Here is a 72,089-nt window from a genome sequence, read left to right as displayed (position 1 = left end):
TACTTGTTACCTAGCTAACAACACACTTTTCAATGTCTCAGAAAAAACAAACTGTGATCTAAGCTAGTGATACTTTGTGAGTTTCTCTCTAGGAGTACACTTTCCTTTTCTTCCATCCAGCTGTCTCACTTATCCTGCTATACTCCAGCCTATAAGGTCAGACTTCATATTGGTACCCATCTGTGGTCCTCCACTCCTGCTTACCTGATCCCTGACCCTTCTCCCTCACCTGCCTATCACACCTTTCCCATTTCTAAAATAAATGCTGGAAAGCTTCCCTGTACCCTGAGGACTCACTGGTGTAGCTTCTATCACTCTTTTCTTCTTATCTTAAAAGATATCTTAAAGGCTGTATTCATGGCCTCCAACCACCCATACAGCCACGTCCATACCTCTGAGTTGTCAACAGTCAATCATTTCAATGGGCTCTCTGCCCCATGTCCAATCCTTTCCTTCTTCAGACCTTATATCTTTAGGTCCTCCCACCCCACACACCCTCCCCCTGCCCCACACACTGTGGGGGCTGGGGCCTGCGGGCAGGAGGTAGTGGGCCGAGAGTGAGGGACACCAGGCCAGGACTGGCCATTGATGCTTACAAATGGGTCTTGGTACAAAAAAAGTTTGAGAACCACTAGTCAGTCTATTGGGGCAAATGAAGCCTACTCAGGTAACCCACCTCTGAGCTTTTCACTGCCCTGCTCCCAGAAGTCCAGTACCAGGATTCCTCAGTACACCGTCTCTCTTTCTCCCTCCTTGCAAGAGGGCTCAGTTCCTCCACAGCGCTTTCTCCTGCAGGTGTACATCACTCTGCTTTCCATTTCTCTGCCACCCCCTATTTTCTGAGCAAGTTCTTATCTTGTTCTTCCCATTATCACCTGTGGACCATTACTCCCCTGTCCCCAGGTGTTAGTCTTTCTGATTATGAATTCATCTGTGGCTCCTTTCTTCTTTCCTGCTCTCTAGCTAGCATTGGTTATCTCACTGGTTTGCATACTGGCCCAGCAACTGTTACAATGAATCTGATCCTGTTACAGGGGGAACAACTGTTCTGTATAGCAAATATCACTGAGTTAAAGTGAACACACTGTTTTTCCAACCATTAGCCACCTTATTTGCCAGCATTCATCAATTACACCATTGCTTTTATGTTTTTGAATAAGGGCTGGTCTTTCTTGCAGGAAAGATTGTTAAACAGCATATGTGAGTTGCAGGAGATGCTTAATATTTATGACTAATAATATAAGCAAAATTACTGGTTATACCTTATAGTAATGAATTGAAGGTCATTCATGTCCTATCACCAGCACTGGCTGGATTATTTTTCAAAGCAATTGGCCCAGAAAGAAGGCAATCCACTGAGAAGCATTTAAAATGAATGACTCACAGTTCAGTCACTAAGGGAACTGTAGTATGGAAAAGCCCATAGTTGTTTGCTTGGATGTCCTTCAAAATATTTAATCAGAGCTATAATTGGAACCCTCCAATAACAAACAGGACCCCCCCTGTAAAACTGACAATCTCCAACACACTTGTTTCTAATCAATTACGTTTTCATTCCCCTATAGTGTTAGTAAAATCCCAGATCCCTTTCATTCTTGACATACCATTTACTTTTCCCAGTTCTAATTTTTTAATAATTCATTAGCTTTGCCAAGAAGCAAAAATGTCAAGGAGCATAAACACATTTGTTTGGCTGCACTCTCTGTTTGGGGAAAATATAATTATAGGCAAGAAGCCAGAAAGCACCGACTTTGGGTAAACTGTATTAATTCTGCAATGTCTGATAACTGTTATGAAAAGCCAAATAATCATAATGCATAATCATATGGGTAGCTGTCAGAATACAAGGAAGGTAAGTACTGTACTTTCAGATATACACAAATTATCCATCTGTGTGAAAGATTTTTAAATTGCTCTATAACACTGCTGTCAAGCACAAGATAGTATATAACAATTGTAGTATGGTGTAGTATCTGTGGATAAATGTCCTATGGTTATAATTTTTATTTATGCACTATAATAGTGATTTGTTTCTTTCATTTGTTGTTCTTTATTTTATGGAACAGGTCCTAAATTCCTCATATGAATTTACAGTATATTGGTTATTTTAATTATTGTTTTAAATATACGCATAGAAGTTTGGGCAGGAGTAAAGGTGTTGTTGTTATTGATGAGTTATATCTGTAGTTCTTACTGGCACTTAAGTGATGTATATAATCTGTACGCTCACGGATCACACAATAGGTCTCTTTAAAGTCTAGACACCATACTTTCTCTACCCCTGTGGTATGAAATAGTGACCAAATCTGTGATTCTGTCCATTATACTATGGGCTGAACCCTGATTCAGGGTCACTTGCCCTCCCAATATTTGTTGATTACATTTCTTTCCCATGTCCTTATTGTAGTATTTAGCAGATTTTACTAGGATCTGAGGGACCACACTGTGAGCACTTTTGCTATGGTCTTGAACTGGCAACTTTTGGGCTGTCAACCAGGTGTCTTAAAACTTGTACCACCCCAGCCCCTGTTGATAACACGATACTGAAGAGAAAGGTCAGATATTTATCTTTGCCTATATATTCTTATCAGCTAATGCAGGGCTCTTTCCTGACTACAGTCTCACAGGTGGAAGCAGGTTGTCTCATGCCACAATAAAAGACTAGATTATATTTATGACCCCAACCTTATTATAAGACCTGCATGAAAGGATTTGTGTGTCAATCTAGAGCTCCATGCCATTACTGATGTCCTGGCTAAGAGTAAGATTTCTTTACACTTAGGCTTAGAATTGGGGCATCATTTGATATCAGGGTGATGATGCACACCCTATTCCATAGATGTGGCACAAAAGATGGAATTTATTTAGTTTCCATAGCACCAATCTTTTTTTTCCTGTTGAGCTGAGGTATTTTCAACCCTACATCACTTTTGTGTTTCTTTTTTTCCTATCTGTTCCTATTTGCTAGGTATATTGTGTGTGGGAGAAAAGATAATTTCTGTGCTGTCACCTAAGCAGAATATTCCTAATCTTCCTGATATTATTTTTAAAGATGCATGTTGGCATTTTGTGTTTCCCAAATATGTCTTTATTAAAATTAATGCTGATTTCCATCACTTTAACTCATGTTTGATCCTTTGACTATGAACTTCTAGTGAGGAATGTTTTAAAGACACATAAAGCAGTTTGCTGCTTATCTGTTGGGGATTGCCTACGTAAGATTCATATGGCAAGTGAATTGCTGTTATAAAAGTAGTGGTATAACAATTTTCCCATTTGTCCACTAGAGGGAGGAGGAAAGAGGATATTTTAGAATTAAAAAAAATACAGGAACAGAAATGAAGCAGCAGTGCTGGAAAAGTTTTAGAAGTTTTATCTGCTTAAAAAAAGGCAAGCAATACTTATCACTGGATACATTTTTTTTTTTTTTTAAAGATGTTGATATCACAAAAGAACCCACTTTAAATCTTTGCAGAAAGTTTTTCTAAAATACTCAGCCTGACACTGGTGTATTCTACTGGAGATAAGCAGTATTGTAAAATCTGTGAGAGCTTTTGCTACCAATTCAAAGTTCATCAGTTTGGCATATAAAAGAAGGACCTCTATACCAGTAGATTATAGGATGACTGTTGGCTACTATTGGGCTACAGCCATAAAAAGGGCAAATGCAATCCTTGGATATAACTTAAGAACTGTTTCCAGTAGCAGAGTGGCACCTTATAGACTAATTCAGAAAGGAAAAAGCAACATCTTACTTCATAAACTGCATAGCATCTGATGAACTAAGCTGTTGTTTAAGAAAGGTTATGCCTTGTTCAGTTTGTTAGTTTATACAATATAACCTCATAAGTCTGGCATGCTCAAGACCAAACCCCTGCTGGAAACTTCAAAATTGCAGATTTTTTAAACTAGACTGGCGGCCAGTCATGAAGTGTGGGGGAGGTAGTAGCAGCCAGTCCTGGAGCAGCAGCCACATGCAGAGTGGGGTGGTGAATGGCGGCAGCAGCCACCGCATACATGTTTCCCCCTCCATGTCCAGGGGAGGCTGGGGAGAATGGCGGCTGGACCTGGAGCAGCAGCCACATGCAGAGCAGCAGTACAGGGTGGTGGATAGTGGCGACAGCTGCCGCATGTAAGCTTCCCCCTCTGCATCCAAGAGAGCAGAGGGGGAAGCTTAAAAGGTGCCGGATTTTTGAGAATTCTGGATTTTTGATGTTATGCTGTAATAGGAGTGGGCAGTTATTTGGGCCTGCAGGCCACTTAAGGAGTTAGGTGAGCTGTTGTGAGCTGGGTCAGACCTCCTCCCTGCACAGCAGCTCACCAAACTCCCCAAGTGGCTCTTCTCCACACTCAGCTGAGTGACTGGCATGGGGCTGCAGGCAGAGAGCAACATCCGGGAGCAGGATGGGTATGTGGGGCTGGATCAGAATTGTGGGGTGGTGAGGGGCAGGGACTGGGGCCCAAGCTGTGATCTGCTCTTTGCATGCCCCTGCCCTGAGATGGGAATGAGTTCCATGGGCCATACAGGCAGCAAGTGATGGCTCTGCCCCAGCCAATCCTGCCCCATAATACAGGCTTTGCCCACCCATTCCACTCCTGAGCACTGCTCCCTGCCTGCCCGCAGCCCCATCCCAACCACCTGGCTATGCACCTTGCTTGCATGGGTGGGACAGACGGGCCAGGGGCAAGCAGGTCTGAGTCCAACAGTGGTGGCAGCCCGAAAGAGCTGCTGCTGCCAGGGTTGCTGGGAAGTAAGTCCATCCACCATGTTGCCTGAGCCCCACTGCTTGCCTGGAGGTGGTAGGACTGGCTGCACATGCCACTGCCTGAGTCACCCCCTGTATCTGGGCTGGGCAGAACTGAGGGACCCAACATTTGTGGGACAACTCTTTTCGCGGGCCATATTTTTCCCACTCTGGTCTATAAAGGTGCCATCCTACCCTGACTTCAGACTAACTACCTCTGTTTACAGTACAGATATTGAAGTGCTAATTTTTCTGGATATGGTATTAATATAACCTAATTTTGCAAAACTGTGTAGAATACTAGCTACCTACATTCAAAAAAAATTCAAACTGAAACAAATGTAGAGGAAGTGTGTCAGATACAGGGCTTGACAGCATTTTGCCATCCCAAGCCAGAGCTTGAAACCTGACTTCCTGGTGCAGACTGCATATTTCTGTCCCCTGGAGAGCTCAAGTACTCTGTCTTTACCCTTTCCTGCAGTTACCCAGAAGAGAATGCTATGGAGAGGATGGGAACCTCAGTGAAGCTCTATGCCACTTAACCCCCATGCTGGCCTGTGTTGGGTGGAACCCTTTCAGGCCAGATTCAGCCCATGGGGCTTAGGTTGCAAAACCCATACTAGAAGGATCAGGAGAATGGATGTTACACAAATTGCCAATTGCTTGAATCATGAGCAAGACTTTATAAAGGGAGATAAGGCCAGGCGCCGCGTTTATTGATTACATGAGCTAGACAGAGATTCGGGCACACCATTCATACAAACACACACCAATCATTATACACATCATTACACACATGCATACACAAAACCAACATTTCATCAACACATACACCAGATATTAGTTACCAGCAATACTTGCTCAATATCAGCTCAGGGTGGCCAACCCAGGCTTACTGAGTAGACAATGATGATTTGAAGATAACAGCTGGAGTGTGGTGAACAGATGCATCTGTGCTCCAGTGAAACAGCAACAGAGAAAGAGACTCACCCAACTTGACATTTTCAAAGTGTTTTTATAGGGATTGGCATCCTTTGGGTCAGTGCTTTGGGGTTTTTCCATAGCCACCTTCTGTTTTTGCAGTTGTTCTTCTTTTGTCTTCAGCTTATCTTAGCCTTAAAGTGTTCTTGTTGCCCATCTGGTAGAATTTCTTCTTCTGTTATTTCCTTTGTGCCCTCAAGCTTCAAAGGGGTTCTTCAGCCATGTGTTAGTTACTGGCTGGTAACTTACATTTCACATCTTGTTGCTTATATAAAGTTAAATCTTCTTCTCCCATCTTTATGCCAGTCTCTCACCATTTATCCTTTTACATACACTCATAAATAAAGGCTATGCAGAGTTCATTCACTTGCATCAAGCAGAAGGATACAAAATTAAGTTTTCAAGTGGCTTACAGGACAAGACTAACATGGTTATATTTTACTTTTATTACGCTCTATGTTAGCATCAGCTACATTAGTTCAGTTCATGCTACATGGAGACCCTATCATAAGGAATCTAACAGTTCGGGCTTGTTTGGTCTAAGGAAGTGAAGGCTGAAAATATTTACAATTGATGTCTGTGGGTGCATCTCCCTGTGTGTAACCATTTACACATTCACCCGTATTAGGGTGCACTAAACTAATTAGCTCCTTTGTATTATATAGTCATAGAAAATTAGAGTTGGAAGAGACTTTAGGAGGCCATCTAGTCCAACCTCCTGCTCAAAGCAGAACCATCCTCAGCTAGATCATTCCAGCCCAGGTTTTGTCTAGCCAGGTCTCAAAAACCTCTAAGGATGGAGGTTTCACAACCACTCTGAGTAACCTGTTCCAGTGTTTTACTTCCCTTCTAGTGAGGAAGCTTTTCCTAATATCTAATCTAAACTTCCCTTGGTGCAACTTGAGATCATTGCTCCTTGTTCTGTTATCTGCTCCCACTGAGAACAGTCTAGACCAGGGGCAGGCAATTATTTCAGCTGGAGGAGTACATAACAAGTTTTGGTGAGCTGTCAAGGGCTGCAAGGGTAACCCTGCCTCTTGAGAGATAACCTGCCCCTTGGTCACCATCCTGGGACTGGAAGTCCCACCCCTACCCCCTGACTTTTGCCACCAGAAGACTCTCTCCTTCTCACTGGAAGTGCTCCTTTTGGAAAGGGGGTTTACCATCTTGGAACCAGAAAACAAACAAACAACAAATTATATACTAAAAAAACAAAAAAGAATCCACAAGAAAATATTTTAATTTTAAAAAAGTTTGTCCTGCTTTGTTTGTGTTTGTGTCATGTGAGTGCATAATCGCTCAAAATGAAGTTTTATTCTCGTATATTGGGGTGGAGGGTGTGGTGAGGTATGGGTGGGTGGGTATAGGGTTTGTGAAGGGCTGTGAGTATGTGTATGTGGTATGTGTTTGTGGCGCGTGGGAAGGGTATGGATGTGTATGTGAGATTGTGGAGGGGTGGATAGATAGGTGAGCATGTGGGTGTGTGGGGATGTATGGGGTTAGTGGGGAACTTTGGGTGTGTGGAGAGGGAGGGAGGGTGGCTGGGGGAGTGTGGGTATCAGGTGTGCATGTGTATGGTGGCAGGCAAGTGGGACCCCCTACAAAAACACACCTCCCATTGCATACAGCCCCATCTGCCAGCAACAGCAGTAGACAGTAAGCCCTCAGGGAGCTCATGGCCTGCTGCAGGCCAAACCCCAGGACTGCACGTGGCCAGACCACTGCCTCCATCATACAAGGCTCACATGCCTGAGCCCCATACCACCAGAGGAAGCAGTGAGCAATAAAGCTGGCGGTGCAGCTCATGGGGCTCAGCTGGGGCAGCAGGAACTGGGCAGAGCCAGCTTGGCTCCATAGCACAGAGCTCCCCATCATTCTTCATAACCTGTATAACCTGGGCAGTACTCCAAGAGGTACCCCCTCTTCAATTGAAGGGATCAAAGCAGGTGCACAAGCACTGTGGGAGGTGTAGGGACTCTTCTCTCCCTATAGAGGAGAGCCAGATCACTAATGGGGACTTAACCATATACCTTTTAAGGAGAGAACCGTACCGGGAACATAACAGGTATAAGCCAGGGGATATAGGGGACACTACAATGCCCCAAAGGGGCAGGATTCAACAAAGGTTAGACACTTATAATCATTGGCATTCATCTACTTGACAAAAGACAAAAACAAAATATAAAAACACAAACAGCACAACAAACAATACTGGTTGGCAAAATATAAAAGTCACAAAATACAAAATGTCAAATAACAAGGAGTATAGGGCCTAGGTACCTGGAGGGGGAGAAAGGGGGAAAACACAGTGACCCCTGAATTGGTAAACACCCACCTACAAGTCAGATGAAATCACTTGGCAGGCCATATTTTGCCCACTCTTGGTCTAGATCCATTCTCTTTGGAACTACCTTTCAGGTAGTTAAAGGCTGGTATTAAATCCCCTCTTCTCTAGACTAAAGAAGCCCAGTTCCCTCAACCTCTCCACATAAGTCATGTGCCCCAGCCCCCTAACCATTTAATTGCCTTCTGTAACAGAAGGGGCATCCTAAGGTTACCGTGATCTCCCTTAGTTGCCCTCTGTGCCATGCCAACCTGCCTACAAGCACCCTCGAATCTCACCCACCACATCTTTGGTCCTATCTATCTATCTATCGATAGATATATTATAGAGAGGCTGCCTTTCATCCTCTTGGCCATGTTTCTCCCGCTATCGCTAGTCCCATTTCTTATTATGGGCTATGCGTGGCTCCAGCCACCCCTGTACCATGCCCCAAGCCTCACAGATGTACCAGATGTTCTTCAGTCTTACTTGATACTTCACTGTCACTTGGGCCCTCCGCAGCTCTGTCTTTCTCTGCACCTCCCTGGGTGTTCACGTTGCTGACCCTTTCTCTGGGGCTCCTCACTGCCCCGTTCTCTGGCACTGGGGTTCCCATGCCACCATGGCTCCCCTATGAGGCCCCCTCCAACCCCTAATAGCCTCACCCAAACCTCCTGTGTAAACAGCAAATACAAAACATAAGCCCCTGGGCTATAACATAAACTCTAGCCACTTAGCTGTAACATCTTTAGAGCCATCCCAAGGGTGCTCCATCTCTTCCCCAGTATCAGCCTGCTCATGCAGTCCAGCCTCTCCTCTTCACTTACTTAGGCAGAGCTCCTTCCCCCTTTGTGGCCAGCAGCTAAATGCCTGCCTGGCCTCCTCCCTGGGGTTTAAATGGGAGCCAGGCCCTGCCCCTTCCAGTCAGCTGACTGCTAGCAGGTGTGAGTCACTGGCTCCCTCTAGTTGCCCCAGCAACCAGCACCTGAGGAGTTATGCCGGCTTTCCAAGTAGCAGGCACCTTAGTGCCCTGCTACACCCTCCCTTGGACTCTTTCCAATTTTTCCAAATCCTTTCTGTAATGGGGGGCCCAAAGCTGGACACAATACTCAAGGTGTGGCCTCACTAGTGCTGACTAGAGGGGAATAATAGGTTCCCTCAGTGTGCTGGCAACACTTCTGCTAATGCAGCCCCGTATGTTATTAGCCTTCTTCGCAACACTGTTAACTTCAGGCATTGTCCACTGTAACCCCCAAGTCCTTTTCTGCAGAGCTGTTGCTTAGCTAGTTAGTCTCCAGCCTGTACTTGTGCATGGCATTGTTCCATCATATGTGCAGGACTTTGCACTTGTCCTTATTGAACATTCATGAGATTTCTTTTGGCCCAATCCTCCAATTTGTTGAGGTCTCTCTGAACCCTAGCCCTACCCTCCAGCATATCTACTACTCCCCCCAGCTTGGTGTCATCTTCAGACTTGATGAGAGTGCACTCTATGCCACCTTCCAGGTCACTGATGAAGATACTGAACAAAACCTAGGGAACTCCACTTGATACCGGCTGCCAACTAGACATCAAACCATTGACTACTACCCTCTGAGCCTAATTATCCAGGCAGTTTTCTATCCACCTGTTACCAGATTTGCCCATCACTTCAGGGTGTGCTCATTTATTAGGGGTACATTTCTGGAGTCTTTGTAATTCTATCAATGTGCTGCTTACATTACTTGTGTTTCTATATGGAGGTGTACCACTTCCTTCTGCAAATCCTCAGCGGAGCTATCTTGCAGGACCCAGGGTCAATGGGGCTGGGTTCCTCCAACCACTGAATCAGTCAAACACATATACACACACCGATTAACAGGACACGCCTGAGCCAGGCTGGATTATTCAGAACTGACAGGCTAACAACCTCATGTGCCTTGAACTCAGTTCATCCCTTATTTCAGCAGGACAATAATAAATGCAGTTAGATACACATACACACATGCTAACAAAGTATGCCTGAGCAAGCTGGGTCTGATTAGCACTTTCATCTGATCCCCTCATGCGCCTCAAAACTCAGCACATCCCAGTCTCTTGTCACAATGGTCCTAGTAGTAACTCCCTTGGTGAGCAGACCACACTATAGTATTGGGCATTACAGGGATCTTTGGTTTAGGGAAAAGAAGTGTTGCTGCACAGCAAATGGGGAGGAAAAGAGAAAGGGAAAGAAAGAGTAACTGAGCTTCAGAGAGAGAGTATAGCAACCAGCTTGACCCTAAAAGTTATTTATTGCAAGGTAGATGAATTTATGATGATACTAGTAGTAATAGCCATGCAAGAGAGATGAATAAAACAGTTACAGTATTACATAGATTCAATTAGGTATTTGGGGAATTCTAGCTCAAATTTGATTAGCAAAAGGCAGGTTTAGAAAACTGTGCCTGGAGGAAGAGAATAAAAGTCAGGTTCCTGGAGTCAGAGAGAGAGGGAGAGAGAAAGAGAAAGTTGGGATCTCACCACTCAGCAAAGCTTGAACCAGTCGAGGTTCCCAGGTGTTTGTTGGAGCTTGCAGACAGGCAGAGTTGTGAGCATGATCAATGGAGGGACTCCAGGCAGAAAAGGGGTGGAACTGGTGCAGCTTTTGGATCCAAGCACCAGGATAGAAACTTGAGCTTGGGGAGGGGTTTTTGTAGAGAACTAAAAATGGCTCAAGGGAGAACACTAGGTTTGTTTATGGGTAAATGATGGCTCACATGCTGGATAGTACAACCTGATCACTCCTGGCTATGGGTGGTATTACTGTGAAGGAGCTGACAATACAGACAGGCAGGTTCAGTGTTTTGGGTACCAATAAAAGAATCATAATTAGAGTTAGTCTGATAAATGCTGAGCTGGTTGTGTGCAGACCTGGGTTGAACCTGGGTTGATTAGCATTTATAGCAGAGATCCCTCATCATGCTGTGCTCCCCTGCTTCTCTTGTCCCAGAATTCAGTGCAGTCTTTGCCTTAGAACCTGTGTTCTCCATTCTGAATGCTAATGAAAATGCAATCCTGCCCCATCTTCCACTTAAATGTGTTGTCATCCGGTTCCATCTCTGATGCAAATGAGACCAGGAGCGTTGCTTCACTCTTATCACCCTTGTCTGGAGGGCTTTAGGAGCATCTCCCATTGTATCTTCATTGTCTTTTGTAAGTCCCTCCTCTAATCAGTTCTTGTTCAGGGGTGGCGAGTCCTTTGTGAGTCAGACAGGCTGCATCCTGTGCCAGAGTTCCCCTAAGAACACAGAGCTGACAGGTAACACATCTTACAGTTCATTTATCCAATGAACCCGTACTGCCTTAGCTTGCTTGCAAAGACTGGGACAGGTACAATCCTACAGCAGAGTATTTACGTGTGTGAAAACACACATGTAAATGGTGACCGGGGATGGCTGGGGCATGAGGGTGCTTCTGTACAGGCGCTGGCTGCTAACTAGCCCTGCACTGTTGCACCCTCATGCCCCAGCCAGTCCCTCTGCAGCACATTGAGCTGGAGTGGGGAGGAGCAGTCCCAGGCCTCCCCCAGACCCAACCCTCCCCTGGGTTCCCTGCCAGCTGGGGTGGCTCCATCCCAGCTCAATGCGCTTCAGTCCCTGATGCACATGTAAATGCTGTACATGCGAGGAATAATCTACAGCATGAATTGTACCCAAGTTTATTGTCACATGCTAATTAAACATGTATTTGTAACCTGTGTTAAGGGAATAAACACAAGGGAGGAAAAAAGGCTATTTAAGCTGCAGCACAAAGTTGATATAAGAACAAATACGAATCGGCTTCCTATGAATAAATAGGCCAGAAATGAGAAGGATGTTTTTAACCATCAGAGCAGTGATGTTTTGCAACAGTCTTCTAATTGAAGTTGTGAGGACAAAAAAAACCAGATGCTTCTTAGGTGAAGCTCCCTAAATTCATGACAGGGAACTAAATTAAAAAAAACTAGAAGGAACTTACAGGGTCAGTGGTCTCACAATACTCTGAAGTTATAATAGAAGTCAGCTGATTTTCAGTAAAAGACTTAGGCACCAAAATATCTTTGAGGATCTGGACCAGTGTTCTGCCAATTTTCCTGTCCAGAAGAATCAGCAGATATGGTGACAGATATGCTGTTGACTGTTAAGCTGCAGTAACCCCATAAGTGAAGGAGTTGCTTACAACCCAGAGTGAAATGTTAGTTGTGACATGTGCTGTCTGCTTGTGGGTTTGTCTTTCCCTGTTCTCATGCCCAGAACAATCTTCTCTTCCTTCTTGTCCCTGAAGGACCTTACCTCTGAGTCCAATGTCGCTGGTGAGTAGCAATTAAGTGAAATATTGTATCCTTTGTTTTGTAATGGCTGTCATAACCAAATATGGATGTTCCTGAAAGGTCTGGACATTTTTTCACGGAACATGTTCTTGCCTACTCTTTGTCATCCACCTCCAGAACTATAGGCAGACAGGTGGTTATTGAAGCTTAGTCTAGCTGTACTTTACTTTAAAACCAACCCATGCATATATAGTATGAATTTTAAAGTGGTACAGAGATATTTTTTCCTTAAAATGCAACTTCTCTTTAAACTTTAATGTCACCTCTAATTGCAAGTAATAAGTTGAGCTGACCAAAAATAAATTTGCCAGATGTTGTTTCCATTCTCTTAAAATAAAAAAAAACAAGCCACTTTTGCTAAAAGGAGAATCTTATCCACAACATTTTGAATGACTACTTAATGACTACTTGAAGGCAGTCAACAGCACAATAGTAACAGAAAACTAATTTAGTCATAAATGACAAACAAGAACTTCACTAATAGAAAATTCAGTCCATATTTATGAGGATACACCCTTTTAATACTTGTATCACCTATACATGTATATTAAATTATGTCAGATGATGTTATATCCCTAAATGTTTTTAGAGTACCTCCAGGTCTTTATACAAATGTTCTCTTATTGGCTAGTTCATTTGATTAGTGTTATAGACACTTTAAATATTCAATTTGCTTTCGTTGGTTGGAGAAAGGGGGCTATTTATCCACAAGAGGGTGCTAATGCTCTTTTTTTAGCCTATATAACATAGAAGACTTAATCTTATATACATCAAAGGCAACTGGCAAGATTAATTTACAGCTTAACATAAATTTAATCTATAGCTAATGTCTTAATGATAAACAAGAGGACTAAGGACTCAGAAAGAGCCTGCAACGTGATAGGTGATAGTAGTAGAAGACAAACCTTCATGGTTGATAAAAGTCGTAGTGTACAGCTTCTTAGTAGGATCAGGCATTAATCACTTAATTTTAAATGAGAACTTCTGGACTTTTCTCAAAGTGTTCATTAGCTCTTGTGTTACACCAGATTTCTACAGTAAAGTTTTGTTCAAATCTGAATCCCACTGAGCTGAAGGTGACATTTATTCCACTGTGGTGGTGGCAACTGTTGATCCTCCTGGATCATGGTGTATGTATGTGGGCCACCCAGACCTTCAATGCATATGCCTGGACAGGAAATTTTTGGAGGAGTGGACACTGCCCAGACCTGCCATCCTCCCTTTAGCATGTAGTTTCTAAATCTGTGGTACATGTACCCCTGGGGGGTACGTGAGACAAAGGCAGGTACTTCAACTCTCTCACTCTCTCAATCTCTCTCTTTCTCACCCTCTTTTCCTCTCTCTCTCACCCCTTCTTCCTTTCAAAACTATGGGAAAAAATTTGGTGCACCACACATTCTGTGACACTTTAAATTCCTCAAAACTATGGAAAAAAATTCCCCAGTAATAATTTGGCGCACCACGCTTTGCACGGCACTGGGTTCAGCCCTCCTAGCTTGGCCAGTATCACCTCTACCCCAGATACATACTTAAGCTGTGCACCCTGGTGTAAAAAATGGCAACCCTACCCACACCATGTCAGACATCTGTCATATCATAGCCTTGTATATACAGCCCTTCCAACATATGGCACACATTAGTCTGTAATTATAAAATCCCCTGGAAAATTGAGTGTTGGGGTACTTATTAAAATTTTCATAAGTTAGGGGGTACTTGCTACTTAAAAGGTTGAGAAACACTGCTTTAGGACACTGGGACAGAAACAAAAGACCAGGCTGAGTCCAGATGTCTGATGCCTCCATGGCTGTAGTTGTATAAGTGTATGGGAATTGAAGCCAGGTCTACTGTGTGGTAGACAAGGATTTTACCACTGAACCACAGGTGACTCCATTACACTGTAAGGTATGAGAATGAAAGCTGATTGGGAAGTATTTTTGTCTTCATGAAAAACTTGATGAAGATGCATTATTTCTTCAAATGTTTTTAAAGGCAATACATATTTATTCTTTGCTTTTAAAAGCAAATAAAGTCAAAAATGTATTTTTCCAAAGTATTTCTATTTGCATGAAAAATAGTTTTTGTGAGGGGGGACAAGGTTTTTGTAGAGTTGGTTAGAAATTATTTTTTTGAAACTATCTGAAGACTGAGACCAATGACCTCTACATCTGCGAGATACCTAGTAAGAAGTGATGGGAAATCTTGATGGTTTCAAATCATCTTTGTTTTCCCAAGGAAGATGCCAAAGTTTGGCTAATGGAAATTTGGAAGTCACAGGGGAAAACCCAGTGAAAAGGGTTCTGATTTATTGGTTTACTGAGTGGATTTGTTGCCAGTTTATGACTGTTCAAAACTGCTGCCTGGCTCAGTTTATTTGTTGTCTCTGCATACTGATTTAATGATACTTGGCTGGCTAAGGTAATATGTTAATGCATTACCTTTATATTTGAATTGAATGCCACCAGATGGTCATAAGTATATTATTGCAGGCCTAATTAATTTTCAGGGTATCTATATTGTCTTCCATGGATTTTCTATTTTTATTGTCTAAATCTCAATAGCGAAAATAAATAATTCCTTTATATGGTTTATTTTTCCATTATGCCACATTCCACATCTGTTAACCCTAAACATTTAATAGATCTGGGCCTCAGAAGCCTCACCATATTAAAGTACCTAAGGTGCAAAAATAATTGACTGCAGTAGAGAAAAAAGTGTATAACAATTGAAGTCACAGTGCTCTATAGCAGGCTTGAAAGGTTTTTGGAGGAGGTGAGCACATAGCTATTGTGATTATTAAGGGTTTTTTCCAGCACCAAAAGAACATGGAATAAAGTCTGGCATCTACAGAGTGGGATGACAGAGACAAAGGGAAAGTTTAAGAGTACAGTACTGAAAAAACACAGACTGCAGCAGGAGACGTAGACAGGGGTATCATAAGAAGATCTCAACTTTTACACAGATGGAACAGTTTCCTGGAAAAAAAATCTTTTGAAGTATATACCAAAGTTTTAAATTCCATTATGTACAAATTCTTTCAATCTATTAGTCAAAGCAATGCATCCTACAACCTGTGGTTCTCAACCTTTTTTAGACTCAAGGCACCCCTTGTTAGATGAAGACACCCTTCGGAAAATGCCAGCTCTTAGTTTTCACTCATTTTTTTCAATAACATAATCAAGCAATTCTTCTGTAGTAAAAAACTCAGAAAGACCACAACAGGCCAGAATGTGTCTAGCTCTGGATTCCTATTTGAAATCTCTGGGTTTACTTTGTGAATTGTGTTTGTATGCCACAGCACCATGGTTGAGAATCACTGATTTATCAATTTCAAAATACAGAAAAGCTCTTAATCTGTTAATTCTCAAAAGCTGAAATTTCATGAGAATTTTTCCTCATATACCCCTGTATTCAACATCATAGTGTATATCAATAATAAATGTCAATTAAAATTTCCTGCTTCTTGGTATTGCAAGTTAAACCTTGAAATAAAAGCCTATCATATATTCTTACTGTATACAAGGAGAGGAAATAAGTCTAGAAGCCTAAACACTATCTGGTAATTAGGTACAACATAGTTTCTTCCAGTGTTTGACTTAAATTTCATAGAATCATAGAAAAATTGGGTTAGAAGGACCCTCCGGTGGTCATCAAATCCAACCCCCTGCTCAAAGCAGGACCAGCCCCAATTAGATCATTCCAGCCAGGAGCTGGAATATCGCCTGGAGCTTCACATTTCACTCTGAAACGCCCATCTTTTATATTTTTTAAGCCATCATTTGAACATAATATAAAAAGTTAATACACCTGAATAGCATAATTATTGAACATCTTCTCCGACTAAAAAATTTCAATGTTTAAATGTATACATGTCTCAAAACCATTTCCCTTGCAGCCTATCAAGTAATGAAGAAATGTCACTAAATTTTTTTTGGAGCTTTGTTTTGTTTTGAAGTGATGCACTCCAATGTGATAATTTTTCCAAGTTCTGTTGTCATCTCCCCAACATATTGCCTGATTGATCCAGCATTTTGTTTTTAAAAAAAAAACAGATAAAAACCAAAAAAAACCATGTAGGGACACTTTACAAGCCATGAAAACAGTGTGTTCAGGAAGTTAGCTTACAGAGTGAAGGTCCATGGTACTTGGAACACTGCTAACTACACAAATAAACTTTTATCTCAACTGTCCCATACTCATCATTGGTGTTAAAGCCCAGATCCAAAAAGCATGCCTACCTCCTATTTTGGGCAGAATCTGAGGTTTACTGTCTATCAGTAGTCCTTCCACTAATTTGTGAGATAACTGAATGTATTTTTTCCTATATAGCTTAACTAAACAAAGTCCTTAGGAAATTTGGTAAAGAAAAATGTATTAAAAAACTATTTGTCTGGCCTGGACAAAGCACTGATCACATTTGTTTTCTGCTACAGCAATACAGAAAGTGAGTTTTAAAATATATCCACTATTTAATAATAGACTCATTTCCATGGCTTGACCTTGTATATGTAGCTTTGTGCAAATTTTTATTGCCAGTTGAAAACACTTACATGCTGGAAATGCTAATGAAAATGCCAAGAAACAGTGACTTATGGCTTGTAATACAGTTGTCATAAAAAAGGATAACTTCTGGCTAGTAACACAAAAACATTTTATTTCACTGGGAAGTAATGTACAGATGCTTGTTAAAACACATGGTGTACCTTCCAATTTTATTCTGACCTGACACACTGCCTAATTCTCTACTATTTATGCAGCAAATAAGACTGTAGTGGTGGCTACCATAGATATTGAGCACAGCTTCCTGAAGCAAATCAATTGGAAAGCATAGAAAAAAGACTTAAAAATCTTTTGGAACCATCTTTACATCCACTGCAGAACAAATACGTTAATGTTTGAGCCTTAGCAAAGAATCAGTATATCCCATCTCCATTATCTTTGGATATCTTTGTTCCCTTCTATGTAACTGATACAGAACCTGGATAAAATAACCCAGAAAAAATGCTCCAAATTCTAACATAGCCTAAATTACACAGTAATTACTGATCAGCAGCAGCAGCCTACTATGGATCAACAAGTACTCTGGTTCAGAAATGTTCAAAGGATTTAAAAGTTGATCTAAGCCAAAGATACATTTTAATGAGGTGTCCTTCATACCTTACCTAGTGTGTAGTAGGTAGACAATTGCGTAGGAAAAGATGTTTGAAGTGTTCTACTCCTAAAAGGTAGAATTATTGAGGTTGAGTATTAATGAAGCATTTGGTAGCATGCATTTAACTGTGTATCATCCTGCTTTGAGTGACTCTATGAGAGTGATGAGCATAAAAGAGTAGTTTACTGTGGATCAGAAATCTTGAAAGGATAGAATAGTTGATCCAGTTAGGCCACCACATAGTGTACTTTTGCATTTCTGTATACATTTGCTGTGCACCTGGCCAGAAAGTCATAAAGCAATCATTTATTCACAAGGCCCTTAGTGATCTATTGAGATTGTCTGAGAATCAAATGCACCTCATCTATAAAGACAGATGGCCATGCCTACCAATACCTAGACTTAATTCCCACATATAGTTAAGCCTCTGTGATGGCAATAGTTGGTGATTATTATTACAACTGCTGCAGGTAGAGTTATAATAATTTTATTCATCTATAAAGTTTCAGTTCTGCCAAAGGGTTCTCATAGCACTGTCCTCTGTAATGCCAAATTGGTTAATATCTGAAGCTGATTTCAGCACCTATTATATTACCGAAGGGAACACAATTCCTACAAAGTCTCCATCAGTTTTTTAGACGTAAAAAATTGGCTTCCTGACAATCATTGAGATGAATCACTGTGCTCTAATGAAGCTGGGCCATTTTTACACATGAAAGCACTGCAGCGCTGGTCACTTTGAAAAGCACCCAGCACTGAAATCCTTACAGTTGTATAAGCAGCGAAATGCACATCAGTCCTGAGAAAATGGTGGTGGTGTGGTTTTGAACTAAACCACACAGAAGGTGCTTTATTTCAAAAGCACACCACTGCCATTTTCTGCACACTGACATGCATTTTGCCACATATACAACTGCACGCAACTCAGCGCAGTGTGAGTCAGCTCACATGCCAAGCAGACTTGATTGAGTGTGGATTAATCGAGTCCGCTCCAAAGCAGCAGATCTCCAGTGGATCACAGGACAAAAAGTATGTTTATAAATGTAGCAGTTCTTTCATAAACTACTAATGATGAAAAAAGATCTTTGACTGGAAAGAGAAGAGATAGCGGGCGCTTATAGATGACACTTTAAAGCTGGTTTAAAGTGAGTTAAATGCCTTTTGCACCACTTCAATGGCAATGCTGTTTGCAGATTCGGTGGTGTATTGTGAGTTAGTTCCTGCCGCTGTCGCACATTCAGCGGCATAATGCGCGTTAAATGACTTTGGGAAGCATCAAATGACTTTGGCATGCTAAAAAGTAGAACACCTTCAAGGAGTTTTAGTTCCTTCCCCAACAGCCGTGGAGGGAAGCATCGGGCTCTGTGCATCTCAGGGGATGTGCAGGCAGACAGTGCAGGCCGCCTAGCAGCAGCCTGGGAAGGCAGGCTCCACGGAAGGAAAAAAGAAAAAAAAGCAGCAAGCCTGATCTTCCTGCCCCTCCCCCCCGGAGCCTGCCGGCCTGAGCTGCACAGGGGTGCAGTGCTTCCCTTCACAGGTGCATTGCCCCCTGGGACTGCCCGAGCCAGGAGCCTGCGGGTATGTGCTGCCTGGGGGGGGGGGGCCCACTGCCACAGAGGGAAGCAGCACGCCCACCCTGCAGCTCAGGGACTGCTCTGCCCTCCAGCAGCTCGCTCTCCCCTCCCTGCTACTGGAGAGGCAGGTAAAGATTGGGTTTCCACATCCGTGTACACAACACAGGAGTTTACTTTGCCCTAAATTAAAGCAGTGTTTTTAAAAAAACGCCACTTTAATTTAGGGAGAATTAAAGACCCGTGTCCTGTACAAATACCCAGGGTTAACAATTTGCAAACCCACAGGACAGCGGAAGTTATGGTGGTTACCAGATTAAGCTGGGTTTCTTAAACCTCTTGCTTTAATAAAAAATTTCTCCTCACATGCAGGGGTCAGAAAGGTTAGGACAGAGATGCTGTGCTCATGGAGGAATACCTTTAGGGTACAGACAAAAGAATGTTCTGATCAGTCCTATAGCCTCAGTTGCAACAGAGCCCAGACAGGGAAACAGCTGGAGCTCTGCTGGCAACTGGGGCCATGACAGAGCTTCCCCTGTTTGCTTTCCCTCATCAAATGATCTACAGAACTGGGCAGGAGTTCAGACAGTTCTGCCGGCTGTCATGGACATAACAAGAGCAGGGTCTTAGCATGGCTTCCTGACTGTTTGCCACTGAGCACTGCATCAGAAAGGCAGTCAATCTCCCTTCCTCCCTCCCGCTGGAGGGAGAGTAGAGGACTGTGGGGTACTGGGAGTCCTAAACAATCCTGTAGTACTGTATGAATTTATACAGATGTTACACATACTGCTGGTTGAACATTCCTGTTTTAAAGTACTACAATTCTGTTGCACTTCCAGCATCTTTGTGGCGGTGCAAACAGCTAGAATGGCAGTAAGCTTGCTTTTGTAGCACTGCAAGGGCATATTTAGCATTACAAATGTAGAGCCTGTATATAGATAAAATGTCCACATAACTGAACACATCTTAAAGGTTACAACAACAAAATATACACATTACCCATGAAATTTAAGTACTCCTGCATTACATTATGACCAAAGTAAAAGGATATATAGAATCACATTCTGAAATTGTACAGTGAAAGCAGGGGGTGTTAGTTATAGCCACATTGGTCTAAAGACATAAGTAGACAAGGTTCTTTGCATAAATGTGTTCTTTTATTAGACCAACTAAATAATTGGACAAAATTTTTCTTTACAGCTTTCAGGCACAAACACTCTTCTGTAGTGTACTGCTGTAGCTACTAGATGGCACTCTTTCTTATTAGTATTCAGTCAGGATAACATTAGTTCTTGAAATCTACATTATATGATATTAATCTTCAAAATAAATAAAATGCCTTATTCAAAAGAGAAAACAAATCCCTTTAGTTTTTCACCTTTTTTGCACTTTATTTTTTAAAAATCAGGTTTATCTTGCTTACCACTCTGTTCTGAAAGCTCACACATCTCTCTTAAACATATAAATTAGTGACTCTCTCTTGGCGTTTTAAATCCAGCAGTGCACTACTTGGGCAGATGGGGAAACAGCAGCATTGTACCCAAGCAATACCAGCCAGAGAAATTCTACCTGCAAAGGACAAAGATAAACAGGAGAACTGCAGGGAATATTATTTTAATGGAAATATTGCATCCTTTTAAAAGGTGTAACCTGCCCTTTTCCACTGTATTAATGATCATAAAGCAAATATAAAGAATCAGAGTAACATCATGTTGTCCAATCTTAAACACAGAAACATTAGAATAATAATAATTTAAAAACACAGCAGTATTACTACGTCCTTTAATGTTATTCCAGTTCTCATGATATTCACTGAAGTGTTTTGGATAAGACCCAAGTTAAGAGCCAGGGGATATATAGCAAAACTGATTTTTTTATCTTAAGAGGATATTTCTAACCTGCCTGGTTGAAAAAATAAGCTTGAACATATTACCCTGTACTCTAAGGACTACACATACTAAAGGTAAATAACACACATACATACACACACCTACTTGCACCTGATTTTTAAAAAATATTGATTTATTTAAATGCAATACAAATATATATGTATCAACAATACATCTCAACCTGAGCTGTGTCACAAACAATAAGCAATAAAAGGAAAAAGGAAAACAAAGTGAAGGAGGAGCAAGAGAGGAGGGTCAGAAGAAGTAGAGTACTACAATTGCAATGTGCAATCTAGCTACCAAAATAATCCATCAATTCCTTCTAAGTTGTACTAAACTTTTTGAAACAGTTAAATTTGTTAACCCTGACTCTTTCATTAGATGCCAGCTATACTATTCCAGATTCTGGCCTTTGAAAGTGTCCTACTTTTCCAATGAAACAACATAATACTGAGTGTTACTAGAAGGTCTGCTGTAGGACTGTTATTTGGGAAAGATTCAGTCTGAGTTTCTTCGGACATGCCCAAGAATACACATAGGCTTTTTCTGCCTTAAAAAGCCTAAGGCAGAATCGCCCTAGGCTTTTGGGAGCAAACAGAACAGATGTTCACCCTTCAGTGGGGGAGGGCACAAAGTTGCCTGCACTAGCCAAGGCCAGCAGCTTATGGGTGCTGACCCACTCTCCCACTCTTATGGGGCTGCCAGAGATTGCTGAGTGCTGCTTAGACCGTGACAGGAGTCTCCAGCCTGGTCTGCTCCCTGTCACCATGTTGGCTCCCTGAGGGCATGTGGGTCTCTCAGCAGACTCCCGCACTGAGAGACCCCATGCCTTCCAGGAGCCAGCACAGTGCCAGGAAGCCAGTCGGACTGCAGATGCCTGTCACTGACACTAAGTGCTAATGGGGGAGAAGTGCTAATGGGGGAGAAGGGGAGCTTAGCCCTGCCCAGTCATGTGCTGGCTCCCGGGGCACATGAAGGATCTCTTGGTGGGTGTGCAGGAGCCCAATGAGAGACCCCCATGGCTCGCTAGGAGAAGGCACAGTGGCAGGGAGCCATGCAGAAGCCTATCGCTAAGCTGACTGCTGACAGAGAAGGGAGGAAAGGGGGGCTCAGCTCCCTGGCACTGTGCCTATTCTTGGGGGCATGGGGGTTTCTATGGGCTCCTGTACACCCACCCAGGGACCCCCATGTCCCACAGCTGCTAGCACAGTGCCAGAGAGCCAGGCAAAGCTGAGCCCCCATTCCCACCCCACCCCATCAGCAGTCAACATCAGTGACAGGCATCTGCAGCCCACATGGCTCCCTGTGAGGAGGGGCTAGCCAGGGCCCACAAAGATGCCAGTGGACAGCAACCTACCTATATTCGTGAGCAGACCTGGTACTGAAGTTGAATGCACAAGTCTAATCTAGGTCAATTAAATCTGATACCACATTGATATAAGTTTAAAGGGAGCCCAGTGGAGAAGAAAAATGATTTTTGTTGCATGAGGTCAAGTCTAAGAGCAATTGTCAATGTTTGAATATTGTGAATTGCTGATTTCCTGTGAGATTGTCATCTGAGAATCTGCATTCAGTCTGTATCAGATCTGTTATATAAAATTATATATTCATAGTGTGATGACAAAGGATGGGAAGGAGAAACGGATTTCAAAGCAAAACATATCTGGAGTATTTGTTATACCTAAAGCCTTAGGAACCTTTCTAATACCTAGTGCAATCACATATATTGCTATTCAACTGCTTGTGGAAGGTCAGATTCATCAAATAACTCAGAAAAGGCCTGAATATGATTTCCTCTTAGAGGCTGTCCCACATGCATAATAGCCTTAGTCATTGCTTTCTCCACAGCACTCTGTGGGAGCCATACTACAAAAAGGGATTGCTCCATATAGAGGCCTTCTGATAAAATGAAGGGTGAAACTTCAGTGAGTTTGCCAATTTTTTCCAAGCATGTCTCACTGCAAAAAAGTGTAGGAATTAGAGAGTTAGAAAGATGGTGATAAGTAGAATTCATAAGAGTTGATAATGAAAAGGGAAACATAAGTGCCTGTTTAATTTCCACCCTTGCAAGAAAGTTCTCAGTTATTTTATTCATCCAGTACAGTATCTACTAGCCTGACTTACTAAGATGGTATTGTGATAGTGTCAGGGGTGTGGAAAACACCATTTCAATTAGTAGGTGCATCTTTTTTGATGAATGTCAAGCCCTTTTATCTTCTTCCCATAGAAAGCTGTTGAACATTTGGTGGATTTTAAAAAATAGGATTGGGGGATTATAACAGGGAGGTTATGTAATAGGTAAATTAGACAAAGCAAGACTTTTTAAAAAAACATTAACATATCCCCACAAAAGTATTGCTGAACTGTTCCATTTGTTCAGAACCTATAATAGTACATTGAGAATCATCTGAAATTACAGCTCCTTTTTAAGAAAGCTTCCTCATGATTCTTGAATGCTTGTTTGGCAATTTTATGCAACAATATTACCTATATCTGCTTCACTGTAGAGCCTAGAACTTTCCTCATTTCCCAACTAGCTTCTTTTAGAGTTAAAGAAACATTTTGGAACTGGAAAGCAGCTACTGCTAGGTATGCCAAGCTAGCCATCCATTTTGTCTCTGAGCAGCAGAGCTCATATGTCCATGCCGGCCTGCCCATTTTCTCATTTTAGTATGGGATGCAGAGTGAGAAGCCTTCCTATGGACTTGTGAACCTCTGCCAAGCATAGCCAGACACAGCACCATAAATGGAGTCTGAAACTACAATTTATAACAGGCAAAGTGGCTGATGGATGCTTTAAGTGTGTGTGTCAGTTCTGTTCTACTGTTTCTACACTTGTATCACTGTTTGCTAGAGACGCTGTCAATGTCAAAGCTGCGTGTTCAAAGCTAAATATCATGAGATTGATTCCCTACGGTTCATTCATGGCTGTGCAGCTAAGTAGTTACAGGCCATTACAAAACAATCATTCATAACATCAGTAGCAGGGAAATTAGTTCTCACAATTCAAGAAAATCTCTCTCTTCTTTTAACATTAGCTTCATAGGGCTGGGGACATTTTGTGGTAATCTAGCTCTAGTGAAATGTGTAGGATTTCTTGACTGAAATGACTAGCTAAATAATATGTTGCATTTTTAGGATATTTCTCTTTCTCCAGAAATGTTAATTTTGTTCAGCTGATACAGTTTTTCTATTGCTGAGATCAATATGTTTAGGGGTGTGATGACATTTCTTTCTCATGCAGAAGTGACTTAAGTCATGTTGGACATGGCAAGTGAACACAGAGAACAAGGGGGCAATGAGTAGGGATGTTTGCTGTATTGGACACTACATGCTGCATGGAATACTACACAACAAGGTTGCAGTAGAAATATCACTGCTATAGTACTGATTTGAGATGCCATCAATACTCTCACATATTCGTTTTCATTTGAAGAGGGTATAGCTTGGCTATAGGTATCAAAAAAGAGAAAACATATATTCACCTAAGCTTGATTAATACAAATGGAAAAGGAGGTTTATTTCAAAGGCCTGTTTAACCACATGAAGGGCTATAACTGATTGTGACGACCTCTGGATTAAATCCCCAGGTTTATAAAACTGGAAATGGCATAACTAACGTTCTTGTTTCCTAGTATCTGCTCTCTGGGAGACCCCAGACCTGATTCTTTAGAGAAAAAAAATTGCATAGCCAGGTACAAAGAAATAGCTGAAGAAAATTTTTTCAATATAAAATTTTAATTGAATAGTATTTCTTCAAAACTTACATGCTGAAGGGCAAGGGCAGGGAAGGGAAGATGTTCTCAGGATCATCAAAGGTATGTCTTTGAAGAAAGTCTTTTATCTTATTGGTCAAATCTTCATGCATTGCCTAAAGCCCTTTTAAATTCCATAATAATTACCCACTTTCTTCTTCAGTGTCATCTGTTAGAATAATCTATATTATTCATAAAATCTCAAGAAAGGCTGTGGTAATTAATCTGAATAAAGGGGAGTGATTCAGATGCTCTTATTTTGTTCCAGCAGCCTGAAGTTCCAAAAATATTCTTTTATAAGTCCAAAAGAAACCTTGTCAATAGCATTCTTAATTCAGAGCATATGGTAATGAACTCTTTGTTCATAGGTAAAAATAAGCAGAGTCCTTTTTCATTCCACACTGCCCTTCAATCTGGCAATTTCCTCATGTAAGTTACTTGGCATTAAGCATGGAGAACATTGTAATTTAAAAAAAATTAGAACCTGGAGGGACTGATGAGCAAGGCTCAAAATTACGTTTTGAAATGGACCTGAGTGCCTCAGTCTAAAAATCAGGCTGTATTCCCACAAGGACAGATATGTTCACATATGTTGTAATAGCTATTTCTTTTGAATCATATTTCCTAGAATATGGAAGACTAACCACTGGGTCATGCTCTCCAGGATTGCTTAATTTATCTTTTGTTGAACCAGTTCTTGGCTACCTAAGAATGCATGATATGGCATATAGAGAAAGAACAGGAACACTAATAACTAATCATAAATATCATAAAAAATACCCAGAAGTTTGGATGCTTTCCTGAACTTCTTGATACTACAAAATGTGAAAGATTTCCAGCACTCCTTAATTCAGCACAGTGAAAATGCAGAAGAATGAGTATTTCAGTGCTTCCATTTCTGAATAGACCAGTCTAGCTAGTTCTTGATCTTGTACAATCATGTGTGAAATGAAAAAACCAAGGGTTATTTGGACTTCAGAGAAAGGAACAGTTCAAGGTGACCTCTAGGTTGCAGGCAAATTTTCTGGAAAAGCATAGATTTTTGTTTCTGGCTGCCTCAGGTTTGGCTTGGCAAACCTGAATGTTTTTCTTGTTCTGAGTATTGTGTAACTCATACTGGAAAGTCAAATATTTTCTTCTTTTATAATGATCTCTAGAAATGCCTACCAACAGCAAAAGATACAGGACACAACAATGAAAAGCAAATGCTGCAAGAATCATTCTTTCAACACAAATATGACTCAGTCTTCCAAGAGATATTTTTCTAGTGCAGTCTTCTAACAGAAAATTAGCAACTGGAGTTACATGGTATTTGCATTATTAATGTCAAATTTCATAAAACACTAGAGGCAAATCTCATTAACTGTAATCAAGGTACAAAGTACAGAAAAGAAGGTATTATGGGTTGTCCAGGAATTCATGGTCTTAAACTAAGCCTCTCTGGGATTGTACAAGAATCAAAATGCTATTCTTAGTTACCTGGGCTTAATTCTGGAAGAAATCCAGAGCCTTTTGTGGCATTTCTCTGATTTTCACTCTGATTTACACTGAGGAAATAAACATTTGGTAACATGGAGCATAGAAAGAAACATGCTATGGCAAGGGACTACCTCAGGATTTTTTTTTAATTTATCCTCTTATTTTCCTTTCTAAATTGAGGATGCATAGAGATGCACAGTCAGTAAATGATTTGATCTCTCACTCTTCCATGTCTTTTTCTGTTTTCTTCCTTTTTCACTATTTTATTTAGAGCTGACTTCTTGCTGATAACTCTGAACTCTGTACTTTGAGCTGTACTTTATTAGTGATAAGGCTCTAAAGTAGAGCAAGAAGTGCCATATATTCTTGCATACAACATGAGCTTGTTCTCCCCCCAAAAACGGCTGCTGTTGTGCAACTTATATGCAAGAAGTTTCTGCCACTTACCACATAAAAGTTAAAGTAAAATCTGTGTAGCTTCACAGGAAACAAAACAAAGGGCAGGCTAGTCTCCCTAGCTACTGCTACTCAGTTACTAGCTAAAAGGAAAGATATTATTTCTTCATTCCGCCTTTCAAAACCAAGGTTTATATTGAGTCCTGGGTGTGCCATCCCAGTATGTCTAGGATTTGTCCCAGTTTAACCAATTCAGGAAAGAATCATGTCTCTGGTTTTGGTTCGGGTGATGGTCAGTCTAAATTAGATGCTCAGGAAGAAGGAGCTAAAGGGAATATGTCTATTTCTTTGGATGAGTCTTCCTCTCCCATGAGTGATGGGTTAACAAGATTCAAAGTTTTGCAAATGAATTAGTTTCTACTGTTAGAAATCAGTGAACCTATACTTATTTGTCATTTTGACATAAGTTCTGTTGCTCATAAACAGTGATGCACAAATCTGCGTACAGATATTTCAGCTATGTCATTATAGCCCTGTCAGGTGGAACAGGTCCCTTTTCATCTGCCTACTGAATACTCCCACTTAGACCTGTTTTTTCAGATGCCCTGGGACCTGGTGGCATTCTGGTAGTTTATGACCCTTCAGGGTGAGAATGAGGCCAGCTGATTAATTTTTTAACAGACTCAGCACACCAACTTTACTGAGTTAAAATTTTGTCACAGCTTATTGCATTGCCCACTTGCTATTTCATTCACTGTCTCATACTACAGCTACACTGTAACCACAATTTGTAATCAAAGCCACAGAGACAAAAAACCACAATGTGCTTCAACCCATGTCTGGACCGTAGGACTCACCTTGCACTCACCTGGACTCACCTGCAGAATGAAGGTCTGTTTAGATTTGGCACTCTAGATCTGGTCGTCTTAACATTAGGATGCTGAAGCAGGTGCCATTCACTGCCACATGGATCAGGCTTTGCCTCAGTCAAGAAGTTCTTTATTGTTTGTTTCCAAATAGTCATGAAAAGTTATCAGTGTGTAGCCGAAGAATAACTACTTAAATATTATAGAAAAAAAAGATAATTGCCCCAAGTCTGACAAAAACCTGCAGTTGAAAAAGGTTATGTTAGCAGATCACCTTTGTCTGAAGCAGAATCAAAATGCACCTGGACAAGCCATCTGTAGCAGGGCACTAAGACATGCCCGCTCCTTAAGGCTGAAGATGCCTGGCCAGCCAAACAGAGCTTCCCAGCTGCAGTTTGCCAGGGCAACATCCTAAGGGAGTAATTGGCTACATGTGCCGACATCATCTGACTGGCAGGAGGCAGGCTTCTGGCATCTATAAGCCCAGGCTGTAGGTAGCAGACATATTCTTTCTCTGGCAACTGGCAGGGAAGGAGCTCTTGCCTGCTGAAGCGCTTGAGACCTGGGGCTGCCTGTTGCCTAGCTCTCCCAGTATTGCCTACTCTGCTATCTAGGTACTTCATGACTACAGTGAGTCTTCCAGGTACCTAGAGTAGGGACATGTTACTCTGAGTGGAAGTTTGTCCCCTTAAAGAGGCATAAAATGTGTATAAAAAATATTATACCTTGACTTTAGGAAGGTTTTGATACAGTTTCCCGTAACATTCTTGCAAGCATGTTAAGGAAGCATGGGGGTTGGATGAAAGGTGCATAGAAAACAGGCTGGATTATTGACCCATTAATACCCTTTGAGCCCAATGTCTAGTTAATAACCAGTATCAAGTGGAGTGTTCCAGGGGTGAGTACTAGAGCTGGTTTTGTTCAATATCTTCAACAATTATCTAGCAGATCGGGACAGAGTGAACTCTCAGCAAGTTTATGGATCACACCAAGCTGGGAGAATATTAGAAATGCTGGAGGGTGGGTTTAGGGTTCAGAGAGACCTCAGCAAATTGGAGGATTGGACCAAAAGAATCTCATGAATGTTCAGTAAGGACAAGTGCAAAGTCCTGCACTTAGGATGGAACAATGCCATGCACCAGGACAGCCTTGGGACTGACAGGCTAAGCAGCAGCTCTGCGGAAAAGGACCTGGTGGTTACACTGAACAATAAGTTGATGTGTGCCCTTGCTGAAAATAAGGCTAATAGCATACTGGGTTGCATTAACATAGGTGTTGCCAGCAGATGGAGGGAAGTGCTTATTCTCCTCCATTTGGCACTAGTGAGGCCACATCTGGAGTACTATGTCCAGTTTTGGGCCCACACTACCGAATGGATGTGGACAAATTGGAGAGAGTCCAGAAGATGGCAAGGAAAAAGGTTAGAGAGCTGCGGCACATGACTTCCCGAGAGACTGGGGGAACTAGCCATATTTAGTCTGGAGAAGAGAGAACTGAGGGGGGTGGGATTTAAGAGCAACATTTATTACCTGAAGGGTGGTTTCAAAGAAGATGGAGCTAGACTGTTCTTAGTAATGTCAGATAACGGAACAAGGAGGAATGGTCTCAAGTTGCAGTAGGGAAAGTTTAGATTTGAGATTAGGCAAAACTCTCTCATCAGGAGGATAGTGAAGCACTAGAAGAGGCTACCAAGAAAGGTTGTGGGATCTCTATCTTTAGATGTTTTTAAGAGCTAGGTGAAGCCTTAGCTGGGATGATCTAGTTGGAGATGGTCCTGCTTTGAGCAGGGGGTGGGACTAGGTGAATGTCTGAGGTTCCTTCCAACTACAATGTTCTATGATTCTATCAGGTGAAATGTCAGGGTTAGTCTCAAAGTTAAGAAAAACCTAAATAAACCAAGAACAAACCTGAAAAGAGAAACTTCATATGAGAGGAGTTCTAATAGTCTAACCTTTTTGTGAAACAGAAAAATTACCAGGTGGTGTGATGATCAAATTGGAAAGCAACTTTAAAAATGGACATTCATTGTTGCTCCTGCAAACACAGAATTTCTTAATGAAATTATGTCTACAAGAGCTATCATGAAAATATGATTTAGCAAATGAAAAAATAAAGGTTTGCATAAGATTTTTTGTATACTTCGATTAAGTTGCCAAGGAAGAATCATTTCAACTTTATTAACAACAAACCTCATGCCTTTTATTGGTACAGAAAAAACATTACACATTTCTCAAGCAAAACAAGCTTCCAGAGAAGCCAAACAAGGCTTCCAAAAAAACAAAAATAAAAGTGATTGGTACTTTAGGCTCATGGTACCAATGCAATTTTAAATCCAGAAATTCCTTTACTAGTGAAATGCTTTTGAAACAGATGTAGGAGATGTGTTATCACACATGTAAATATGGGAAAGAACAGAATTAAGAAGGATTGAAAAGATTTTCTCTCAAACTGATAGAAAATGATTGCATATTATTTTTGGTATAATTTAAATTTCATAAATACTTATTGGGAAAGAAAATATTAAATTTCTGCTGAAGACACAGGCCAAGACAAAGCTATTTTCCCTCTGGCAGTGGGTATGCAAACATTTATCCTTTGCTGCCTCTCAGTATTCAGCACAACACACCAGTGTGCTGTCATGATTGTCTCTGAAAGCAGACAGACATTTTTATAGAGTCCATTTCTTAAGGGATCTTCCCCTATTATAAAAAGTCACAGATATTGAAAGACATGGCTTGTATTAAAGTAACAAATTATTCATTTTCTGCATATCAAATCATATAGTAAATGAAAAATAAGCCTTTTTTTCTTCTAGAGACATCAGTAGAAATAAGTCTTTTTATTGTGAGGAATAAGAGAAATAATACTGCACCAAAACCATCCATGATAGTGGAAATAAATTAACTTCTAGAAAAATTCTATATTTTTGTTAAGGGCTGATGTTCCTCTTGACGGTCAGACAGACCTAGTTACTGCAGAAATGCAGTTGTTGAAACAGGCTAAAAACTGTCTTGCATCGTTCACTGAAATTGGCTTCTAAGCCTGTACTCTGCACACAGGGACTTCTTGGTTGTAATGGGTGCTTATTCTAGCTCTACAGAACTGTAGCTTGCTAAGGAGGACCCAAGACCACACAGAGGTGCCTGGAAGATAAATGAAGCAGTTCACATTACACATAGCTATTGTTTAAGGATCTCTGAAGATTTTGGCAGGCATCGCTGTTATCAGCCACAGTTTATGTTTTCAAGTTGAACTTCACAATTACCTAAGCACTAAAGTACTTCTAAAAAAGGAGAGCTTCAGAGTCTGCTGGACCTTGAGATTTCCTTCTTATTGAATTACTTAAGAATGGGGACAAAGGCAGTAGTGTCCAGCCCCAACCCACTCTTCATATTAGGGATTGCAATCTAGGGAGTGAGTGGAGCCATTTTCTCCAGCCCAGTTCCCAGCCCTCAGGTTTTAAACACTGCCTCCAGTGCCCAGCTGGGTGGTAAGGGCAGCATTTAAAGCCAAGGGGGGGTTTAGGAGTTGTCCACTGTGGGGCTGTGAAGAGGGGCTGGAACCTCCTAGCCTCATAGCTGACAGGGGAAATGGTTTTCTCTTTAATTTGGCCAGAACAGTGGCCATATTGCAGGCTGTCTCTCGGGGTGGGGGGAAGCAAAAGCACTGTACGTTGGGATGCCGGAGTAAAATGCACAAGCTTCTATTGATCAGGTAAGCATACAAGCATTTGTTGAACTCATAGAATCATAGAAAATTAGAGTTGAAAGGCACCTCAGGAGATCATCTAGTCCAACCCCTGCTCAAAGCAGACCCACCTCCAACTAGGTCATTCCAGCCAGAGTTTTGTTAAGCCAGGCCTTAATTTCCAAGGATGGAAATTCCATCACCTCTCTCTAAGTAACCCGTTCCAGTACTTTACCAGCCTTCTAATAAGAGTTTTTCCCAAGATCCAACCTAAACCGCTTTTGATGCCACTTGAGACCGTTGCTTCTTGTTCTGTCACCTGTCATCACTGAGGCCAGTCTAGCTCCAGGCTGTAACTGGTAGAACCTCCACTAGAGGTTGATTCTAGTTCATCAGACAAGGTAGGGATTTCTACTGCACCTGCCATTTTTGGTCCTGTAGAATTTGCTTGATTGCTTGAACATTTAGTGTTTCTGCTGGTGGAACTTCTACTCAACCAGCAGAAATGTAACATTTCTAAGCAACCTATGACCCAGATACTCAAAGGAAACCAGAACCTAACTCTTATTCATTTCAGTATATATCGAAGTGTAAAGTACCTACCTCAAGTACCTTTAAGGATCTGGACTTAAGTGCCAAAGGCATTTTCTAAAATGGGCCTTCAATTGCTTTTTTTTTCTTGGTCATTAGGGTCTTTTGATAATTTTGAACTTTAAAGGCACTTAAAAAAAAAAAAAGATAGGGGTGCCTGAGTGGCATAGGTGCTTTTAGAAGTTCTACCTCATATTTTTCAGAATGACACTGAGTCTTGAGTAAAACCTTCAAATGTAAAAGACATACCACATCCCTTACCTGTTACAGTGTTTTCATTACCTTCTAATTAAGATCATGTAAAGTAGCATTATATAGATATTACTAATTAATAGTGTGTCAACCTGCATGTTGTTTGATATCATAGATAACTAAAATACATGTTATACTGAACAACTTAATACCCAAGCAGAACAAATGAGTTCTTCCAGTAAAATTCTTGAATACAGAGAGACAATGTGAAATCCCAAATGTGGCTTACATGTATTGGACAGTAAAACAAGGCACACTGTACTTCATATAAGCATATATCTGTTGGCTCTCTTACTGTTCTCAGCTATTAGCTAATTGGTAATCATTTCTCCCTATCTTTCTACTTTGCTACAGTTTCTTGTTAGACTCTTGTGTTAAATGACAGCTTTAAGAGAAGAAAAATGACATTCAGATGCATCCTGGTTACTCACAATAGGTTGTGGTTAAAAAAAAAAAATCATGATGGGCACTTGCACACTTGCCCAAAGAAAGATTTCCAGTGACAGCTTTTTTCTTTTGCTCTGAATGACCAATGTCCACCATCTCTCTTCATTCAGACCTATTAAAACTACCCCCAATTCATGATTTTATCCAAAGGCAACTAAAATGCGTAGAAGGGCTCTCACTGACTTTGACAGACTTTAGATTGAGTGAGTGAGATGGTGATGATGATAATACTGGATGATGCTGCATACTCAATTTGTGGAGTGCCTCTTCATGTTACTGGGTGTTACTCATGCTTTCATCAAAAGCTCACAAATGTCCTTGTTGTGTCAATCACCTCTTTTCTTTTTATAAGAAAGGTACTTCTGCACCTATTCTGTAACAGAAAATAATCATCATATGCTGCAAATTAAGAAGGGGGTAATCCTTTTTTACAGATGATTGTATTTGAACTGTGAAGCTTTGCACATACCTTTAAATCGGGGTAGGCAAAATATAACCTGCAGGCAGGATCTGGCCCACCAACTGATTGGATCTGGCCCATGGGTAAGTGCCCACCAATTAACTGTATCCAGCTCGTGACTGCCCCCATGGCTCTCCACATGGGGCCAAGCCCCACTCACTTCTACCTGGGGCAGCCCATGCTATGCTCCCACCCATGCCTGCTGGACAGTTCCAGCCCTGGCCAGCAAGCACAGCTTCCCAATGGAGCTGCTCCCACTGCTGCTGCAGCTGCCCAGGTACTGCTCAGCTCCCTGCACCTCCACTTGTTTCTTCTCTTCCTATCCCAGCTGCACTACCCTGGGCAGTAGGTAGGTTGGAGAAGTGGTGGCGGTGGGTGGCTGGGGGAAAGTGCAGCCGTGTGGCTCCTGCCCCAGTGTGTGGGGCTCCACCTCTGGCTCCAGCTGCCTTTCATCCACTTCACCAGCCTGGTGCAGTGAGGAGCCACCTGTCGGGGGAAGCTGTGCAAGCTGGCCAGGGTGAAGTTGGGGCCAGGTCGAGTGCAGACATGCAGCCTGTACCATGCTCCCTGGGCAGAAGCTCGGCCCTCTACGGAGTGCCATGGGGCCAGCCACAGGTTGGATAGCAGGAGGGGACGGACTGCACCTTCACCTGCACTGTACTCCCTGGTTCAGGTTCCCCCTGCCTCCCACTCTTTCCCCCTACCCCTAGGCAGCTCCCAGGACCTAGTACATGCATGTGCCCATCCACTATGCCCCCATCCATTATACCCCTACCTTCCAACCTCCCACCCACACACCCCTACCTCCCCTCTCCAGTATATCCTTGTATATTCTGTAGGGTAAGACTTTATTTTGCGCTATTATGAAATTTCCTCTATATACACAAGTCAAAAAATCATAAATCAGTATAAAATAATTTTAAATAAAATTAAAGTACGTTATAGTAGATATTTGATTTTTCTAATATGTGATTTTTTTAATCTATATTTTTTTTAATAATATCTTGTTAAATATTTTGTGTGGAGGCCTCAACGGCTTACCAAAACACGTTAAGTGGCCCTCCAGCTGAAATATTTGCCTACCATTAATTTAAATCCACAAATGTACAGCTAAATGTACATTTAAATGTTCTTTTACAGATTGTTCTTTAAAATGTCTTTTTGGCTGATATATCACTGTTAATGGTGTCTTTCTGTGTTCAGCATGTAGATAGGGTAACATCCCACCCCACTAGGGAGTTATTTGAGGGACTGCCCCCCATAGGTTATTGCTACTAATCAAAAACTTTATACCTTCCATTTCTTTGCTGACAGACTCAGCTTAGCTTATTCTTTTTCCTGTATACCAATTATTTTATGTTTTGACCTTCAAAAGCCAAAAAGCATATTGGCAAAGTGAAAGCTTCAAAGATTTTGCATCAAAGATGCACAACAAGCTTACTTGGGTTGTGGTGAAGTCTTTGATGTACAAGGACAATATCTATTATTGAATTCAATTCTTTTCCTTGCTTTCAAACAAATCCAGTACAAACAAACAGTCTGTTTTAAATCAAGAAAAGTAACTAAGCTCAGGATTAAGAAAGAATTAAAAATTCTGTCTGTCATAAGTTTATATATAGGCTTCCCAGGGACAAAGCTGGGTATTGAATCAAGCCATTCATTAACTTTACTATTGCTTTGAAAACATGTACCAAAAGAAAGGCACTGTTAAAAGAACTGGACTTCAATTCAGATGATCTGGGTCCTATTTCTGGTCTTGTGACTTGCAGCAAGTTATTTAATTCCTCTGCATATTTACTTCAAATGTGCATTGGGAACAATCATGCTTGCCTACTTCATGGGGCTGTTGTGAAGCTAAGTCCACTAATGCATATTAGTTTGTGCCCAAAAGCTTGCTAAGAAGAATTTTTCCAACTATTTGAGTTGGCCTAATAAAAGATTTCAGATTTACCAAAATAACCTTGTCTACCCAATGAATATAAACCACTTGTAGGTGATATGTAAATGCATAGTGTTGTTGCAGAAACGGAGCAAAGAAAAATATTTTACTGAAATATTGAAAGAACTCTCTTGGCTTATCTACACAAAGTAGTAGCTATCTACGTAACATCATGTTTTTAAATTAATTTAGTTAAAAGTGCCAGCTGAGTTTTGCACAATTTTTTTAATTCAAGCTCTCAAAGCTAAAGCAAGGGTGTCCTCCAACAGGTCTGCAAACAGATTTTTAAATTGATTTTTATTCATTCCCAATTTCCATGAATGGTCTTGACTATAGCACCCAAAAGAATAATATTAGCAGACAGACCATTTACACGAGTTGTTTGTTAGATATTGGTGGATGTATCGTTATAAAGTTGAGGGGGGTTTTTTTCCTCCTGTGATAAGTACATGCAGGCTCATTCTTTGGGCCAATTCTTTCCATGTGGTAAATGCTTCTTTTAAAAAATGCCCTTATGTGCTAATAAAGCTGGTAATACGTTGCTAAATGCTGAACCTATCAACATCAAACATTCGGGGGGTTAGTGCACAGTTATACAAGGTTTATCCTGGTCTGACTTGTGGTGCTAATGTTACCATAGGTGGATCCTATTTTGATGCATATATTCTGAAAGAAATATTAAAGCTTGGATGCAGAGTTATCCCACTGAGTACATGTGTCACCTCTGACTATTTTGAAAGCAATGCTGATTGAGGAACTGATGAGACCTGGAATCAAAGTGGTCAGCTTTTACTATTAACATCTGGATGGGTTTGCAAGGAATATCAGCATGCAGATTGTAAAACCATGTTGTTTGTGGGTTTAGAAAGACTTAAAATACAGATATGAAGGCGAAGTATCAGAAAAGTAGGGGTTTTTGAGGGACTACAAGCTTTAGGCCTGCAAGGTTCCTTTATCCTTAATGTAAAATAAGCAAACTGATTCCTTTGACAGCCTGTTTGGAAAATGGGGAGATAAAGGGTAATCCAGAGTTAAAATCTTAATGTCAAAGGCCAGTGTGGAATGATTTTTTTTTTTTTGAAAAAGTTATTAACCTTTCAATCCAAATAGTTACTATAGAAAAAAACAGTCTTTAATACTGTTGGCTACCAGTGCTATCACACTACAAAATCTGTTTGGCTTTTTCCCACCTAGTGTACTATATTTGAAGAGGGGTTACCACAAGATTTCTCTGAAATATTACTAACCAAGATTTCTAACATGTGCTTATCATAATTAATGTATGCTGTGGAAAACATTCACCTCCCTAGAGAGGGAAAGAAAATCAATACCAAGTGAGTGTAACAAACCAAACTAATCAAAACCACTCATTTTCTGAGGCATATGGCTCATTGTCAATCCAGGTAAAAATGTGCAATAGCTAATTTGGGATCATGCTTCATTTTTCAGGTCTCAGTTCACTTTCCATCTCTGTGCTTTTATCATTTGTTTAAAGTGTGTTGTATTGCTAAATTGCCCCATAGTCACCCTATGTATTAGCCAATATCCATAAATCTGGCAACCCAGGAGACCCATTGTCTCTAGCATTGGCAAGATCACAGAGGGAGTTTCTGGTTATGTTGACTCTATATCCTATTCCAGTATGCCACTGGAGCTACCAACTGCTTAAAAGACACCACATATTTCTTAAAGAAATTGGCCTTCATTGACAAGCCCCCAGCTAATACCATATTAGCTACCGTGGATATCACATCTCATCATTTCCCACTTTCTCTCATAGCTCCAAGGTTGTATTAGCTAGATCTCTTCAATGAAAGTCCACCCACAGCCCATTTGACCAAATATACCCTCTTCTTGATATCCTATATTAATTTATGAATTCACATTTTTTATATCTTCATGTGAAATACATCAACTGTATTTTCAGCTTTGTCATCTGCACGTTCATTAGCATATTACAGGCCATAAAGAACACAATGCCCAATGAGAACACTGCTTCTGTTTTCACTACAATTTCTTGCTTTGTCTTCATGCAACTATTTCAGGTTTGGGGACTCTCTATACTTACAAATGAATGGCAATGCCAAAGGCACATGTATGGCCTCCAAATGTGACAGTGAATTTATGACACAAATTGAAGTCTATTTTCTCTGCAGCTGCTCTCACATTCCCTGATCTACCCAGGGTGCATTGATGATATCTTCATTAAATGGACACATGGGATGGAATTTCTAGAGAAATTTCACCAAGACTTCCATGCCTTCATCAGACTAGCTCTGTAATACTCCACACAGTAGATTCATTTCCTAGACACTACAATGAAGGTTTAAAATGGCCACATCACCCCCACATTGTATCAGAAACCAACCAACTACCATGCCTACCTTCATGCTAAAGTCAGATCTTCCTCCAACTTACTACAGTACCAACCCTGAAACCAGAACAAAAAAATACCTCTGTCACATACAGCCATAAGCATGAATGCTGTGGACATATCATCAATGACCTCCACCCCTCCTGGAAAATGAAAACATATCAAGGTACGTGTCCAGCCTTGTCTTAGAGACAGCCCCCTAAACTCAAACAGCATCTCTCAGGCAACAGACTAGCCAATTCTTATATTCACCAAGGCACCAGGTCTTGCAGCAGATGCAAATGCAAGCTGTGTCTCTTTATCAGTACAGACTACATCATCACTGAACCAAATAGCATGGGTTATAATATCTGAGGTTCATTCATCTGCTTACAGTACTCCCCTGCTACATTGGACAGATCAGGTGATTCCTACATGTAAGAGGGAATACCAGTCTGACATCAGCTCTAGAAAGACACATGAGCCTGTGGCAGAACACTTTAATGTCCCTGGACAGTTCATCACTGGGCTCAGAGTAGCTGTTCTTAGACAACAAAACTTTAAAAAAAAACTTGAATTAAAAATTACAGAAGAAGAAATCATCCACAGATTGGATTGTGTTATATATGGTCTAAACAGGGACTGCAGGTTCTTAACCCATTACCTAGATTAGATTAGATTAGTTCTGGTGACCCCCTTTGTACTTGTATGTTTATTACTCGTTTGCCTTACCCAGCATTGTCCCTCACCTCACTATCCCCTTCTTTCCTCCCTCCTGTCCCGGTCTTTTGTATTCAAAGCACTCTTGCTCTATTTCAAAGCTTGATCTGTGCATGTCCTCTTAGAACATCTGATGAAGCAAATTCAGGCTCACAAAAGCTTATGAATCTCTGGTTTAGTCTACACCATGCATCTCTATCAGGCCTTCTAACCACATAGTCAGTCAGACAGTTCAGGATAGTCTTGGCCAGCTTTTACTCAGCATGTTTTCTGAGGAAATTTCAGGTTTTTCTCCCTTGACTTAGTGGTACTTATTTACTTGGAGCTGATATCAATATATCCAACAGCCATTTTGATGCCTTTGCCTTTGATCTAAAATAAAATTGAAGATGAACTTAACATTGAATGATTAACTACCTAGATTTTAAAAGGTTGCAAAGAACATGCGAGAAACCGGTACTACATCAAATCTTCAAGCCAAGTTTAACCTTTCTGTCATATCTGCAAGGTTGTATTAGCTAGAACCATTCAATGAAATCTACCTACTGCCCATTTGACCACATAACCCCTCACCTTACTGTCCTCTGTTAATTTGTGAACTCGGATTTAAAAATCTTAATGAGAAAGGTATCAATTGTATTTTCAACTTTGTCATCAGCACATTTCCTTAGCATATTTGTCCCACATATTTGTCAAAGTCAATAATGAAGGTTTTAAACCAATCTTTAAGGAATTCTACTAGCACGTTCCCCATGTCCAATACTTTCTTTTTCAAAAAACCTATCTTGATCTTCCTTTATCCAGTTTCATACTAGTTTTAAAGTTTTTCTGCTAATCATCAAATTCTCCAGTTTAATTTCCTATGTTATGTCCTATCAACCGCTTTACTAAAATCCAGGTGAATTAGAGCTGCCCATTTCTTTCAGTTTATCTCAGCAGTGAAAGGAACGAGGTTAATGTAGCATGCCCATTCTGGTAAACCCATAATGCATTTTATCCCACTTTACTGATTCTTTCTTTGAGAGTTCTTCTAAAGATATGCTTGCTAATAAAGTCAACTAATGGGCTGGTAGTTCCTCACATGTTCCTTAAGTATGTTTCATATAAATATACACATTTGGATCCCCCTGACTTGACAGATTTATTTAAAATCCTTCCTTACATAAGTGCAATTTCATAGGCCAATTATTTCAGAATTCTGAGATTGGATGTGGTAATGTCACATCAGCTTCACAGTGGAAGCACAATGAAAAGAATTGACTGCTCAAGATGAAGAGAGCATAAAATATCAGTCTCATTCTCTTTAGTCCCCCTGTCTGACTGTAAATATGGCAAAGGGTTAATTTAGTGTTTGGGTTATACCTAGACTATTTTAATCTCTGTCTTATCCTCATTGCATAGCATCCCCACTTCTTACTTTGTACTTACATAAAAGCTGGACAAATATGAGTCGATGAGGCCAGATGGAATCCACCCAAAGGTACGGAGGGAGTTGGCTGATCAGGAGACTGGATGACTGGAAAATGGAATGGAATGGAAAACAAGAAAAGAAAAAAGAAGGATCCAGGGAACTACAGACCAGTCAGCCTCACCTCAGTTCCTAGAAAAAATCATAAAGCAGATCCTCAAGGTATCCATTTCTAAGCAGTTGGAGGAAAAGAAGGTGATTAGGAACAGTCAACATGGATTCAGCAAGGGCGAGTCATACCTAATGAACCTGATATGCCTTCTATGACAAGGTGACTGGCTTTGTCGATGTGGGCACACCATTGAATGTGATATACCTTGATTTTTAGCAAGGCTGTTGATATGGTCTACAACATTCTCGCAGGCAAGCTAAGGAAGTATGGGCTGGATGAATGGACTGTAAGGTGGATAGAAAACTGGCTGGAACCAAGGTATTAATCAGTGGCTTGATACCTAGTTGGCATCTGGTATCAAGTGGAATGCCCCAGGGTCAGTCCCATGCCTGATTTTGTTCAATGTCTTCATCAACAACCTGGAAGATGGAGTAGAGTGCACCCTCATGAAGTTTTCAGATGACACCAAACTGGGGGGAATAATATGTATGCTGGAGGGTAGGGCTAGGATTCAGAGGGACCTAGAGAAATTGGAGGATTGAGCCAAAACAAATCTCATGAGGTTCAACAAGGGCAAGTGCAAAGTTCTGCACTTGGGATGGAAAAATCCCGTGCATCGGTACAGGATAGACTGGCTGAATAGTAGTTCTGTAGAAAAGGGCGTGGGGGTTACAGTGGACAAGCTAAATATGAGCCAGTAGTGTGTTCTTGTTGCCAAGAAGGCTAACGGCATAATGGACTGCATCGGTAGGAGTACTGCTAGTAGGTCAAGGGAAGTGATTATTCCCCTCTGTTCAGCACTGGTGAGGAATAGAGTACTCTGAAGTACTGTGTTCAGTTTTGGGACCCCACTACAGAAAGGATGTGGACAAACTGGAGGCTCCAGCGGAGGGCAACAAAAATGGTAAGAGGCCTGGGGCACATGACTTCTGAGGAAGGATGGAGCAAGTTGGGCTTATTTAGTTGAGAGAAGAAGAGACTGAGATGGGATTTAATAGTAACCTTCAACTACCTGAAGGGTGGTTCCAAAGAGGATGGAGCTAGACTGTTCTCAGTGATGGCAGATGACAGAACAAGAAGCAATGGTCTCAAGTTGCAGCAAGGGAAGTTTAGGTTAGATATAAGCAAGAATTTTCTTACTAGGAGGGCAGTAAAATGCTGGAAGAGGTTACCCAGAAAGGTGGTGGAATCTCCATCCTTGGAGGTTTTTAAGACCCAGCTAGATAAAGATATGGGTGAATGATCTAGTTGGGGGTGATCCTGCCTTGAGCAGGGGGATGAACTAAATGACCTCCAGAGGTCCCTTCCAACCCTAATTTTCTATTATTATATTATTACAGCCTATTACACTATTCCATATTCCAATCTAGCCTCTATAATTCTACTTTCCGAAAGTCATTCTATTTTCCAAACCCCTGATCATTTTTACTTTCTTCCTCTTTTTAAGGGAGAATTATATTCCTCTTGTTAAATTAACTCTCTGCTTCATGAGTATTTCAACATCAATCATGATGATATAATCATTTATACCTGTTGTACTATCTCTTAAAGAAGCAAGGGAGTGAATGTTATTATGTAATCAAAGGAAATATAAATGTTACCACATTTGTATTAAAGCTCTGGTACTAGACAATATATGAAATACAATATTAAAAACAATGGCATTGTATGGGTTTGACTATAAACATCTCTGTTACTAATCTTGAAAAATAGAGAAAAACAATATTACTATAAACCAGGGAAATTGTGACCTTGGAGGCTACGCCAGTTATTTCTAAGATAACCCAGGATTTTTCTATGAAGTTGTGTTATTAATGCTTTTTAATATCAATTTTATGCCTACTGACATAAAACTCTTCCTATGATGGCAATGGGAGCATCTAAAACAGTAATTCTCCCGTATTCAAAAGTTTGAAGGTGCTTGCTGCTTAAAACAGCTTTTTGCAATACATGTTGCTCTAAAGAATGCTGATACCTCTATTTATTATTAAAAATAACTTACAACAGTTTATCAGGAACACTTAAATGTCACTGATAAGTCTCATGGGGAATTTTAATTAATATATTCAGTACTTTCTTCAGAAATTGCAACAAATGTATACGTTAAAATTGAAAGGAAAACTGCCAAACTACTCTTACAACTATTCCAAAAGATTATAGAGAAACTTAAAACCATAAAATGAGGACGTTTTAGTAGGAGTGTGTGAAACAGGCCGTATTCAATTCAGATTCAGCCCAAATCGGGGAGCAGTGATCTGATTCATTGATTTGGATCACCGTCCTGATTTGATTCAGTTGAATCTGAAGATTCGATGCTGATTTAGAGAATCAACAATTTGGCCATAGACACAGCTTTAAATGTTTTTTCTTTATACCTCAAAGTACCAGGTATAGCTTGTGAATACTGCAACGGTGGGGCATATGGAGTGTCCCACAGAAGTGCAGGGGGTCTTCCAGTCCACTTCTGGGTCCACTGCCAAGCATACAAACCTGTGCCCTGCACCCCATCCAGCTCAGCAATCAGCTGTGGGATGACCCTGGATGCTCCCCCAGGCCCAGGAGGCACCAGTTACTGAGCCAGGGGGTGGGAGGAGGGTCCCCCCTGCACTGCATGGTGGACCTGGAAGTGAACCAGAAGTGCTTTTGGTCCACTAATGGGTTTCCTGCCTAGTGCGTGGGGGACCCCCCCCCCCCCCATGCTCCTGTGGGACGCTTCATCTGCCCCAGCATCTCAGCATTCACGATCTGCCAGGTACCTTGAGATATGGAGAAAAAACATTTAAAGCTTTATCTATGTCCAAATCACTGAATCTCTCCAAACTGATTTTGGAGGGTTTTGATTTGATTTGGAGAGATTAAAGGGTCTCCTGATTTGATTTGGAGATTCAGTCACCGAATGAGGCCAAATCTCTGCCAAATTGAATCAGCGACCAAAGCATCACATAGCCCTACATTTTAGATCTAAATGAAATATAGAGCATGGTATTATGAAAGAAATTTTCAAAATGAACTGTAGAATGGAACTTACAGTATTTTATATATATTAGATGTTCAAATTTGAGATATGGGCATACTTATACAGGCATGTTTCTATTTTATGTCTATAAAAGATGCTAGATGTTATAAATTAACTGAGGAAAAAAACTGAAGCATCAGTTTTATATTTCTTATGCAGGTTTCTTTGAAAATATGCCTTAAAATATGACAGCCATGAAAAGAAGAACAGAAAATCAACTGTGTCCTGATGTGCACTGGGCCAGGAGATAGCTGCCACTGCAGCCAGTAGAGCTCTCCTGGCCCCATATGCATTGGGACTGGCCCTGTGCCCCTTGTAAGCCCCCAGGCTAGCACCCAGGGGAGCCTGGAGCTTCCTGGCTGCTGCAGTGGGGCAAAGGAGAGCGGGAGCAGCCCTGTACTGGGCTGCTCCTGTTGGAAGCAAATTTACATCCGGTAAATTTACATACAGGGTGCATTTGTAGACATTCTCCCAAGGAAGGCTTACTGAGCAGTATTTTACTGAGCAGTAAGCCTAAAGCACATTAATAGCACATGTGAATGCACGCCCTGAGGCTGAAAATAATCTTAAAAGCAGCAGAGAAATGCCCGTCAGAGTGGGATAAATTATTCTACCACTCCCACTGGGATAGATCAAGGATGAGTCTGCCAGAAAGAGGAAGATGTTCAAGAAAATAAGGTGATTTTTCCCTGCAATTCTTCTGTTAATTAGAAAACAAAAAAGGCATGACTGCATAATGAAGAACAATAAACATGTCAATGGATGATGCTGTGAGGAAGGTTTTATGATATTCAGCCACTAGGAGGCATTCATAGAAAGACAACTTTATCATGGATAATATTACCAAAGTAGGATGCTACTCTCTAACAGCATTACTGAGATCTCTATCCATATCCAAATCTGATAAGAGAGGTCAGATTTACTACAGTCATTTGATACAATTAATAATGTGAAGTTTAAATGAGGAACTAAGGGAGTAGAATATGTAATCATCATATGTATATTTAAGACAAGGGGAAAAAAAGACAAGACATGAGTTTACAGTTAGAAATAAAAGATAAAAGTAGAGAGATCAAAAAAGAAGACAAGGGCAAATATTAAGTGTACTAGGCAGGTTGATGGTACAGTTAGTGAAGATGCTGCATCTAATTTGACTAAGGAATCAAATAAGGACAGAGAAACATGGCTAAGACATTTGCACACTAATGAAAACTATGAGTAGCAAAAGGAAGTAAAACAACTGTTGCATGCCATGACACCAGACATAATATAGATAACAAAAATATAGCGTAATAGCAAGCTTGATTTCAGTATAGGTGTTGAATGGTATATGCTGTTCAGTAAAGGTAGGGGAGAAAAAAGATATTGAGTTTCATTTTACAGAAAAATAGAAGGACTACCATGGATAAAATAATGTGGGTAAAATTCACTTGACAAAGGATCGTAAAAGAGATTTTATCGATAGAGTTAGTCTATTGACCTCTAAGGCCAGATTTGCAGATAGACTGAGAACTTGATAATGTTGTTAGAGACAAAAATGCTACTTGTAATTGTGTCATTATGGGAAACTTTTACATTCCAGATATAGACTGCAGAGCAAAATATATTAAGGCATAGCCTAGTTATTCTTTCTATTTTAATATAAAAGCAGATAAATACTGAATGAACCAATGAAGATGACATTTTAAGCTTAGTTGTGGACAGATTAAAAGGAAATTTTAAGAAAATTGATCATAATAAATGTAGATCAAGTGATTGCAAGTCTGTTCCACTTAAATCAAGCAAAAGGATAAAACAAGTAGGTTATAATTAAGATTTTGTTTGAAATAGTCAATTGGACAGAACAGCTTTAGGACTTCTCAACTAGAAGTTCTGTTGTGGCGACTAGAAGTTCAAGGTTCAAAAACTCTCTTAAATTTGCATTCCGGGTTAGAGGAAAAACTAATACAGAAAGTCTCTACCTAATCAGGTGAATAACCATTTCAAACAAATACGAGTGAGCAAAAAGTATACAAAAAAAGAAAAAAGAACTGATCGGGAAAAAAAGTTTCAGCTTATATGGAAGAAAGCAGGGATAAAGTCATATTTGCCAGAAATCAATCTGATTAGAATTTATAACATTAAATAAATGGAAAAAAATGGTCCTTTGGAAGATACCTAAAAGAGAAAAGAAAAAGAAGTAATAAGGGTAATATGCAAGTAGAATGGATGGTGTAGAGATAATCTAAACCTAGCCCCAAAACTAAAAAACTAAATGAATCTTTTTTCTTTCTTTTTAGTAAGGATGTTAATGGGAATGAGAGTACAAAAATGGAATTTATCACACCCTAAGTGGAGGAAACTACCTTCAAAGAGTTTAATATGCACATGTTGCAACACAGAGGATACTGGAAGAACGAGTATGTGAAATCACAAGTCTAGGAATTTTAATCAATCTATAAAACTAAATGGCTTGAGCACTATAGCACTTCTATTTAAGAAAGGGGACAGGGGTAAGAAGTGCCTTGGGCAACTGGAGACCCATTATGCTGACTACAATAGTATTCAAAAGAAAGAATAATTAAAGACCTGGAGGCTAATTGGCAATGAGTTAAAATGCAATGCAGTTTATCAAAAAATAAATGGACCTGATATGTATCTTTGATAAGATAGTAGACTTTCTAGGCAAAGAAAATCAATATTTCATCTATCTGCACTTCAGTAAATCACCTGGTACAGTGCCACATAATTATTAGTTAAACAGGGGGAGATGGAAACTACTGCATGAATGTGGGGGTGGATAAAAAACTGACCAATGTGGATATGACAAGAAATTGTGCTACAAATAGAGCTTTTAGGCTGGAGGCAGGTTACTAGAGGAGATCCTTAACAATCCTTGTTCATATCCTGGGAATCTTTTCATTAATGGCTTGGCCATCAATATAGGTGTGTAGTAATTAAATGTTGATGACATCTAATTGGGAAGTACTGTCAATACATAGGAAGACTGAAATATCATACAAGAAGAATTGAATGATTTAGAGAGGTGAGGTAATACTAAGGCACGCTATGCAAGGTTATTCAGTTAAGAACTAATGACAAGAATTTCTCCTATAACCTAGGTACTCATGGTTGGAACAAGTGAGGAATAGAAAGACACAAGGGTATTAATCACAGGAAGACTAATTCATTAATGTGAAAGTGGCAAATGTGATTCTTGGATGTATTAATACCACTGTATAGAATTGAGCTGCCCAACTGTCAGTTTGTGGGCTGCATGTAGCCCTAAAGCAGTTAACTTGCAGACTCCAGGCTCCTGATCAGGGCACTTCTCTCCTATGCTCCTCCTGGTGCTACCACTGTGGTCTCTAGGCTCCCTTTCACTTCTCCAGCTTCTGCTTCCTGCCCCTGTCCCTGTGGATGGGTCACTGTGGCCCATGAGGTGGAGAGGGCCCATGGTCAGGAGACTGGTGGACCCAGGGAACATATGCCCCTACAACTCAGTGGTTGGACAGTATAAGGTACTGGTATGACCACCTTTGCAATACTGTGTACAATTCTGGTATTTGTGTTCAAGGAAGATAGGTTTAAACTGGAACAGTGCAAAGAAAGGATTATAGGAAGAAAAAGAAAATTGGAGTTTATTTTCTGAGAGAAGTAAAAGACTTTAGCTTATTGTCAAGCTGGGATGCAGGTAGCCAAGTCTGAGGTCTCTCAGGGAATGAAGGTGCTGACCAGGATCAAAACGAGTGATTAAGTTGAGAGGTCAATCCAGGTCAGGAGGCCAGAGGTTCAATCTGACAGCAGCATCTAGGAGCAAAGCGAGTAAAGAAGATGAAACTGAGAACAGAGCCAAGAAGCAAGTCAGAGAGAACAGCAAAATGGTCTTGAGTCAGTTATTTCCTGTTCCTGTGCAGGGATTTATATGGAGGAAGTGGAGTGCAGTGACAGGGAGAGGGCAGAGGGTTACACCTCACTGGAGGCTTCAGTCCAGCCTTGCCCTTTCTGAGGCCCTTAGTACATGTTACACATAAGACATGATTAACCAGTTAACCATGTCCTAAGTTGTTACCCAGTCACACCTTAAAGCAATTCTGTGATTAAAAAAAGGAATAAGACAGAGTTATTACACAAAAATGTGTGATACTCTGGGACTGGTTTTTAGCATACCATTAACTTGCTACGTGCCAGCGTAGGAGGAACCCAGGTTTGTGAAATGCTGCCCCTGCTGCGAGCCTCCTTAGTTGCAGGGGTCACAGCAGTGGGAACAAGTGCAGGGGGTGCCCAAGATCACAATCCCAGGCTTCTCCTGCACCATCAGTAAGGCATGAGAGGCTTTTATGTTCAGTCCCACAATCACGCCTCCTACCATATACGTGTCATGGAAGGAGGCATGATTGTGTGGATCACAGATCAGATCCTATCACGCCATTACCTGAATGTCTAGAGGGAGCCTTATTTAAACTAGTATTAAGGCTAGCACTATGAAGGCTGAGAGAGGATATGATTGCACTTAGTAAATCCAGGGTGGTGGAGGACAGAATACACCAGGAAGGTAGAAAAGTTATATAATGTAAAGTACAATGTTAAGACAAGAACAAGTTTAGACCAGAAATGAAGAAAAGTTTCTAATCACCAGAGCAGTGAGGTTTTGAAACAGACTTCTAGTTAATATAATACAGACAAACAAACTAGGTAACTTTAAATGAAACTCTATGGGCACATCCTCACATGCAGGAACATGCACTTGCAATGACAAAAATGTAGCAGCACAAATACAGGGTGGAACTAGAAGAGAGGAGATGCTCTGGCCAACAGTCAAAGCATCTCCCAGGAGGACTGAGCCTCTGTGTCTGCCATTGCATTTTCCTGTGGTGCGTGTGTGGCATGGCACTTGATGCGACTACCACTGTAAGGAGTCAGAGAGCCTGCTGAGCCACTAGTAGGTGGGGGTCAGACCTAATTGGAGAGTCAGCTGACCCAGGGGGCCAGCAGGTGGGGCTAGGCCTGATAGAGAGATTCACCTAGTTGCAAGGGCGACACTTGATTGGAGGAGGGCTGGGTTTAGACAGGGCAAAAGTTCAGAGCCTCAGAGCAGGGCTGGCAGTAACATCTTAGGAGCTGGTGAAAAAACCATCACCCAGCAAGAAGGCTGCAACTCCTGAATGCCAGCATGGAGAATAACATCTGAAACCTCTGGACGTTTGGGTAGGAACTAAGGGGATGGAGGAGGTTCCTGGGGACTCAGTGTGAGAGTCCAGAGCCCTGAGAAGGGGCCTCAGTTCCTGGGGCCTAGTGAGAGGCCAAGCCAGCCCAGAAGGAGAGGGGCTGAGAGTTTGAGGGGCTAGGTGACCTCTGAGAGAATAACTGAATGTGTGACAGACCTAAGGAAGGGCCTGGGTGAACCCAGTGAGTGTAGCAGAGCAGGGAACCTTATTGAGGGGCCTAGACGAGCCTAGAGAAGAAAAGAGACTGTATTAAGAGAGACCTATTGGGGGTTCTGGGTGAGCCCAGAGAGAGGGAATGATTTATGGAGAGGATCCAGAGGGTGGATCTACAGAGAGGAAAGGTCTGGTAGATGGAGGACTGATCCTGGGAACCTCGACTGACCTATCCTGGGGCCAGGGGCCAGAAAGGGCTGAAGGCTGAAACAGACCACTGCTAAAGACTGCTAGAACCAGGAGCCTGGAGTCTCAACTAGCCTTGAGGTGAGGCCAGGGCCTAGGAGAGGCCAAAGGTCCCTGTGGTGCCACAGCCAAGAGGGAGGGTTCAAGGGGTGTGCAGCCCAGGATAACAGTAGCTGGTGGTACACCATCTGAGGAGGAGGGATCAAAGGCAGAGGTCCAAGAGTGAGCTGGGGGCCAGAGATGGAGGACTCAGGTGGGAGATGGGCCTGGTGTTTAGCAGCCTAGGAGGGCCATAGGACATCTAGGGGAAGCCCAAAGAGGGAGAGATAAGATCAGGTAGGCCTGAAGACCAGTCCTGGGTAAGCCCTGAAACGTCACCCTACTGGAGCTGATTGGTGTGATAGGGCTGCCTGCGGTGGTGCAGCCTCCATGAAATGCTACACATGGGCCACTCCAGAGAAAGGTGAGGATGAGGCACTGGAAAGCCTCAGCCACCACTGCCTTGTGGGTTTCCCTGTAGAAGGGGAAGGCTACGGGAACACACCATGACAGAAAAACACCTAATAAAGAAGGGTTGGGACCATGCGGGTCCAAAGTCTCAATGAGGGGCCAGGTGAGGGTGGGAACATGTGGATCCCAGAGGCCCAGTGGGCTGGACATGTCCAAGGGACCAAAAGGGGCTGGCAGCCTGGAGAGGGGCCAAGAGTGAGAGCAAGGCGCCAGGCAGCCGAGGGAGCAGTCGTATGAGACCAACAGGTCTGAGAGCCCTGAGAGAGGTCAGAGGAGAGACCGAGGGGTATGGTAGCCTGGTCTGGAGCCAAGAGAGAGAGACCAAGGATTCTGAAGGCCCACATTAGGGCTGAAAGAGGCCAAGGGGTCAAAAGGCCTAGTAAGGGGGCTGCATCAGTAATTGACAAAACATCTGCAAGGCATGGGACATGGTGATGGGGAGGTACAGAGCCATGTGATTGGCCTGTAAGGTCATGACCACAATTCAGGTGGTCATTATAATAAGATCAGGGCAGCTTCCCATGCTATATATACTGTATATATCTATTTAACATCAAAGCATAGCAGGCAAGAGTGGGGCAGGCAGCCTTTAGAGTGGGGTATTTAAAAAAAATTGGGTACTCCATGACTGTGCACCATGCCACTTCTTTTGCAACAGGTTTTTCTTTTTTTTTCTTTTTTTTGGGGGGGGGTGGTTGCTACCAGGTTTTCCTAGTAGAAAATTTTGCCCCTGCCCTGTAAATTTGCAGTGTGGGGCACATTTTATAATGTTCTGGGCATGCAGTTTGTGGTGCTGCAAAAGGGTTTGCGGTGCCACAAACTGCCTGAACATCTGAATCCTGCCTATATCTTTATTTACGGGATTATGTAACAGTTATTTCCAGTAGATTGGTGACTGAAGATGTCCATCCAGCCCTATATTTTTATAATACTATAATTGTTTCTAATTAAGTACATAACAAACCTAATTAATGATTAACCTGTGGAAACCCTCTACTAGACATAGAACTGATGATGATACACAGTTGATAGTGAGACAGTAGAACACAAAAATACTGAACAATTCAATGTACATCTGATGGAGGATTCACCTTCCCTGTGTGGTTTCATGTGCTGTATAATGTTATGCTATACAACAACCAATAAAGTTTGTAGGTAATCTATGATTGACTGTATATTGGTAATTTTAATATAAGGGGAAAATATCTGATCATATCATTTGGGAGAGAAACTTGCGATGTGAAAAAATTCTTTATATTGTAATGGTGACCTGAATTTTAGAATTTTTCTTCTTATGGGAAACTTTTTTTCCATTTTAAAATTGGGACTGAATCAATTACACATTAATCTAAAAAAAATAGTCTGAGAACAGCTTTATTTTGGTGGAAAAAATTATAGAAAAAATTGTCAAAGTAAACTGAATTTGAAACCTCTCCCCTAAGTCCTCCCTCCTCCCTTCCCCAGTTTTATCAAAAGGACATTTCAAACAAAAAACCAAAAGTTTTGATTACAATATTTTAACCTATGTTATATTAAATCTGCAATTTCAACAGTAACACCATTAGGCTCCAGTAAGCAAAACTGTTGAGAATTATATGCAAACAGTAACATTATTTGAATTATGACAGGAAGCAAAGGCATGCTGAACTATTACAATGCAACAAGAGACTATTGATTACAATATTATGCTAGCAAAATATGTCAGAAAAATATGCTGTAATGAGGGAAAATATAGTCTTCATATAAAACAGAAGAGGGTACACAGTTTGAAACCAAAATAGACTTCTAAAAGTATGGATTTTTTGTGCCTGGTAAGCAGGAATAGCATTGATTTGAGAAGTATTTTAGTAAAACAATATACCTATAGAATTTGAAAATGTCAGTGTAAATGATTCATCCTTACATTACTGTAAGCATTGTATTGAATATCAAGAATGGATTTAAAAATCTGTCCTCTAATTAATTCTTCTTTCTATCCTTCAGTTAATTAGTTTAAAGGGAAAAAACTTAATCTTATCATTTTTTGCATAAATAATACAATGCATTAAATGCAAATATTATAGACTTTGTCTGTTGTCACAGAAAATGGATGGTATGGTTAGCAAGTCCAAGGACAACCATAAGTAGTTCAGAGAACTGAAAAATATGACATTTCCTGAAGATTTTTGGCTCCTTTCTCAAGCTAAGCAAGCCAAAATATAGTGGTATCAGAATGCAGTTTCCAGGTTAGAAAATATCCTTTCCATCTTGCCAGACTCTCAGGAGGAAGATCTCAGTGAGATCAAAGGTGACAAATAGGACCTCATTTAGAGAAACTAGCCAACCCTCAAGGAGAGAACTTTTAACGCATGCTCATCAATCAGCCCTCTTCACCCTGGTTTTTTTTTGCATGACCTAATCCAAGATGTGTTTTATTCAATGGTCAGAATTAAAATACCTACAAAAGCTTTGAGGCATCTGTTGTCCGTTTGAGATAATAAGCACTGCTGATTTGTGATAAAGCAATGGAATGGTAATTAAATTTCTAGCAAGAGAGCACTTGTACTGTACTACAGATAATTGAAACTGTTTAATGCTCTCCTTCCATCTTTTCATACCAGTTAAGCATTAAAAACAGCACTAAAATGCTATAGTATTAAAATAAACTAAAGATATGCTTTTATCAAATATGAGTTGTAAACCCTCTATTAAATTTTAGGAAAATGTGGTTCTACGTTTGTACCCAGATACAAATTTCTCAATTTGGATCCACCTCTAGACAGAGGAAATATTTGAAAAAGGTAGTGAAAAGAAATGTGTGCGCAACAAAAGAAAAACCTTGGGATTTATAAAGCAGTCTATCTAACTGAGATACCTAAAAGGATTATAGAGTATAGAGGCAGTTAATCCATTTTCCTAGATGAAAGACGATGATCAAGGACAGCCCATGTAGATTTGTCAAAAGCAAGACACACTTGACCACCTTGATTTTCTTCTATGACAAGATGACAGGTGAATTGATAGAAGGTAGTGGATGTGATGCCTTGGCTTCAGTAAAGTTTTTGGCACCATCTCCCACAGTCTTGTTAATAAGCCAAGGTAGTATATTCTAGTTGAAAATAATATGATATGAAAAGTGGATACAAAACAAGTATTATGTGCCAAAAGAGTCATTATTGTTCTTTCTATCTAATCAAGTGTGGTTTTTTGTTTTTGTTTTTTCCTGATCCCCAGTTCTGGCCCCAGTACTGTTTAATATCTTCATTAATGATTTGGAGAATGGGATTGTGAGTGCACACCTAGCAAACTTGCAGACATCAAGCTGGGAAAAAGTGTAAACATTTTGGAGGGTAGGACTGGGATTCAGATAAACTGGAAATGTGGAAATCAATAAAGGCAAGTGCAGAGTCCTGTGTTCATGATGAAACAATCATATGCACAAATACACAGTGGGGAATGACTGGCTAGGACATGTTGCTGCAGAAAAGAACCTGGGACTATAAATCGACCGTAAACTGAATATAAGCCAACAGTATGCTCTTATTGAGTGGGGAGGATATAAATAAAAGCTAATAGCATACTGGTCTGTATTAACAGGAGCACTCCTTGCAAATAAAAGGAAATTATTCTTCCACTCTCTTCAGCACTGATGAGGCCCTACCTAGGGTAGGTTTCAGTTTTGGATAGCACACTTCAGGAAGGATGTGGGCAAATTAGAAAGAGTCCAATGGAGAGCAAAAACAAAAGAAGAAAAAAGACCAGATGCCTAGGGAACATGACTTTCAAGACAAGTTTGGAAGAACTAAAATTATTTAGCCTGAAGTCCTTTCGAGGCCAATTTTCTATGCATTTATTATTCTAAAGCCTCTACCAATTTGGTCAATGGGTCTCCCAGTATTGCCAACTCCCATGATTTTTGGCATTGTTCTTAAAGTCTACACTTCGGGAACGTTAAAAACAGTTCTCTCTCTATGTGTGTGTGTGTGTGTGTGTATATAGGTATAAAAAGAAAGAGCTGTTTTTCACATTCCCAAAGTGTAGACTTTAAGAACAATGCCAAAAATCATATATAATAAAAGATGGCAACACTAGACTCATGACGTTTCACATTTGGTGAATTTAAGGCTCTAATAGGGGTTTTATGTACACTATTTTAGCCCCCCTCCTGTCAAATGAGCCTGAGAACACTGCCAAGATGTACCATTAATCCCACCACATCTGATGAACTCACATAGGTGAAACAGGAATATGTTGTCATGGTAGAGGTGGTATCTTTTATTATCTTTTATTAGCTTTTATATGGAACATGGATTTTCATTTCTACCCAACACTTTTACAATCTTTTACAATCTTTTCTCCTATGCCTGAAGAAGGGTGTTTGCCCCTGAAATCTTGCAGTTAAAGAATTATTTTGCAAAAATCTAGCTGGTCTAATAAAACATATCACCTCTACTGCAAGACCTGATTCCTCAGATGCCTAATGGATTTAGAAGCTTTATTCATTTTCAAAAGAACAGGATATCCTCATTCCTTTTAAATCAAATCATCACACCTCCTGTATCCCTATTTAGGAGAGTAAGGCACCCCATTCACCCTTGGGCTGATTGTCTGCATTGTCTTGAGAGGTGCTACTTTCCCTTTCTCTTACTGTGCACCTGCAAGGGGAAGGTGAAGGGCAGATTCTGCCCCATTAAATTGTCAGGCAGCACAGCAGGTACAATTCTGCTTTCCTTACTACACAATTGTGCCTGTGGTGAAGGAACACAGTATCTTTTGTAGCTTTGAAGCTCTCAGCCTTGACATAGCAGAAATGACAAAAATGATAAATGAGAAAAATACAACCCTATATATATCTTCACCATTGTAACATTTGCTGGACATAGTTAAACCAATTTTAAAAAATTAAGTTTCTGTAGGTCTCTGCTACGTTGTACTTGGAAAAGATGGCATGCACATTAAAACTGTAGACTAAAGTATTATAGACATAACATACATTATTTGGTTCACTGCTTTCACAGAGACATTCCCAAACCTCATCAAAAGAAGGCAACCTGAAATGTGCTTTTCTTTCATTTCCAAGTAGCCTTTTTTTTTTTATCTTCAAACTTCCTTACAACAAAAACCAGATCTTCTGGAAACAGATCTTCACTGCACTTATTACCTGGGCTAACTAGGTTAGGTTGTTATAGGTCTGCTGCAGTCATCTTTGTTTTCCTCTGTAGATATATTTTCAATGTTTGCATGACATTTCAGTGGTGTGTGAAAAGCTATAAAAACGTACTGGTTTTGCCTGTATCCAACCCCCTTAGAAGGCACATCTTTGCATCTTTCAATTAGTCCTCTGTGTCCAAACTTACACTGGCAGTGTAGCCTTGATCACTAAAGCAAAGCAGTATCCTCAGCCACTAAACCTCAATTACTAGCTGCAAACACCAAGAAATAATCCTGAAGAGAAAAATGTGAAGATCCCAATATCATTTTTAAATAAATGCCCCATTTTTCTTCCATGCTTTCTCAATTCACCTCTATTCTGATAACATGTGGATGGGAAAAGAGGGTGAGTCAGTTCCATGCTCGGAAATGAGAAGTCACACAAATCAAAATCTCCCAAAACCCTTAAGAGGTACCAGACAACAAAATGTTAATATAGGTGACTTCAGGTTATTCAAATGCTCCTCCTGTGAGTCCTTTACGCACATCTCCCACGTACATGTGGCTCTTTTTCAGCTCTGTTACTTGCCACTTCCATGTGCTTCCGGACAATGGCACTTGCAAGTCCAATGCAAACTACAGGACAGCATTTTTTTCTGCAGTCAAATATTTCCATTCCTGCCTCCACACAGCAACAGCACTGAAATAACTAACTACCCCACTGTCTATACCACAGGTTACAACGGCTCAGCCTAACACACAGTTTCCACATACTCACTTCTTCCCTGCCTTCTTTACTGCAGACCTGGCAAGGCAGCCTTTCAAGGAAAGGCAAAACCACAGTGAAGCTTTCTTTTAGAGGCTTGTACTGTGGCCCTAAATTAGAATAGATCTGAGTAGCTGCCATGCTCTGTAAAACCTTTAACACCTTGGATAAACTTTCTTAAAAATTCATAATTATTTACTTATGGAGTCAATTTTGCAAATGTTAGAAATTCTGTCTTTCTATGACTGTAGGGGTTCACATGCCTGAATCCCCACCCAGCAAAGCTCTTAAGTGCCTGAACAATTTGATCAGTCCCACTGGGATTCCTTTTGAGTTTAAAGTAAGGCACGGGCTTAAGTGGTTTGCTGAATCAGGGCCCTCGTGATTACATTGGCCTCACTTCAAGGTAAAAGCACATTGTTCCAAATAAACTGGCTTGATTTTCTATTGTAAGCAATTCAGTTTCAACAGTGCACGAATGAAATGAAAAGCCTGTAATTTAGAAGAATGCACAGGTAAAAGTTTTCTGTTGCTCCTCCTCTGAAAGTGACTAGACAGGCTCTGTTAAAGTGACATTCTGAAAATTAAGTGGGTATTATCTGTTGTGCTAGCGTCCAACTTTCAGAACAGACTTTCCCTACACTTTTTAGCTATTTTTTTCATTCTCATTTCTGTTACTTTGACTGCTCAGCAGACACTTCCATCTTCCTTATGCAATCGTGAATTTTATCTATTTCTTTTCCCCAAGTATAGCCTAAAGGATAAAGTAGAAACAATTATTTTAAAGTTAAGGCCGTGGAAGTAGTTTTGCATTGAATTTCAAGGAAGCATTCAGGAAGAAAGATTATCCGCCCATTCTGAGAAAGATAGAAAATTGTAGCAAAAAGACATTATTAATAAAATCTCTAAAAGAGCAAGAGAGAAGAAAGTGCCCACCCCTATTCCCATTGAAGTCAATGGAAATATCCCCATTGACTTCAATACAAATTGAGTTGGGCCTGGAGTTACTTTAGGGTCCCTCTACATGTTACAGGTATTGCACAATTAACTGGTTAATTGTGCAATTACTTTGAGAGCAGCTACACGTGCAAACTGCCTGTCGCACCATAAAAAGGTCCAGCCAGTTATAAAGTTACACCTTGAAAAGATGTATTAAATTTCTAGCTGGTTGCTATTGAGATTTAATTTGTATGTCTACTAGGATGATCCCTGTGGCTGAGAGCCCCATCAGCTGAAGGATCTTTGCAGGTGGTAGGGGTGCACCATGCACAGCTGGAGCTGGGAGTCTTGCAACTAAGAGGACTCTCAGCCCCTGCAGCTGCCAGCTCTGGGTCCTGGCAGCAGAGGGCCCTAGAGTCCCACAGTTGTGGATGCTGGGCCCTGGCAGCCAGAGATCACGGCTGCCCTGAGAGTGCATGAAACCCCAGGGGCTGACGAATTGTGGCTGCCATGATTTCCCAGCATTAGGAATGCATGAAATTGAGGGGGATCCCAGCCATGAGAATTTACTTCTTGCTGGTGTAGGGGGTGCAAAAGTGGGATGGCAGGAAAGACGATTGTGTGGATCACGTATTAGATCCCGTTACACCTTTACCTGCACATGTAGAGGAGCCCTAAGAAACAGATCACTGGACAAAAAATGCAAAGAGAAAGCAATATAAACATCTATACCAGGGAGTATGGGGTGTAGCTGAATGTATTTTGAATAACACTCTGGAATTGCAGATTTGGGGGTTTTGCAGAATTGTGTAAAAATGATTAGCTGTCTTTGGCCAGCTCTAATTTATGGTTCTACTGTTTTGGTCATTTCTTAGACTTGAAATCAAGGATGTTCAAATGTGCTATAAAGGTTCAATTCCCTATCCTCTTTTCATACACTCTGCTCTGTCTCCCAGGATGTGCAGCACAGAGAAGACCTGTGATTTCTACTGGAAATATTGGCAATTTAATGAACTACCTTTTGAACTATGTGTATGTCATTAAACGGTCCCTGGCATAAGATTATCTAGCAACCTTTTAAAATACTTGTTAGATTATTCAAATAAAATTAGTCAGCCATGTTCTACTTTGATTTATATCTCATATCTTAAGCTAGATTGCATAGTGCTTTCTAAGCATCCAGGCACTGAAGAAAGGAGACATAATTACAAGAAAAAAGGTAAGTACATATGAATAACCAGGACTAGAACTCTGCTCTTTTAAATCAAATAAATGAAACATCTACCAATTGAGGTTAAAGAATTGGGGTTAACTCCCTTAAATTGTAATAGTAAAATAATCTTATGAGCCAACTTCTAGATGATAAGGACTTGACTATGTTAAATATAATGAGTCTGCACAAAATTGGGTTCAGTAACTTCAAAATTAAATTTAAAATTAGTCCTATAGGCCTAATCATGGGAGATCTTTGAATTGTATCAATTTCCATTGAATTAAACACAAGATAAAGATTCTCAGCAATTTTCAGGGTTGATTTCTTATAGTGCATAGCAGGTACTCACAGGGAGATGTATAATATTACCTGAATTGCTCTGCTTGACAGCACTCCCAGGAGCAACAATGCTGCTCTGACATAAGCAATGCTTATTCCCCACTGACTAAGAAAAAGCTTCTGTTAGCAGGGAGACAAACTGTCATAAGATCCTCTAGACAGTTATGTCAGTGGGGGTCAACTTTTGGGGGAGTGTACCACAAATTAAGCCTGTGTCCTCCCCATTGGCAGGTACCATTATAATACCTGGGCAAGTACCATAATAATACCTGTGCCTGGCCCCAGATTCAGTGTTCTACTTTCAGGTCCATGCTCTGTACTCCTTGCCCAAATCTACTGCTCTGTTTTCTGCTTTCTGCCCTATCTGCAGAAATTCTGCCCTATTCTGTGCTACTGAATCTGTGCTACTTTCCCCCCTCCCTGATCTGCTGCATGCCACACACAGAGGCTGCCTCTGCCGCTTGTGACACAGGCCATGGGCTGGCCACTAGGCCTGTGTGAAATTTCTCCAGGTGTTTCATTTCAAAGCTGTTTGATGTGTTTTGAGCTCAAAACAGCAAAATCAAAATGAAACAAAAGGCTACAAAACAGCTTTGAAAGGAAGTGAGGGCACTTGAAACATTTTGAAAGTTTTGAAACATTTTGAGTTTCGAAGCTGGGCTTACTTGGCTTCAGCACTGGTACCAGACAGAAGCAGCAGACTCCTCTCATGCAGCATGCAGATCTGGGGGCTCGCACCCCCTGGAGGAGTCTGGCACAGCCCAGAAGCCCTCCCAGGGGTGTCAGGCCCCAGATCTACACCCCAAATGAAAAGAGGCTGCCTCTGCAACCTGGGACCAATGCAGTGGCAGCCTCCTCTCATCCAGCTCACAGACCCGGGGGCTTGCACCCCAAGGAGGGCTGCTGAGCTATGCCAGACTCCTCCTGCCAGGGTGAGCACCTGGACCTGCATGCCGGATGAGAAGAGACTGCTGCTGCTGGCAAGTGTCAGGAGCTGTGGTTTGAGGTGCCATTTCCCAGAAACCTCTGCACCTATCTCCTTGAAACTGGGCAGACTTCATGTCCCCAGAAGGGGCTATCATCCCTCCAATTCTCATCCAAATCAGGCAAGAAATGACAACATTCTAGGTATTTTCATGATTCTCCATTACAGCTTATGGGCAAAACATCGAAACAGTGAAACATTTTCGACAAAATGAAATGGGACAGTGCTTTGAAATGAAACGAAACAATGAAATGAAACACTGTCCCTTCACAATGGTGAAATGGATGTCAAAACAAAATGATGGTGTTTTGCACAGCCCTACTGGCCACCCCTGGTTTATATTATTTGAATGTTCAGAAATTATTTCCTTCTCGTGCCAGAAGTGCTACTATGCACCTAACTCTTTCTGAGAACCTGTATTTAACTTCTAATTAAATGCGCATGTCCTGTCAATAATTTTTTTTAAAATGTAAAACAAAACAACCCCCCCCCCCCCCGCTTATTCATAAAGTGTTTTTGTTCCATCAAGACTTCTGGAAGATTATCTCTTTTGCTGAGCTAGACAAAGGAAAAAGGTAAAATTTCTTCAAATAAAATGAGGTTATTGTACCGAGCTGGTGACTTTTTAATAACATTTGTAATGGATTTTCCATCCATATTTCCACTCTTTTGGTACCATAAAAAAAAAGTATCACAGCTGATGTTATTTTTAGGTTTGATGATGGCCTTTTTTTAAAGTGATAATATACTATAGAGTCCTAGACTGTCACATACTTAAGAATAATTACAATCAAGCTCATGAAATTTTAACATAGAAACCGTTGCATTATTTAGAACGTTAATGTGGTTTCAGGAAAAAGTAATTACTGGTTATCTATTGCCAAAGACATCGTTTGCTGTCTAACTCCAGGGGTGCTGTATATGCAGGAATCAAGACAGAGAGTGCTTTGAATATTTCAAATAATTCTACAGTACATGCTATTTTGTGCCAATTTTTTTTCTCGGTTATGAATATAATTGATGCTTAAAAGAACAGAAAAACATTAAAAAAAAAGTCCTTGAACTTGTAAAATCACCTGTCTTGGCTGAGAGAATTGGACTGAAAACAAAAAGAATCACTGTAATACTTCTCCATTTATAGTGAATCATCTTTGTTTCAGCCTTCTTGGGTGACACATGTCACAATATCTTCCCCATTATCATAAGTTCCTCCAGTTACACAAGCAAGTCATCATGGCAAACTGAGGAAAATGTCAGGTTGATCAGTGCAAAAAGTTATGTCAAAAGTTAAAATAATTTAATTGGCAGCAACTATAGTTACAGGTGAAATACATTTGAAGGTGAAGGAATTGGCTCCCCTTGTCAGATTGTTGTTTTCATTATATTGCAAGGCACATTGAAAATTTTAGAAAATGTAAAACCCATCTCTAAAATCCTAGGGTGCTTGTACATGTGATGGGGGTTTAGTCCCCTAAACTGAAGTGGCGGGTTTTTAAGTGTGACAATTAAAAACCCACCATTTCAGTTTAAGGGCTTCCATCACTGTTACGGTGAGGGGCTCAATCCTTTTATTCTTTTTCTCAGAGCCTTCCTGCATTTCCTGCAGTGGAGGGGGGGGGGCGGGGGGAGGGGGGAGCTGCCAGCTGGCTGAGAGGCCCCTGAGCTTCAGGGGGCCCTGGTCCTTCTTTCCATGGTGGCTGTGCCCCCTGGGGCCACCTGGGTAGGCTGCTAGTGGGCAGGTGCTGCCCCAGCTCAGAGAACAGTTGGATTAGGCTGGATGCTGTCTCCTCAGTGGCAGCACTCACCCACTAGCCTCCTAACCAGGCGGCCCTGGGGGGTACTGCCACTGAGGAGGGAAGGACCAGGGCTCCCTGCAGCTCAGGGCCCACCAGCAGCTCACCCCAGCACCATGGGAGAGGCAGGTAGGCTCTACAGGGGAAAAAAAAAGAAAAGGCTTCTTTGTTTTTTTCTGACAGAACCCGTCCAACACAAGCTGCTGCTGGGCCATGCAGCCCCTGAGCTGCAAGGGGGCCTGGTTCTTTCCTCGGCCATGGCGGTGCCCCTGGGGCTGCCCTGGCAGCGTGCTAGCTCCACAGGTGCTGTCCCAGCTCGCAGGCAGCACTCACCAGATCCAACTCTTCCCCGAGCCCAGATGCTGGATGAAGCAAGGGTGGAATTCTCCAGATCTCTGGGTGTTGGAATTTTGCTTCTTTTTTGTAAAAATTATGAAGTTTTCATTGCAAAGTAACTAATTGTGACACAAATTTTAGTCTTGTTGGTCTACAGTGAGAAACAGAATTCTTGGAAGAGTTGATGTCTTGTATTAGACTGACTAAATAACTGCAAAAATATATATCTCTTTATTTGCAAGCTTTTGAGCTCTCACACCCTTCCTGAACAAAGGAGAATGCACGGATTGTAACATTTCTCCCAGGTGGAAATGAAACTTCATATTGCACAAGAAAATAAAAAGATGTTATAGGTTCCCCTCAGTGAAAACATTCATTTTATGCAAATAAGCTTATAAAATATTTTTGCCTGTAGACCAACATGGCTAAACCCTGTACCCCTGAATCAAGTTGAAAGGGCACACAGGCAGCCAGGCATTGGGAACTGGTTTCCCAGTACACATGCGGCCTTTAAAGTTCTGGATTTGTGGGGAACCCAGGGTCAGGGAATGGCTCCTCAGACTTGGGCTTCATGTGCACCAACAAGTTTAAAGTTCACACAGGGAGACCAGGACTGGAGACAAGCTCCCTGATCCTGGTTCCCTGTATACTGGCAAGTTTTAAAGGGCCCATGGGCCTGGGATTGGTGAACAGTTCCTTGGTTGTATACGTACCTTTTAAATTTAAATTTCCAGGTGCACAGCGAGCCTGGAATCAGAAAGAGGCCCCCAGACCCTGGGCTTCTTATGTGCCAGCAGATGTGTGACAGGATCTAAAGAATTTTATTCCAAATTCGAAAATTTTTTTGCCTAGTCATATTAAATTTGAATGTCCAATTTCACAATTGAACTAAGTCTGAATGGGACTGAAGATTATACCTAAAAATGGAGAACCAGGGGCAACATCTGAACCCTACTGAGACTCACGACAGCTAAAAAAAACCCTCATTGGCCCTGTTTGGAACTCGGACATTGCAGCCTGCTGAATGTCCAGAAGATGGATACTAACCATATCACCTAAATTATTTTGATCAGTACCACCTACGTTAGAAAGATTTTTTTTTTTTGCTATCATAGTTAATATCAATATGCTGTATATTTTCTCCTGCTTTTCATTTTTTTCAGAAGTATAGGATACAAAGTGTTCATATAGAAAGGACACAATACTACCTTTTCCAAGACAGACACCACATATCATTGGAACCTATTTAAAAATCAATCATTATAGAAAAATAAAAATGGTATATTTATACCTTTCAACACTCTTATGCTTATATTTTTAATTATTTTTGAAATCTGAATTTAACATGATGTGTACTAGTAGTATTTTCCTTCAAAAATCTTAAAGTAAAATGTATTATCTGACAAGAGACTTTTATTTGTCAAACCATTAAGAATATACTGCATCACATTAAGGTATGTACAAGACAAAACTCCATCCATGTTGCTGTACAAAGAATTAGAACTATTTACATCTCATGATCTTCTGGCTTTTGCAAGGCTCTTTTTTTTTTCTAAGCAGTAGAAAATAAGAAAGAATAGTAATTGTAGGGGTAGGGCATGAAAGTGGGAGTGGGGTTGTGATAAATCACTACTTACAATTTATGTTAAGTTCTGCCAAGGACACCCATCATTATATTCAAGGTGCCTTTATCATCATATCAATTCATCTAAATCAAGTATTTTTTACATGCTATATATTTCTACAGATGCAAACTGTTCAGCCGTGATGAGAATTCTTCCATGCTGTTCCATGTCAGATTGCATTCTAAAGTAATTTTTTACTCATGAGTCTATCTGAGTGATTTCATACATTTATAAACTAAATGCTACTCTTAAAAATCTAGAAAACTACCCAACCAAAAAGAGAGGGAGTATCACATTTTATAAAAAGCATTCATTTACAATGATTAATAAGTGATTACAATACTCTAAGCACGATATAGACAAGATGTGATAAAGTGATTATACATGGATCAGTAGCAGCTGTGCAAGCTGGTCATAGGCTGTAATTATTGAAACCTTTGACCTCTTATCCTAACAATTCTTATATAAATCATGTAATAACCCTTTTCAAACTATGTAAAATCCATTCTTCAACGAGTTTGACTCAATACTCTTTGAATGAAATACTGGCCTTACTTATGTTGAGAGCATTACCAAAGTTAAGATTAGTATTATATACCAAGTAACAGCAATTAGTATGAAGAACTTGAACTAAAAAAACTTTGTGACACCATTAGTATTTGAAATAATGTCTTTAGGACTAAGCTGAATTAAAACTGGGATTTAATAGGGTGCTCTGGATTTGTCTCAAGTGCAAAAAGGCAAGAAGGTAACTACTGAGTTCCCTCTTTTGATGCTATCAGGACAAGTTTCTTTATGGAGTTTTTGTTAGATTTTAAGGACTTTATTAAAGTTGAAGCCTCTAAGACAAAAGATTATATGTTATGCTTCTGTGTTATAGATAGACAAGGTTCTTTGGGTGAATCTGATATCTTTTATTAGACCAACTTAAATAGTTGGGGGGGAAAAATGTTAAGCAAGCTTTTGGGTTAAAAAACACTTTGGCAGGCTGAGGAAGTTTCAGCAGTTGCTGTGTGCTTTCCCTGGATGGAATGAAAAGTAAAGAAGCCAGAGGCTTCAAATTGGTTGGCTAGCAGCCAACAGATGCTGGCCTCCATAGGACCAGGTAAATAAGGTCATAAGGGCTATATAAGTTAAGGACTGCACAGGAGGAAGGGGTGGGTAGCCATGATGAAAACTCAAAGAGAAGAGCTGGATCATCTGAAATTTGCTCTCTCTGGAAACTCATGATCAATGAACTGCCTGCCTCCACAGTGAATATTCACCTGCATCTGGATGATACTTGTAAGTAAGGTACCTGAGATCTAACTAGATATATGGCTTGCAGTAACTCAGATGTCTGATCAAAGGCTACCCCAGCCACCCTGTTTGCTTGATGGGATTTCTCAGACACTACTCAACTCTGTATCATATTCCAACCCTCCTCCTTGTAACCAGTAAAGTTCTCCTTTGTACCTAGCATGGGAAACTTTTTGGGTGTGGTTTAAATTATGCCTTGGGGTCCCCTTGTTTCGACTAAGGGAGACCACTACTTGTGCTTCTGACAGAGGGAAGCATCCCAAGTTCTTGAAGTGAATCAAGTACCTTTGAGGGCTACTAGGCCTGTGTTTCTCAGAGGGCACCATGCCAGGATCAAGCCCATCCCTATGTGGCAGCAGAAATACCTCCAGGCTAGTGGGTGTGCTCCAGGAAGGTGGTTGGCTAGATGTAAGGCATCCCCCAGGGAGGTACTCGATGCTTGGAAGTTGGTCTAGTGCAGTGAGGTGGGCGGCTCAGTGCAGGAGCACCTCCTACTGGCCTGCCACACATGGAATCATATGTTGCACTGCCATCTGCAATGTAATTTTAGTTCGGATGAATCCCTATTTTTCCTTTCTAAGGAAGGTGTTGTGTAAAGGTGTGCATTCCTTGACATTACTTTTAGCTATCTTTATTTTGATTTCACTAAAAGTGACAGAAATGTTTATGCAATTTTAGTTTATGACTTCCCTAGTTCTTCATGTATGGGTTTATTTTAGTTGCATGTGTTTTTTCTCATAAAACTTCTCAGCTCAAAGGATGGTACATATTGGCTGTCAACATGAGATACTGCAATAGTTGTGCTGAGCTACTGCACAGTTGTGCCAAAAAATGGCTTTTTCATGATGCTGACTGTGCAGTAGGCCAAGTATCGTCATGCTTTCTGCCATGTGATGCTATTGCACAGTAGTCACAGGCTACTGCACAGTCAGTGTTTCATGTAGACAGCCGTTTTAATCCCCAAAATTACTTCAGTTGCATGGTTAAAAATTACTGGTTTTAAAAATAAAGAAACATGAAACGGATATTATTAAATGTTACTTGGGCTGAAGAATGAAATCATAAAACATTTTAAATGTTCTATGTGAATGCATTGGGTTGTTTACAGTATCTACATTGACAGGCTGAGGGTCATGGATGTATGTGGTGGAATCCTTTGCTTAGCAATGTACTTGGCTATCCAAACATTCAGGCTTGTGTGCACACACGGCAATTCCAAGGCTTGAATTCAGAAAGTAAGAAAAGGTTCTTCTTGTTTTTTTGTCTCTGAATTTCAATAAATAGTGACCTATAAATTCAAAAACTTAAGGACTAAACCATGCTGCTAGCTTGACCAAAAATGTGTAACATGTGCTTCCTCTGTAGATTAGGTATGTTTAAATATAATTCTTATGACTATGATTATAAATGCATAGTGAGTCATTCTAATTATGAATAGCATAACATGCAAACTTTCTTTAACAGTAATTCTAGGGTTTTATTTCCAGTGGTTTAATATTAACAAATTATGACATTCTTTTACACTGCACAACACATAGGTATTAAGAAATTACCTTTGCTACCATTATGCTTTTGCTGAGATGTTTTACACTTAAGCAGAAGCATTTTTCTATGTTTTTCCTTATATAGAATGTCTACTAAAAATTAAGAGAATATATTTTTACTTACTCCATATTGCTTATTTATATACCAGTGCATTTCAAGACTATCTTTATTTGCAAGATTTTGGGCACAAGCACCCTTCTTCAGGCATAGGAGAAAAGATTATAAAAGTTCTACTAGGTAAAAATGAAAGTTCATATTTAATAGGAGAGTTAAAGGTGTGGTAAAATCTCCTGTTTGGAACAGTTCATTTTATAAAGATTGGTGTCAGAGAAAAGTTGAAATAGTCTGTTTACCTTGACGTTGTTTGGTGGCAAAGCAGGATGTAGAGTTATATTTCCTTCTGGTAATGATGTTTCTACCTAGGAAAACTTTTATAATCTTTTCTCCTATGCCTGAAGAAGAGTGCTTGTGCCCAAAAGCTTGCAAATAAAGACTGTTTTTCCAAAACTCTAGTTGGTCCAATAAAAGATATCACCTCTACCATGAGTTCTGATTCCTTTTGCCTCTACACTAATATGGCTACAACCTGGATACCTTTCAAAACTATTGCATTTTAAGTTTCTAAACCTAGAAATGGACATTTTTTATCTTATTCTTTTAAAAAAAAAGGAAAAGGCACTGCCAGATCTTGTTTAGGAACAATCAAAGTAATACATTTTAAAATAGAGGGTTCGTTATTTCCACGTTGTATTTTATCAGTCAGCTGAGTCACACTGAGGAAGCAACAGATCCTATCCTATATCCTTGGATAACTGGATACCACAGAAACAGTAGGGAACTGTGTAGGATGTGGTTCAATTACAGACTGCATGCATCAACTTTTTTCATTAGAGGGTTACATTTGTGCTAAAAAGAGAAACAACAAAATTATGTTTTCATTCTTTTGCTTTTAAAGCAAAAACATACTAGGTGCATGTATACATGCATTTTATTGCAGTTGGCTAATTAGCTCTGCAGTAAAGCATCACTGTCTACACATGTGCTGGTATTTGGGTGCAGTAAATTAATTCACTCTGTTGTAAGATAGTACTTGTGGGGCAGCACTATCTTACAGTGCAGTTACTTACTAAATTGACGTGCACATGGAGATGATGAGAGGGGCTGACTGGGAAATGAGGGTGCTGAATTGAGGGGGCTGCCTGCCTCATGGCTCTGCCCTTTAGCACTCTCACACCCCAGCCAGCTGCCCAAAACTGCCACCCATAGGCGACTGATGCCACCTGAGTCAGGGGGGACACGTGGCCCCCCCAGCAACTAGTCAGTGACTGGGGAAGGATCCCCCAGTGGCCAATCGTGCTGACCAGGAAGCAGCCATAGCACTCCCAGAAGTGGCCGTGGCACTCCCAGAAATGTCAGCAGCACTTCACCTGCCACCCCCCCATTCCCTGGCTGGTGCTCATGGGGGGGGGCACTGGTGCTCCACCTGTCCCCCCTGCCCATCACCTAAGCAGGGAGTGTGGCCTGTCAGGGGGTGCACCAGTGCTCTCAGGGGTTGTACCCTCTACGCATCACCACTGTTGCCACCCAGAGCTTGTGGGTGACCTCCTGAGACTGCTGCCAGGCCAAGACTGCTGTACCCTGGCTCAAACTGCTGCTGTCTCAGGCACACGTGCAGATGCTGAGCCCCAGAAACAGTAGACTCCAGTACAAATTGTGCTAGACATGGGTGACTGGTACGTCCTAAGTCCCCAGCAGTCAATCAATGATGCGGGGGGGGGAGAGCCCCTCTACGGCCAGTTGCACCAACCCAGAAGTGCCCCAATGGTGCTTCTCCTGGTACCCCCACTCCCCAGACAGAGCTCTCATGAAGGGGCACCAGCTCTCCAGCCTGCCCCCCCAGCACATTGCCTAAGTGAGGAATTCTGGCTGTCCAGGAGTGTACCACCACTCTCACCGGGTGCACGTGCCCCCCAAGCACCCCTTATGCATTGCTACTGATGCCAGAATTTATCACATTGCATTAATTGCACCCATGTTATCTCTTTTAGGAACCTATATGCCTTCTCTCACTAAACTATCCATGAACCTGACAGAGAAACTAAGTGCATGATTATGCCACAATGCCATTAGGCTATGAGCGATTGCCATAGGTGCCTGCTCCCATAGGCGTGCATCAAACCCAGAAATAAGCCAGTGAAGATACTGTAAGGTATACTGCAGGTGCTCTCAATACCTGTCTTCAGCATGTTTGAATGTCCAGTGGAGAAGAAACTAAATGCCTTCCCAGTACATTTCTGGATTTGGATCATGTCAGCTCATGTGGGTAGGTAGGGTTTTCCTGGGATGTCAGAACCGCAGCATGCTGGAGGACCGAACACTGAAGTTAGCCCCCTAACATCACCCCTCTCCTTTTCCTGAGGAGCAATTAAAAATAAAACCCATGAACTTAATGGATTTTGTTTGTTGCCACAACTATTTTAAGCAGTACTGTACAAGTTTATAGCTGTATAACTGCCCTCCTAAAAATTTGTATCACTTCAAAAAGTGAAGAGCCGCTTTAATCTTTTGCATTTTTGCACTGCTCTATTAATTTGAACAGTACCTTTAAAAAGTCATTTTATTAGGAGATCCACATGATTGAATATTATGGAGACAGGCAATTGAACAAGGAGTTAAAAGCAGTGTGGGCCAACCTTTTTGTCAGGCATGCCGCAAATCATCCCTTCATCCTCCCCAAGGAGTACTCTGAACTTCTTCTGCCTAGTCTGCTTTCTGCTTTTTGCCCTGTGCTTCCTGCCTTTTCTGATGCTATATTACCTGTTTCCTCCCCTGTCTGTTGCATACCACATGCAGAGGTTGTTTCTGCTACCTGTGGCCATAGGTTGGCTACTCCTGAGTTAAAAAAAAAAACTTGTGAAGGACTGCTCATGTGGCTTGAAAACTGCTAATTATCACTTGAAAAGCAATGAAATACATTTTGCTGTAGAGTATACATTTACCCTACTTACCAAGAAAGGAAGAGTGAAAGTATGCAAGCATCTGAAGCTTTACCTGAATTGTGGAATTCTGTTTGTTTAATCCTTGCAAGCCTTATTTGATATAGGCCCTAACCGTGTCTTGCTTAATCTGACCTTGTAGTTAGCTTGTTCTTTTATCATTTCTTTATATAAAGGTTCTTTTCTTTTCCTGACTCAGTCATTTTAGAGGATTCTGAGTTTTTCATCATAGACAGAAGACATGTTAGAGTGACTACATTATTCACTGGTGGCATAGGGAAGTGGAGATATGAATCATTCAGCACAAGTGAAGATTAAACTTGAATGATAATGGCTTTTATTTATGATACATTTTTGAAGATTATATTAATTCTTCCCCTCCCTATTCACTCTAACTACTATATACTTTGAAAAGAAGTAATTGTTAGGTAAGGGGTATTTGTCTTGAAGACACTTGAAGGTAACCACAAAAAGATATGAAACACAGTTTTTCCTTCTTACATAATTAATTTTAAACTGGAAAGGAAGAAAATAATCTTATGACTCATATATAGGTATTTGCATGCCTAACAATGCTAATATGACATGGCACCCTGTGGTATCTTTAAAAGGATCTCAAGGTACACTAGGGTGTTCCAACTCCATGGCTAAGTGTCACTGTTCTTTTCTTTTCACTTCAAGATTATATTCCCTGTGAAGGGACCACATATTTCAACTTCATAGTTATTCTTTTTCAGAAGAATTCTATAAGATTGTGAATGAAAAAAATCTTATTATAATAAGTACCTGAACATGGCACAGAGGGGCACATAAACACAATTTACTAAGGAAATTTGGCCTTATCTAAATTTCTTAAAGATTGTGACAAGTACAGAAGTCATGTTTTATGGAATGGAACACATGAAAATGAATTCTGCCACAAGAATATGGGATTGAATGTAATATGCTGGGCATAGGAAAGAAATTTAACATTAGGGTTGTTATTACAATAGTCCATTGCATGGATGGTAATTATTTGTACAGCAAACAACTGTTAAACATTTATAAGAAATGCTTCAGGAGAATAGCTTACTAGTTATTGCATGTGGTAGACTTGTTCTGATACATATTACTTCAGCCACAGTTCAGATACATTTGAAAGCTTTCTATATTGTTTGAAACTACAAAAAAAATCTCTTTTAAACTTATGACTTAAAATTACTCCCATAATCATAGAATCATAGAAAATTATGGTTGGAAGGGACCTTACGAGGTCACCTACTCCTACCCCCTGATCAAAGCAATACCACCCCAGCTATATTATCCTAGCCAAAGCTTTGGCTAGCTAGCTCTTAAAAATCTCCAGGGATGGAGATTCCACAGCCCCTCTGGGTAACCTGTTCCAGTACTTTCCTACTACAAATAATCATTTGTGTGAACAAGGAAAAAACTTTGCAAGGTTATTGGCGATTAGGAAGGCATTGTAAATCAAGATCTTCTTGGCTTTGCAAATGTTTCTGAAGGAAATTCATTATGTAATTCATTTTTATCCCAATATACAGGCACCCATAGGCAACTGATAGGAGGTGCATGGGGGTGCACGTGGCCCCCTGACAGCCAACACTGATGCTGTCTGTAGGACTGGTGCCCCCCCGACAGGGCCACCACTGTCAGCGGTTTCTGTGGGTGCCCCCCTCCCGATTCAGAAGGCACCATTCACTCATGCAGGCACCTGTGGTACCTATACCATAACAGGGCAAATCCTGCTCCCATTGAGACTTTTGACATTCATTAAAATGACAACAGGATTAAGGCTCAAATAATGGAGAACCTAGAATGTTATACACCTCTGCATTATCGGTCAAATTGGATTCAGTTTCGTATAGCATCTTTGCTCTTGGAAGAATTCCAGGAGACCCCAAGAGAATTACATCTCTTTCACTTGTGAAGACAAGAAGGAAAATAGTTTTATCAAAGCTAAACCTCAGAAGCAGAATATTAAACAGCAGATTTATGAAGAGATTGTTGTGTCTGCTAATAGGGGGACTGTTTAGGCATAAGGAAAAGAGATTAATTATTCATGCATCTATCATAGTTTTTTAAAAATGCATTAAGTGAAGGGCAAATGTCATCTTTCAAAGAAAATACAATTATTACAAAAGCAGTTATTCAGGCCGGTTAGGAAGGGATCCTATATTTAATTTCTAATAGTGAAATTTTGATAGGATCTGTAATTTCAATTATTTTATCCATTTATATAGATAAATGCTGAGTAGAGCAAAGTAAGCATATTAATGGTGTTGGATAAATCAGGTAAAAGCAAAATGAGTTCTAGAGTACTAGCTCCTTCACTGGATCATAGAAAGGAGAAAGCTTCTCTATAAAAATATCCTATACCACCATTATTTGGAAAAGCTGTCCATATGAAGCAGAATAGAAATAATACTACAGAATTCTTAAGAAACTTGAACAGTTTCCATTTCATAAGCAGTTCTAGAGTTCATAAAACTCAAACAATATTAAATCCATATTCCCCTTATAATATTTCAGTCAACCTATGCTTATTTCCTTCCTAAAGTTATCTATACAGAACATCCCTAAATTTAGGTTTGTACAAATGGGTACTTGTTTGTGACGCTTACATAGTAATCTGACTTTTCTGAAAGACATCATATCTTCTGAGGACCACTACAAAACTAACACTTCCCCTCTAACTACCTGAGTGCCGGTGAGAATTAGATATGCATCAACACTTCTCAACACTTAAAAAAAAAATCTCAGTATATCTATATTTTTTCCTTTAAAAAGTTCTCTCTCTCTCTCTGTTCCTTTTTAATTTTTATTTTTTTTCCACAGGATTTTTCTCCTCTCATTATGTTTCTCTTTTCAAAAGAGAGGAACAAAATGAGAAGTCTTTTAAACCCATAATACACAAGCGAGTGTGAAATGAAGTAAAACAAATGATCCATTCTTAGGGGAAGAAGATAAAAAGTGATTGCACTCTTCTGTGTCTGCTCTTTGTGACCATGTCCAGACGAGCATGGATGTTTGGTTGCCTGGGGACAAGTAACAGGGGCACCTTGTGGCACTCCTATTTGTCCTGGGGAACACCTGTGCCACGTCCCAGCAGCCTTACCTGGGGTCCTGGAGGCTGGAGAAGCTGTAGCCATGGTGCTCCTGCAGCTGGGAGCCTGTTCAGCAGCCAGAGTGTGGCTCCTAGCCCCCTGATAGGGCTCAGAAGTGTGATCCTTAGCCCCCTGATCCTGCCACCAGCCCTGCCCCCCCATGGACCCTGCTAGTCTGCCTGATTTCCACCACCCCCCAAAAACCCTCTTGTACACCTCACTAGACCCCAAATACTACCAAGCTCCCCACAGACCCTGCTAACTCCCTAATCCCCACATCACCCCACCAATCCTGCCTGTCCTCTAATGCCCCTTACCTTAGATCAGGCTTCTGGCACCTATCTAATTACTCAGTTAGATTGGGAGGAGGAGGGGGCGGAAACAACAGCATTTTTAATCTGATCTAACTCCCAAGCTTCTAGCTGTAATGTCTGCATGTAGCTTGAGGCATCTGAATTGTTACCCCAAGAAAAGCTGAATCTAGACAGAGGTAGAAGTCATGTCAGTGTGAAGAATCTGAAGCAACCATCTTCACAACTAATCTATAATGAATTGCATAGGAAAGAGCGATAGAGCTTACACAGCTTCCGGCTTCAATACATCAGAGGCCTGGCTGGTACACTGCCTGCTACCACATGGTGTCCATAAAAATTAAGAGCCAGAAAGACCCTGAATATGAGATTAGGATTTTTATTCCCCAATGGAGAACTACAGCTGACTATGAACATTTTAGATCCTTCTGCCCCTTTAGCAGTACTAGATCGAAAGGATACCAATAATAGGGAAAAAAGAAAGAAGCATTCTCCCTTAGCTGATTTTATTCAGCTACTTTGACACCACAAGCCTGCTGATCCTATTAATGTTCAGATCAAGATTAATGTTCAGATCAAACTGAAGATTAATGTTCAGATCAAACTGAACCCTAAAACTGTAAAATGTAAGGCTGGAGGGAACCTCAAGAGGTCATCTACACCAAACCACTATTCAAGGCAGGATTATTCCAATCTAAATCATTCTAGACAACTTTTCTTTTAAACTGATCATAAAAACTTCCAAGAAGGAAGACGTCTAGGTTACCTGTTCTACTGCTTCATAGTCAGAAAGCTCTTATTAACCAACCCAAATTGCCTTTGCTGCTATTACTTCTTGTCCTGTCCTCTGTAACCTCTGAGAATAGTCTATCACCATAGTCTTTATTAACCACCCCTTAGATATTTTAAGATTGTTGCCCAATCCCCACTCAGTCTTCTCTACACCAGTAATCTACACCAATTACCTGCACTAGACAGGATCATCTCTGACTAATCCATCCCATAGAAATATTGGTCTAAAATGCACTTAAAGTTTCCAAAGATTAATATTTTATGGCCTCTCTAG

Source organism: Crocodylus siamensis, chromosome 2 (assembly GCF_052110815.1).
Source record: "Crocodylus siamensis isolate JL-2025a chromosome 2, ASM5211081v1, whole genome shotgun sequence".
NCBI classification, from domain to species: Eukaryota; Metazoa; Chordata; order Crocodylia; family Crocodylidae; genus Crocodylus; species Crocodylus siamensis.
Note: the sequence above shows the minus strand (reverse complement) of the source record.